Source organism: Pyrus communis, chromosome 10, assembly GCF_041283825.1.
Source record: "Pyrus communis isolate YQ-2024b chromosome 10, ASM4128382v1, whole genome shotgun sequence".
Lineage (NCBI taxonomy): Eukaryota > Viridiplantae > Streptophyta > Magnoliopsida > Rosales > Rosaceae > Pyrus > Pyrus communis.
In genome coordinates this window covers 3,584,016-3,655,210 of record NC_142574.1, presented here as the reverse complement: position 1 = coordinate 3,655,210, position 71,195 = coordinate 3,584,016, and the positions used below count along the sequence as shown (strand labels likewise).

At 36.8% G+C, this 71,195-nt stretch overlaps 6 protein-coding genes, 1 long non-coding RNA gene and 2 pseudogenes across 16 annotated transcripts; 5 read left to right on the top strand and 4 right to left on the bottom strand.

Moving 5' to 3' along the window:
- Positions 1 to 20,584: 20,584 nt before the first annotated feature.
- Positions 20,585 to 27,182, bottom strand: LOC148693390 (uncharacterized). The gene is made up of 2 exons (XR_015952768.1): positions 26,950 to 27,182; positions 20,585 to 21,270 (listed from the first exon to the last, which is right to left on the bottom strand). It is a non-coding gene; the product is annotated as an uncharacterized LOC148693390 (long non-coding RNA).
- A 6,638-nt stretch (positions 27,183 to 33,820) lies between these two features.
- LOC137729884 (uncharacterized) lies at positions 33,821 to 36,697 on the top strand. The gene is made up of 2 exons (XM_068468935.2): positions 33,821 to 33,959; positions 36,178 to 36,697. Exon 2 carries the CDS (start codon positions 36,218 to 36,220, stop codon positions 36,512 to 36,514), a length of 297 nt encoding a protein of 98 aa, XP_068325036.2. The 5' UTR covers positions 33,821 to 33,959; positions 36,178 to 36,217; the 3' UTR covers positions 36,515 to 36,697.
- A 2,486-nt stretch (positions 36,698 to 39,183) lies between these two features.
- LOC137729535 (putative arabinosyltransferase ARAD1) lies at positions 39,184 to 41,716 on the top strand. Its single transcript, XM_068468509.2, has 3 exons — positions 39,184 to 39,936; positions 40,363 to 40,616; positions 41,033 to 41,716. Exons 1-3 carry the CDS (start codon positions 39,279 to 39,281, stop codon positions 41,582 to 41,584), a joined length of 1,464 nt encoding a protein of 487 aa, XP_068324610.1. The 5' UTR covers positions 39,184 to 39,278; the 3' UTR covers positions 41,585 to 41,716.
- On the bottom strand, positions 39,272 to 42,443 carry LOC137727673 (protein DMP2-like). The gene has a single exon (XM_088677665.1). The coding sequence runs from the start codon at positions 42,319 to 42,321 to the stop codon at positions 41,698 to 41,700; it is 624 nt and encodes a 207-aa protein (XP_088533791.1). The 5' UTR covers positions 42,322 to 42,443; the 3' UTR covers positions 39,272 to 41,697.
- A 707-nt stretch (positions 42,444 to 43,150) lies between these two features.
- LOC137729403 (putative 1-phosphatidylinositol-3-phosphate 5-kinase FAB1D) lies at positions 43,151 to 53,190 on the bottom strand. 7 transcript variants are annotated; one of them, XM_068468347.2, is made up of 13 exons: positions 52,923 to 53,190; positions 51,760 to 51,995; positions 51,614 to 51,647; positions 50,812 to 51,522; positions 50,084 to 50,228; positions 49,673 to 50,008; positions 48,258 to 49,097; positions 47,270 to 47,604; positions 46,747 to 46,873; positions 46,444 to 46,599; positions 44,469 to 45,839; positions 44,132 to 44,398; positions 43,151 to 43,874 (listed from the first exon to the last, which is right to left on the bottom strand). In XM_068468347.2, exons 2-13 carry the CDS (start codon positions 51,989 to 51,991, stop codon positions 43,530 to 43,532), a joined length of 4,899 nt encoding a protein of 1,632 aa, XP_068324448.2. In that variant the 5' UTR covers positions 51,992 to 51,995; positions 52,923 to 53,190; the 3' UTR covers positions 43,151 to 43,529. The 7 variants fall into 7 exon arrangements, with proteins under 7 accessions (XP_068324448.2, XP_068324449.2, XP_088533785.1 ...); XM_068468348.2 differs by having other exon boundaries at positions 51,760 to 51,992; positions 52,923 to 53,174; XM_088677659.1 differs by having other exon boundaries at positions 50,084 to 50,243; positions 52,923 to 53,168.
- A 4,747-nt stretch (positions 53,191 to 57,937) lies between these two features.
- LOC148693389 (U2 spliceosomal RNA) lies at positions 57,938 to 58,098 on the top strand (annotated as a pseudogene).
- A 5,045-nt stretch (positions 58,099 to 63,143) lies between these two features.
- On the top strand, positions 63,144 to 64,064 carry LOC137729956 (putative F-box protein At5g55150; annotated as a pseudogene).
- LOC137729957 (putative 1-phosphatidylinositol-3-phosphate 5-kinase FAB1D) lies at positions 64,063 to 67,378 on the bottom strand. Of its 4 annotated transcripts, none has more exons than XM_088677658.1 (5): positions 67,160 to 67,378; positions 66,091 to 66,266; positions 65,948 to 65,981; positions 65,298 to 65,524; positions 64,063 to 64,127 (listed from the first exon to the last, which is right to left on the bottom strand). In XM_088677658.1, the coding sequence occupies exons 2-5, from the start codon at positions 66,263 to 66,265 to the stop codon at positions 64,102 to 64,104; spliced, it is 462 nt and encodes a 153-aa protein (XP_088533784.1). In that variant the 5' UTR covers position 66,266; positions 67,160 to 67,378; the 3' UTR covers positions 64,063 to 64,101. The 4 variants fall into 4 exon arrangements, 3 of the variants coding, with proteins under 3 accessions (XP_088533784.1, XP_088533782.1, XP_088533783.1); XR_015952228.1 differs by lacking the exon at positions 64,063 to 64,127 and adding an exon at positions 64,703 to 64,922 and having other exon boundaries at positions 65,266 to 65,858; XM_088677656.1 differs by lacking the exon at positions 67,160 to 67,378 and having other exon boundaries at positions 66,091 to 66,375.
- Positions 67,379 to 68,682: 1,304 nt separating this feature from the next.
- Positions 68,683 to 69,147, top strand: LOC137727672 (uncharacterized). The gene is made up of 2 exons (XM_088677649.1): positions 68,683 to 68,885; positions 68,970 to 69,147. The coding sequence occupies exons 1-2, from the start codon at positions 68,683 to 68,685 to the stop codon at positions 69,145 to 69,147; spliced, it is 381 nt and encodes a 126-aa protein (XP_088533775.1).
- The last annotated feature ends 2,048 nt before the right edge of the window (positions 69,148 to 71,195 follow it).

The window sequence follows — 71,195 nt, the reverse complement described above, 5'->3', positions numbered from 1 at the left end:
ACATATATCACAAACATCATCAGCACACAAGCCAAATCCTATTTAATAAGCAAAGGTTATAAGTATGTAACATTCACATTTCAATAGAAATCACATTATAAAACCAACTCACATTTTCATACTAGTAAACATGCATAATATTTCTCAACTATGAAATCAACATCGTAAGGTTCTATGCCTATGTTTCGTAACCTTCTTTCTTTATCGTTTAATAACCAACCTAAAGTTAATGGTTTTTCAAAACACTACCTCTTCACTTTTGCCACTACCCCTTTTCGACAAGTATAAGCCGCAATTATATACATATATATAGACTAGGCCTGGCAATTCCTGACACGACCCGATAACCCGACACGACACGACACGAAATTAACAGGTGTTCGGGTCGACACAATAACGAATCGGGTCATTATCGGGTAACCCGATAAGCACCTGTTAAGATAACGGGTTGATTCGGGTATACACGTGGGTAACACAATACACGATAAGCAGAATATTATTTTTATAATTTTATAACCCTAAAAAAAATGTTGTAATAATTATATACATTAATTTAACAATTTTATACCCCTAAAAACTATAATATATATATATATATATATATATATATTAAATTAACTATAAAGTCTATAATAATTATAATAATTATATATACTATAATAATTATACCCCCAAAATATTAACTATCTATAATAATTATATATATATATATTTAATTTTGAATTAAATTTTATAAAAACTATAATAATTATTAATTAATATGCATGATGCATCCATTGATTTGATTCCATTCCATTCCTACCGCCCTTTTTGAAGAAAAATAGAGGGAAAATGAAAATGATAAGAAAAGTTGAAAATGAAACAAAAAAGTGAGAGAATTAGGGAAAGATGTTGGAGGGAAAAGTGAAAATTATAAGAAAAGTTGAAAAGGAAACAAAAAAGAGAGGGAAAAATGAAAATTAATAGAAGTGGTGAGAAATTTTTTTTTTTTTTTTAAGTTATTAACTTTTTATCACACATATGACATATCTCACTATTTTTATAATGATACATGTGATATACTACTCCGTGTACCAGTCAATTATACGTACAAAATAAATAGATTTAAATCTACTTAATAAATATATATATATATATATATATATATATATATATATATATATATATATATATATACACACCATTGGAACTTGATGGGATACGAATTCTTCGAAACTAATTTGAACAATCCCAACAGTCATACTTGTTTGTATATGCTTTGAGATCACATTAGCAAAAAATCGCAAAAAACAAACATTCAGAGATCAAGTAACGTGACAAAACTTTTCGACGCTTATAAACGAAAAATCACGATTTAACGGTTATTTTAACTTCGATTTTGATGATTTTTTATAGCTACACTCATTGACCCTATATGAATACAATGAATGAATTTGATCTTCAATTTAAAATATTTACACAAGTGGATACTACAAAATCTTATGTTATACTTGATGAAAGTATAAATAAACTCTAAGTGTTAGTTAATCTATTGTTTTTCTGGGATACGAATTCTCTTAAACTAATTTCAACGATCCCAATCATCAAACTTGTTTGTATATGCTTTGAGATCACATCAGCAAAAAATCACAAAAAAAAAACATTCAGAGATCCAGTAACGGGACAAACCTTTTCGACGGTTATAAACGAAAAATCACGATCTAACGGTTATTTTAACTCCGATTTTGATGATTTTTTACAGGTACACTCCTTGAGCCTATATGAATACAATGAATAAATTCGATCTTCAATTTAAAATATTTACATAATTATACTTAATGAAAGTATAAATAAACTCTTAAGTGTTAGTCAATCTATCGTTTTGTTGGGATACGAATTCTCCAAAACTAATTTCAACGATCCAAACCGTCAAACTTGTTTGTATATGCTTGGAGATCACATTAACAAAAAATCACAAAAAACAAACATTCAGAGATCAAGTAACGGGACAAAGCTTTTCGACGGTTATAAACAAAAAATTACGATTTAACGGTTATTTTAACTCCGATTTTGATGATTTTTTACAGGTACATTCCTTGACCCTATATGAATACAATGAATGAATTCGATCTTCAATTTAAAATATTTACACAAGCGGATACCACAAAATCTATTGTTCTACTTAATGAAAGTATAAATAAACTCTAAGTGTTAGTCAATCTATTGTTTTGTTAGGATACGAATTCTCCAAAACTAATTTCAACGATCCAAACCGTCAAACTTGTTTGTATATGCTTGGAGATCACATCAGCAAAAAATCACAAAAAACAAACATTTAGAGATCAACTAACGGGACAAAGCTTTTCGACGGTTATAAACAAAAAATCACGATTTAACAGTTATTTTAACTCCGATTTTGATGATTCTTTACAGGTACATTCCTTGACCCTATATGAATACAATGAATGAATTCGATCTTCAATTTAAAATATTTACACAAGTGGATACCACAAAATCTTATGTTATACTTAATGAAAGTATAAATAAACTCTAAGTGTTAGTTAATCTATCGTTTTGATGGGATACGAATTCTCCAAAACTAATTTCAACGATCCAAACCGTCAAACTTGTTTGTATATGCTTGGAGATCACATTAACAAAAAATCCAAAAAACAAACATTCAGAGATCAAGTAACGGGACAAAGCTTTTCGACGGTTATAAACGAAAAATCATGATTTAACGGTTATTTTAACTCCGATTTTGATGATTTTTTACAGGTACACTCCTTGACCCTATATGAATACAATGAATGAATTCGATCTTCAATTTAAAATATTTACACAAGTGGATACCACAAAATCTTATGTTGTACTTAATGAAAATATAAATAAACTCTAAGTGTTAGTCAATCTATCGTTTTGTTGGGATACGAATTCTCCAAAACTAATTTCAACGATCCAAACCGTCAAACTTGTTTGTATATGCTTGGAGATCACATAAAAAAAATCACAAAAAAAAAACATTCAGAGATCAAGTAACGGGACAAAGCTTTTCGACGGTTATAAACGAAAAATCACAATTTAACGGTTATTTTAACTCCAATTTTGATGATTTTTTACAGGTACATTCCTTGACCCTATATGAATACAATGAATGAATTCGATCTTCAATTTAAAATATTTACACAAGTGGATATCACAAAATCTTATGTTATACTTAATAAAAGTATAAATAAACTTTAAGTGTTAGTCAATCTATTGTTTTAATGGAATACGAATTCTCCAAAACTAATTTCAACGATCAAAACCGTCAAACTTGTTTGTATATGCTTGGAGATCACATCAACAAAAAATCACAAAAAACAAACATTTAGAGATCAAGTAACGGGACAAAGCTTTTCGACGGTTATAAACAAAAAATCACAATTTAACAGTTGTTTTAACTCCGATTTTGATGATTCTTTACAGGTACATTCCTTGACCCTATATGAATACAATGAATGAATTCGATCTTCAATTTAAAATATTTACACAAGTGGATACCACAAAATCTTATGTTATACTTAATGAAAGTATAAATAAACTCTAAGTGTTAGTCAATATATCGTTTTGTTGGGATACGAATTCTCCAAAACTAATTTCAACGATCCAAACCGTCAAACTTGTTTGTATATGCTTGGAGATCACATTAACAAAAAATCACAAAAAACAAACATTCAGAGATCAAGTAATGGGACAAAACTTTTCGACGGTTATAAACGAAAAATCACGATCTAACGGTTATTTTAACTCTGATTTTGATGATTTTTTTACAGATACACTCCTTGACCCTATATGAATACAATGAATGAATTCGATCTTCAATTTAAAATATTTATACAAGTAGATACCACAAAATCTTATGTTGTACTTAATGAAAGTATAAATAAACTCTAAGTGTTAGTTAATCTATCGTTTTGTTGGGATACGAATTCTCCAAAACTAATTTCAATGATCCAAACCGTCAAACTTGTTTGTATATGTTTGGAGATCACATTAACAAAAAATCACAAAAAATGAACATTCAAAGATCAAGTAACGGAACAAAGCTTTTCGACGGTTATAAACGAAAAATCACGATTTAACGGTTATTTTAACTCCGATTTTGATGATTTTTTACAGGTACACTCCTTGACCCTATATGAATACAATGAATGAATTCAATTTTGAATTTAAAATATTTACACAAGTGGATACCACAAAATCTTATGTTTTACTTAATGAATGTATAAATAAACTCTAAGTGTTAGTCAATCTATTGTTTTGTTGGGATACGAATTCTCCAAAACTAATTTCAACGATCCAAACCATCTAACTTGTTTGTATATGCTTGGAGATCACATCCACAAAAAACAAACATTCAGAGATCAAGGAATGAAACAAAGCTTTTCGATGGTTATATACGAAAAATCACGATTTAACGGTTATTTTAATATATTTTTATATGGTATAGTATTATTATTTTATTTCTTTTCATAATTATTTTGGTAAACTTCTCATAATTTGAATGATTTTTAATGTTTGGTTTTTCTATACTTAATTTATGCGGAAGAGAGTTCTGACGTGGAAAACCTTACTGAAAACATCTTCAACATAACTCTTCAAGGCAATAGATGAAGCCAAAGTTTCAATACAATTTCATGATGATCGATGTAAATTGAAGATTTTGTAGATAGAGGTGTAAACTTTTGAGAAAGACTTACAATCTTGAAAACAAAAACTCTTTCATTTTGCATATCCTTGCACATTTAATATTTGTAATAGATTAGTAGTGTATGTATTATTTTTTTATTAGGCTCTTATTTTCGAATGTAGATATAGTACTTAAACGACAAATGTTTTAATGTTTTGAAGTAATATTTATGTGGCAATGTGTGATATGTGCAAATTTAAAAAAAATATATATTTTTTTCTTAACGGGTCCTTAACAGGTCGGGTCATTTTACCCAACCCGTTAAGATAACAGGTGTTACACGAAAACGACACGAACACGACATACACGACCCGTTTGCCAGGCCTAATATAGACACACATATATACATATATAAGAGAAGTTTGATCGTTTACCATTGATTTAAATATAAATACTCGTAAACAATCTAAACTCTTAAACCCCAACCAAACACACTGAAATAAGCACAAAATTAACAAGGATGTTATTTCAATTAGAATTCCCTTCTAGGTCTAGATGCTTGGTAACGAAAGAAGCATTTCATAAATCAAATGTTACATATCAGAAAATTCGATTTTTCCCAAATTTCACAAGAATGAAGATCTCAACAAGTAGAGTAAACATTATACCTGCGGCCAAGGCCAATTTGGCCGGAAAACACCCCAAACTGACCACGAACCGCAGGAACCCAAAGATGGGTGCTCTTCAATTCGACTTCCTCGGTATCCCAACGCCCCTACAACCTATTGGGTCTTGATCCTGGGTCCAATGGGAGTTGACTAAGGGTGGTGGTGGGTGGTGAAACTCACCGGAACGGCAGAATCGCCGTCAAAACTCCATGGGTCACCCACATGATTTTTACATGGTTTTGGACCCAAAACCTTTCAATCCTAGGCGAGAAAGGTAGAAGGGAGGTAGTGGAAGAGATTGCAGGTAGTTAATGGTGGTGGTTCAATGGAAAAGATGGCGAAAATCGCCGGAATTTGCTTGGGGTGGGGCGCGGGTGTACGGACGGGAAAAGGAGATCTCTTTCTTCCTTTTTTTTCTTTTCCCCACTTTTTACTCTTAAAATGCCGGTCCCCCCATCCCAAAAAGGGTTTTTGGCCACTTATACTCCTAAGTGGAAATTATAATAATTTCCACAATCTATAGTTTCACAACTTCAAACGTCCGTAACTATACCGTTATAATTCGGACTCGCAAACGGCTTTCGCTTATGCGCTCGTGGCTTCGAGACCTATTCGAAAACATTACTTGTAACCTCGAAAGGTCAACGAGTAAATAATAATTTTTCCAAACTTCACCCTTCATACCTAGTTTGATTGAAATCTAATTTCAAATAAATTAATATAATTTCTCAAAAATAATATAAAATCTCAATAATACAAATACGTAGATTATAACAGTGAAATCCGGGAACGGGATTTCACAGAGATGGTCTCATATTTGTTTTGTTGGCAGATTCTACACTCGGCAACCCAATGCTTTATGTCTTTCTTCGTACCAACCCAGTAGAAACTCTTTTTCAACCTTTGATAGGTTTTAAGCACCCCTTCATGGCCTGCAATAGAAGTGCAATGGTGCTCCTCAAATAACCTATTCCGCCAACTCGAATTCAGAAGGATTACCATCCTGGAATTATACTTTAAAAAACCATTGTCTAGGTGGTATTTGGAAAGAGATTTGTCAATAGCATCTGAAGTTAGGCGTTCCATGACTTCCTTGCTTTTCTGTAATATCCACGGATCCTGCTCCAAATGTCTCCTGAGATCATCTAACCACCCAAAATAGGGATAGGTTATTGTTGTGCATTCTGGTCATTGCATAGTGTCTTCAGGTAAGAGGTTGGAACCGGGAGCTCTAAACAAAGCATCTACAACAGTATTATCTGTCATATGCTTATACTGGATTTCGTAGTCAAATCCCAAGAGCTTGGAGACCCACTTTTGCTGGAAATGAGTGGTTGCTCTTTGGTTGAGGAAGTATTTCAAACTTTGTGATCCGTTTTTATGATAAAATGATGCCCTTGGAGATAATTCTGCCACTTTTGAGTAGCATGGATGATAACTATCGGCTCCCTTTCATATGTAGACAAAGCCTGGTTTCTAGGCCCCAATGCTTTGCTAGTAAAGGCAATTGGCCTTCCTTTTTGTTGGAGGACATCCCTTATTCCTACACCTGAAGCAGCACATTCCAACAAGAAAGGGGTTGAAAAATCAGGTAGTGCAAGCAATTGAGGCGATGTCATAGCTGTTTTAAGCTGCTAGAAGGACAATTTAGCATCTTTTGTCCAATGAAACCCATCCTTCTTGGTCAGCTGATATAAAGGATGGCAAATCTTTCCATAAAATTTTCGGTAATACCCTGTCAAGCCTAAGAAACCCCGGAGTTCCTTAACATTGTTAGGAGATGGCCAATCAATAATGGATTAAATCTTTGCTGGATCTACGGATACCTCTTCACTGGAGACTATATGGCCTAAGTACTCCATTTGGCGTTGACCAAAAGAACATTTTTGCCTCTTAAAAAATAACCGATGTTACTACAAAATCTCCAAAGCTTTGGACAAGTGTAACAGGTGTTCCTCCCATGTTTTACCATATACGAAGATGTCATCGAAGAAGACAAGGATAAACTACCTCAAATGGGGTTTGAATATTGCATTCATAAAACTCTGAAAAGTTATCGGAGCATTGGTTAAGCCGAAAAGCATAACCAAAAACTCATTATGGTCCTTATAGGTTTGGAATGCTGTCTTTTCAATATCTGCAGTGTTCATTCAAATCTGGTGGTACCCCGAGCGCAAATCCAGTTCAAAAAAATATCGGGCACCGTACAACTCATCCAACAATTCATCAATCAGAGGAATACGATATTTGTCCTTGATGGTGATGTTGTTTAGCTCTCTGTAGTCCATACACAACCTCTAAAATCTGTCATTCTTCTTGACTAACAATACCGGAAAAGAAAATGGAATATGGCCATGCCTGATAAAACCACAATCCAAGAATTCTCACAGCTCTTTCTCGATTTCACTTTTTTGTAGGGGCCCATAATGGTAAGGCCTCATGCTAGGAGGTTTTGAACCCGAGATCAAGGGAATTTTGTGGTCATGTTCCCTTGGAAGTGGCAATGTGGTGGGAGTCATGAAGACTTATTCAAAAGTACTCAAAACCCCTTGCAACTCATGCAACTGTTGTGTGCTCAAATCAAAAGTTGCAAGCTTGCTGCCTTCCAAAGAATACAATAGGACTCCCAAAGTAAAGTTGTATAACTCTTTGTCAAGATTGCATAAACTGATGTCATGCAACTGGGAAAAAGGAAATAGGGCTGAAGACTGCGTAAGTTTGAAAGTGGCCAGATCCATCGAGAACTCTATAGTGAGTTTATGAAAATCCCAGAGCACGGAGCTTATTGACGAGAGCCACTGTACTCCTAAGACAACATTGCAACCCCCTAATGGTAAGGCGAACAAATCCGGGGTGTACTTGTACCCACCAATATCCATGTGCACACGTTGACAACACCCTTGACTTGTAACTTTCCCCCCCTCCTCCCCCCCTCTCCCGATCTGTGACAATCACCTCAAATGGTTTTGTGGGTTGAAGCTACCAACCAGATTTTTTCAAGAGCCTATAATCAACAGAATTATGTGTGCAGCTGGAATCCAAAATGATGGTGACCAGCAAGTTGTTAATGATCCCATCAACTTTCATGGTCTTGACAGAGTGGTTAGCTTTGGTACCATAGAAAGCACAAGCACTCAAAGACATGTTGTGCAACTCAGATTTGAGCGATTCCAATTGTTCATCTTCTATGACCAAATCACCACACACATTAAGTAGCAAGACCTATTTATGCAAACACTTATGCCCCTTAACCCATATATCCTCGCAAAACCAACATTTCCCCTTATCTTTCTTCCGTTGTACCTCATCAAGAATGAGTTTTTTTTAGGGCAATGAGGTCGGGGCCAAGCCGTGGGTGGTGGAGGTAAGGCAAGGGTAGTTTTGGCGAGTGGATGAGGTTTAGGAGGATAGTGCTTCAAATCATTGAGTTTAGCATCCAATTGGGTAGCAATGGATATGGCTTCATGAACCGAATTAGGGCGAAGTAACTTCACCTCATAACATAATTCTCGTTTGAGACCCCCTCCCAGAAAATAACTCTTCAACAATATGGGGCCTACATCAAAAGTACGATTGGCAAGGCGACGAAATTCAATAATATAATCTCGGAGAGTACCTGTTTGCCGGAGTTTGAACAATGATTCAGTGCAGTCCTCAAAATTCATAGGGCCAAATTCCTGGCACAATGCAGTGATGAATTCACCCTAAGTTGGAGTGGAATGGATGCAATCTCGCCATCGAAACCATTGCAAGGGCTCATTCTCTAAGTAGAAGGAAGCTATCATGACTTTCTGGTGATCTGAAGTGTGGTAGTAAGCAAAGTACTGCTCAGCCTTATAGATCCAAGCTGAGGGATCGTCGTCGTCGAAAAAACTAGGAAAATCCAGGTGATGCTACCATTGAGAGCGCGAAGTGAAATTACCTCATTCGAAAAAGTCCTGACACTAGAACCGCGGAGTGTCAATATAACAAAAATCGCCATCATCAATCACGATCAAGGGAGGAATCGATGGATCTGGACCCAGATGAAGATGAGCGGCAGAAGACCCAGCATTGCCTTGAGATCCAGGTTCACCATGGAGATGCTCCAAGAAAAGGGTGAACTTCGTCTCCAATAAGGTGAATCTGGCGTCCGAATTAGCTGTGGAAGTCTGGATCTACTGAGGAAAGGATTCCAGATTAGCTTCCACGGCGGCGAGGCCCAATTCCAAGGTAAACATTCAAGAGTTGGTGGTGTGGCAAAGCATACAACAGAGAGACTCAGGATCAAAATGATGATACCAAATGATAAGCACAAACCTCAGGCCCTTCACTCAAGACCTACAAGTAGCCAAGTAATGGAGCAGTGTATGAAAGATGAAGATAGAGAGAGAGCTACAACTGTTTTTTGTATATATTGTTTTAAATAAAATGGCCGTTCTCTTACTAGAGAAATTTTTCATTGTGACCAAAACACTCGGGAGGGTACACCACGTGTTTTTATATAAGTGGTGGAAAATTTATTTTTTAAGTTATTAACTTTTTAACATACATATCTCACTATACAAACACATGGTGTACCATTTTATGTATCGATCACACTGAAAAATTTCTCCTCTTACTAAAGCCACAATTAGCCCTCATATTTTTTTCCTCCTTCACTAGCAGCCAGCTGGCTTTTACACATAAAGCTAATAACTAATTAAAAGCAACTCATACATAATAGAATTACTTAATACCCCTTAATTGTTATCAAGCTAATCACGATCCTATCACTTCCCTCTCGCTCCTCGTCTTCTCTTTCCAACCTTCCAAATTTGTTTCTTCGACCGCTCCGAGTCAGAGCCAGAAGTCCCTTTCATCGTCATCGTCTTCATCGTCCTCCATAGAATATCCTGCTACCTCCACGATTCCAAGCAGTTGCTCATGAACCACAAAGGCCATTTCTGAAGGGAAATCTGAGGCCGTGACGGAGATTTGCCCCGGATGACGATGACCCAATATTAAAAACCCAATTTTTTCCAAAAACTTATCAATCATTTTGGATTTCAAGATTTTCGATTTTGATTAAGGAGAAATTCAACTTTACCTCTCGAAGTCCCGCTGGTTTTTTTGCATTTTCTGGGGTTTCGATTTCATTTCCCTCTGATTCTTAAGGAATGGATTTTCTGGGAATTGAAGCCACAAAAAGAGAGAAGAGATTAGGCAGCCTGGAGTTAACACTTCCTCATTCCATACCCACGGAAGCATGAGGTTCCTCTACGAGGCAAAAGGTGAACACAACCTGGGAGAATGACTTCTGAATTCACAACAATGAATAGAAATATTTTTAAATTAAACTCCGCAATCATCGAATCTGAATCCGAGATCCAACGGAACCAACTAAAGGAAATTGAAATAGTCAAAATGTATAACAGCAGGAGCTCAGCGATCTGTTTGGCGCCTAAGAAAATCCGAAAAAAAAAAAATTGAAAACAGATTCAAGGAAATGAAAAACAGGTAAAGATTCAAATAGAATTGACAGAGATTACAGGGAGAAAGTGAGCGTGGTGTAGAGAGAGGTGGAGGTAAATGAGCGAAGTTTGTGGAATGAAGAACATTTTTGGGATGGCTGGGTTGCTCAGTGCGATGAAGAACATTTTTTCTTTTTTAATTAATTTTTTTTTTCAAAATAACTAATTAAAATACTTTTTTAATTAATTTTAATTGTTAAATAAAAAATTCTTAATTTATTATTAATTAATTAACTTTTCATTCTAGTTAGCAAAGGAGTGGGCCCTCCTCCTGCCAAGTCATCATTTAACAACCAAATTGACAGAAAATTTAACGGATGTCTGATATTGCAACGAATTCATAAGTTAAGGTTTGACATTGCAATGTTTAAAATATGAGATATGAGATTGTGGTTCAACCTAAAATTGAGGTAATTTTGTGTTATTTACCCTCAAATTTTAGACGGAATTTAACGACAATGACTAATAGCACACATTTTGTTAAATTTAGGAACTTTAATAACATATTTTAGTTCATGGCCCAAATCTAAACTTAGGTGTAAGTTCAAGTACCAATGCTAAATTTTACTCTTTAAAAATTGGAGACATGCTTGGTATTTGTTATTTTAAATAAGAAGTTACTACTTAACCTGATTATAATCAAGGGTTGTTTATCATAAAAGGGATAAAAGAGGTGACCTTCAAATATTAATTTTCTTGTTAGTACACTTGATGGTGGTTACAAAGTTGGTTTAGCCACAGACAAAATGTATACCAGTTTCATGTGAAATGGCAGAGAAGATCACACATACATATAGCAATTACAAAATTCAAATATCTTTCACTTGTTTCACGTGAACATACATAGAAGGCAGCGGTAGTTACATAAAGTAAAATCTAACCAAACCATAGAAGGCAGCAGTAGTTACATAAAGTAAAATCTAACCGAAACAATTTACGACACATTAAATTTCATGTCCGCTCAAGCACTCACGTGATGTTGGTAATAAAGTTGGGTTAGCCACAAACAAAATATTCATCAACTTCACGTGAAATGATTGAGGGTGTCTCACATGCATATAACAGTTACAAAATTCAAAGAGAACCATTGTTGGCATTCTAAAAATATATTTGTGTACTTGTTATAGGATTATTTTTCTTTCTAAATATAGAAAGTGTGACATCCCGTCCCGGGATTATTAAAACACACGTGTGAAATTACCTTATTGCCCCTAGTTCGTTTTTGTCACGTTGTGGGTTGTTTTGTGTGGTGTGGCATGTCTTGGACCACACACACACACAGTCACTCTCCTTTTCCCTCTGTCTCTCCCGTGTCTCTCTCTCTTTCTCTTCTCTTCCACCATTAACGTACGGACACACACCAAGAACCCTCAAACCTTAGCAGATCGAGGGAACCAACTACACCATTGAACTCGTGAGGTCGAGGCGAGCACAGCCATACCATTTTCAGGTGAGAAATCCTTGGTTTTCACGTCGATTCAACAATGGCCGATTTGAGTACTATTCCTGCAAAGTTTATACATTGAATTTTTGGGATTTCTGAGCTCGTAGGTGTCTTAGTGAGGTCCTAAGGAGCGTCGGAGTAGCTCGTTTGATGAAATTGGACGTCGGGAAGGCCTGGTTCGAAGTTGGCCGAGTTTTGAGTCTTGAGACAGGTATGATCGCGTGGTTTTTATCTTTTAAAAGTTGTGTAACGTGATTCTACTAGTCTAGGGCTTTCTTTTGGTACAAGAATCATAGAAAATGGTTGAAAAACGAAGGAGAATAGTGAATTTGAAGTTTTCCCAGTTTTCTGGCGACCGGAGTCCGGAGAAGAAACAGGAATATTTCGTTAAGTTTAACGGAATATTCCGGAATTTTGACGGAATATTCCTGACGGCGTCAACTGACGCCGTCAGTGTGCATGGCACGTGGCCGCGCGTGGGGGCGCGTAGGTCCGTGCCTATTTCGGCGCGTGGGGGCACGTGAGGGGTCCAAAAAATTATTTTAAAAATATGGTTGTGATCCTGAGGTTGTGTAGAGCACGTTGGTATATTCATTTGTCGATTTTGAGCAATGTATGAGAAGTTATTACGAGAAGTTGGTTATGTGCTTTAAAGTTAACGTTTTTATAGTTATTTCGCATTTAGGTGACACGTACCCCGAGGACGAGCGTGCACACGCGAGGCAGGGGGGCTACGACCCTTCCACATACTAGTGAGTGGGCTTTTGTTTTCCGTATATACCTATATACAATTATATTCCCAGAAATTGATTTAAGAAGGGTTAATTATGTTATGCCATGCACCATTTATTTTCGTTTATGCATAATCACATGCATTAGTAGTGGCATACGTATACATATGCATATTGGGTGCTGTGGACGCACAGGTAAGTGCCAGGTAAGCGTTATTCACGTTTATGTTTCAGTAGTGGTTTGAGATAGTTAGAGAGCTCATAACCTGCACCCCCAGTGTTAGTGTTCCCGCCCGTGGCCAGGACACAATCCTTCACGTGTTGTTCACCTCCCGCACCTTATACTCACCTTGGATTCAAGGTAGGTGCACAGGCCTGTCGTACAGACCACTTTAGGTGGTTCCGACTTGTAGGTGACCCGCGGTTCTTCGCCCAGTCTTCACGTGATCGTAGCACTTATTAACACCCAGGCCTGTCGTACAAACCACTTTAGGTGGTTCCGACTCGTGGGCAGGTTTAGATATTGAGTTTGAGATTTGAGCTCTATATGCAGCCGTACAGGTCACGTTAGGTGACTCCGGCTGCCAGATGTTATGCTATTGATATGATTCATACCTAAGCACATACATTTCATTACGAGGCTTTGACATGGCATATTATTTGAGCATGATTGATATACCCTTGAGCATGATTGACATATCTATACATACGTATATATGTTTATTTCTGGGAAGTATACAGGTTTTACGGCGAGGGGTTAGAATGTATTTTGCTAAATGGTTTTCAAAGAGTTTTGTTTTTGCCCACTCACGCTTTTGTTTTGCGCCCCTCCAGGTTCTAGTTGCTTAGCCGTTGCGGTGGTTTCCCCAGAAGGATTTCCGGCGTTTCTGACAGACACTCACCATTGTATGGTCGCCTTCGGGCGTACTACTGTTATCGTTTTCGTTTGGGCTGCTATAGACCTGCTCTGAAATTGTATCTCACTTACTAGCACTTGTTTTAGTACTTTGTATGCTAGTTTTTTTTTAATTATTCATACTTTTATTATTATTACTTTATTAGTTTCCGCACGTGCACATGGCTACGTCACCTTCGTATGACGGCCAGCACGCTCCGATCTCGGTCGGGGTGTTTCAGAAAGTTTGATGTGCACGTTTAATATTTTTTTTAAGGTCGTCGAAAATGTAGGGTGGCCGACATCCAGTCCGCATGGCAGAGGGACGATAATCCTTAGCCACTCACAATCTAATCAAATTTTCTTCATTTTTCAAGGAAACAAATTTACATATTCAATGATAAATTACCAATAATTTTCACTGTTCAAAATATAGTGATCTTTTCAGTTACATACTAATTCTAGATAATATCTTTGTAGCCTTGCATTAATAATTAATAACTATGCTAAACTTTGGATGTCGTGCAAGGCCAACCAACGACAAAGGCTCGCTGTAACTCAAAACCAAGAAGTTACAAGGAGACCAGAAGTCTGCTTGATGTGCTTTTTGGTACCTATACTAAGCCGTAGTTTATGTATATGTCCAAATACATAAGCTTTGACATTACCTTAAAGTCCATCCAAACATCCACAGTTAAATCAGAGAGGACTATATATAAGATAATATACAAAATAACCCATAAAATGAGAGCTAATTACTCAAATTAAAGTGTTTACATATTCGTTAACTTTATGTTAACATTCCAAGGCGACAGAGCCACTACCACTAACCTAATCGGAAAAAGAGCAGACCATGATGTGCCGCAAGGGCTTCGCCACTTCATTTCCATCGGCAAGCTTGAAAAATTCAGCCAGAGAATGTAAAAGGTCGTGGCAAACACACAAAATGGCCATCTCGGGCATACAAAATTCCTTCAATCTATCTCCCGCCTGCTCTGAAGGGCATACATGTTTTGATGTCCTTATGAGAAGGCAGTGTCTCAACATTTCATGATACTGCATAGAATTTACACAAGTCAAAATCTTTGAAGTAAGTTAAATATCGTCTAATCAGAAGACCGATATTCTATGGGAACAAATTAGCACGAATCCGGAATGACGGTGGAAGATCACTTTAAAAGATTATTTACGTCTAATGGCAATCGGGACTAGGGGGATATCCTTAGTTTCCTGGACTCGGTGGTAACGATTGAAATGAACGAGACGTTATGTAGTCCTATTTCTGATGAGGAGATAAAAGATGCAGTGTTCAACATGGGAGGATTTAAGGCGCCTGGACCTGATGATTTCCAAGGTTTGTTCTTCCAATCCTGTTGGGACATTATTGTGCTAAGGTCAATGGCATTGTTGCCGATTGTCTAGGGGGTGATGGATGTCCCTCTATTATCAACTCCACCAATATTGCTTTGATTCCTAAGGTCCTCATCCTAGAGGGGGTCAATCAATTCAGGCCAATAAGTCTGTAATTATTCTTATAAAATTCTGTCTAAGATTTTGGCGAATCATTTGAAACCAATGTTGGATAAAATAATTTCGCCAAATCAAAATGTGTTCATACAAGGCCGACAAATACAAGATAATATCATCTTGGCCCATGAAATTTTTCATTTCCTTAAGTTAAGGAAAACGAAGACCAAGTTTGAAATGGGGATCAAACTTGATATGAACAAGGCTTATGATCGGGTTGAATGGGACTTCCTGGAGGCAGTTATGGTGCATCTCGGTTTCCAGTGAAGGTGGATTGATATGGCTATGCGGTGCGTAAAAATTGTGGAGTTTTCTATTCTAATCAATGGGAGGCCGGGGAGAGCCTTTAAACCAATAAGGGGTCTTCGTCAGGGGGATCCCATATCCCCCTACTTGTTTCTCATTATCAGTGAGGTTTTTTCCTTGGTAATCAGTAGGGCGGTGCAGCAAGGATATTTGGAAGGCATCAAGATATCTGTTTCCAGACCAGTGCTATCACATTTATTGTTTATGGATGATACTCTAATATTTCTTTTGGCTACCAAGCAGAATTGCAGGAATTTATCTTCCCTTCTTCATGTGTATTGTATAGCTTCCGGGCAGCATATGAGCCTTTAGAAATCAGTGGTTTATTTTGGGGTTAATACCCCGGCTCAACTGGCTTCGGAGCTTTGTAACATCTTAGAAATGTCAAAGGTGGATGACCCAGGAAAGTATTTGGGTTTACCAACAATTTGGGGGAGATTGAAGCGGGAGACCTTACAGCTTATCAAGGATCGGATATTGGCAAAGATTGCAGGTTGGAAGTGGCAGTTTCTTTATCAAGTGAGGAAGGAAGTTCTCATTAAAGCGGTGGTCTAGGCTATTCCTATGTACCCAATGTGCGTCTTCTTACTGTCGGTGAGCTTGTGCAACGAAATTGATGTAGCAGTGGCGAGGTTTTGATGGGCGGGGGCAAACAAAGATCGTGGGATACATTGGGTAAATTGGAATGACTTAGGTCGGACAAAAAAGAAGGGTGGTATGGGTTTCCGTAATCTTAATGATTTTAATATTGCCCTATTAGTGAAGCAATGCTGGCGTTTGATACATGATCCTGACTCCCTGTGGGCTCGTGTATTGAAAGAGCAATACTTCCCAAATGTTTCTTTCCTAGAGGCTAAGAAGGGCGGAAGGGCCTGTTGGGCATGGGCGAGCCTGTTAGAGGGGAAAGATCTCATTCTAAAGGGTGCTAGATGGCAGATTATGGGAGGGTAGAAAGTTCTGTTTTAGGAAGACAATTAGGTCCCGGGCATCTCAGGGGGGCACCCCACCCCTCTTAGTTACTCGGGTATCAATAGGGAGAGCAAGGTTACGGAGTTCATAGATCCAGTCTCGAGGAAATGGAAATTTGACCTTCTTTCCAACCTTATCTCAGAGAATGAGCATGGTGTCATCTCTTAAATTTATGTGGGGCCGCTTATGAGACCAGATAAACTTGTATGGCCGTTTAAACGAAATGGCTCTTTTTCAGTTAAGTCAGGATATTAGACGTGTCACAATCGTCACCCCACTATGAGTCGTGATCGGCCCTTCCTTTTCCCGAAGTGTTGATCCTCGGGTTTGGACCTGGATTTGGAGTTGTAAAGCCCTCCCTAAAGATGAGAAATTTTCTTTAAAGGGCTCTCTGGGACGCTTACGCCACTAAATTCAATCTTTTTCAATGTAGGTGTCTCGTATCCCCCCTCTGCCTCATCTGTGTTGAAAGTGAGGAGACCAGTGAGCATATTCTCCTTTTATGCTCATGGGCTTCCAAGGTGTGGAATGGGGGTCTTTTGTGTATTCAAATTAATCGAAGTTCAATCACTACTTTAATGGATTGGTTGTGTTTGGTTGTCAATCAAAATCTAGGTTGTAAGGATGACCTCGATCGAACTATGGTGTACTTGGTTTTTTTGTGTTGGTTTATCTGGAGGGCCCGTTGTGATGCCGTTTTCAACGGAGTTAATCCATTTCCCTTCAGAACTATTCGGGCTATCACCACTACCTTGGATTCTTTTAAGTTGGCCTCATCTCATTTGCGTATGTCTCCTGTTATCCGAAGCAGTCTTTCTTGAGGTATGCATCGCCTCAATCTGTGGTCTACTCCCCCAGTTAATTGGGTTACGGTTAATGTTGATGCTTATTAGAAGAGAGACTCTCACTAAGGTCATATCAGGATTGTGGTTAGAGATTGTTTCTTGAGTTACACGGCGGTGAGAAGTGTCTGGGTGCATGTGTCTTCAATTGTGATGGCAGAAGCTTTAGCTGCTCTGGAATGATGCTTATTGGCAAAAAGTTTACAAGTGCAAGAGGTGGTAATTGAGTCAGATGCACAAGTTATTATGCGGTCCCTCAATTCTCCTTCTCTGAGTTATGATTGGGACCTACTCCCAATTCTTAGTTGTGTTTTGGGGGTTAGGAGGAGTTTTCAATCATGCTCCTGGTTGTAGACTCCACAATCAGCAAATATGGCAATGAATTTTGTCGCAAGGTATATTTCTCTAGACATGTACGACTTCGGCTAGGTTGTAAGACCACCATCTTCGTTAGTGGGCATTTTGAACAAAGACATTCTTCCATGTCCTCCTTTGTAAGGGTGGGGTGTTCTTTGCACTGATAGGTAGGACGACGTTGGTGCCTGGAGTGGTGGCGTCTATTGGTGTCCTAATTATCCTTGCCTCTGTATATCTAATCTTGCGAGGATGCTCTCTGCTTGTTATTTGGCCTTGTGCCTTTCTGTTTTCTATGAAGTAATCCTTTAACAAAAAAAAAAAAAAAAGGATGAATTGGAATAGAATTTGAGATAGATGAGGAAGAGATTGAATTTTGAAAACAACATATTCAATCAATAAGATGTTAAGAGAAATTAATCATTTACAAATTTAATAAAAATTGAAAAGAAAAATAAAATAAGAAACTGACTAGTAATGAACATATATATATATACCTTCTTCCTTTTACGTCCTCTCCTCCGCCCTTATTCTCCCATGCCACTCATTTCTAAAGTAATAACAACTTCCATCTAGTTTTTTCAAGTCTCATTCTCAATTGCACTTTTCACTTCCCACTCTCTTCTTTTCCCCTTCCTTCTCCCTCTAAAATATAAAAACCCACTCTCAGCTTCTAAGTTGGTAACCATGATAAAATGAAAAACCTAATTGTGAAGAATATATATACATGCCACTCTATGTATTCATAATGATAGCTGGGAGGTACTTAGATGAGGTTGGACGATGAAGCCTATGCTAGGTGTTCACTTGTTTCACGTGAACATACAAAGAAGATGGTCGGTGATTACATAAAAGTAAAAGCTAATCAAAACAATGTATGCCCACGTATTAATTACCTTGTCAGTTCACGTGATGGTGGTTATAAAATTGGTTTAGCCATAGACAAAACGTTCACCAGTTTCACGTGAAATGGCAGAGAATAGTAGTTACGAAAATCAAATATCTTTCACTTGTTTGACGTGAACATATAGAGAAGGCAAACAATAGTTATGTAAAGTAAAATATAACTAAAACAATTTACGACACACATTAAATTTCATGTCCACTTAAAGGGAAGGTCATGTGGTCGACGTGACCACTTTTAACGGTAGAATGGATGAAAAATATACGGATGGACCAAATTGATTTGTTTCACTCAATCTCATGTGACCACTTTTAACACTAAAATAGACGAAAAATAGACGAATGGACCAAATTAATTTGTGTCAACCAATTTTTAGGACGAGATTGATTGATTTTTAACTTCAACACCAAAATGAAGAGTTAACACTTTTAACGCTAAAATGGATGAAAAGTAGACGGATGAAACAAATTGATTTGTGTTCGTCCTAAAAATGACAAGACCTACGTGGTGCACATGTCAAGCAACTACTAAGGTAACTACGTCCTTCTTGTTAATGCCCAACTCACAAGCGAGCTCAGTTTGGCAAGTAGAATAGATGTGGCAGTGGTGGTATGGTATGTGCTATTGACTTTTGCACTTGGCGACTATGAAGTTCAGACAAGGTTGCTATATTCACTGTGAAATTCAGGATCTTCTGCATCAGGTTTAGCAACTTCAGCTATATTCATGAGAATATAAGTGCACTAATTGGATATTAGGTTGTACGAGAAAAGATACTCAAAAAAGATGAGTGCCTTCATGGTGAACATGGTTTGGGCATTTAAGTGCCAAACTATGAAGTGCACATGGGAGTAACCGATCATGAACACCTCACTTCGCTGGAGAGCTAATGAATTGACCTCTTAGACAAAAGAATAGAAAACCCTTTGCCGACAGAGACTTAGATAGAGAACCAACCAACTAGAAGCAGTGTTATTAATCTAAACTGAAGATGCTCCTAAATCGCTGATTCTAGAGCTTCAGTGTGGTTAATCCAAATTTTTGTGCTTAAAACTGTTGAGCAATTTTGGAAGTTAGCAATATAATTTAACATGGGAGTGCTCTTAACTAAAATTTGGGTGCTGATAATTCACCCTCTGTTTAACTACAGACAAATAATTTACTGGTTTCATGTGAACATTTAGAAAGCATGCATGAAATTACAGAGTCGTTACAATAATATTTATAAAAATCAAAAGCTCATTGAAACAACTTATGATACATGTATTATTTGTTATGTTATTTTCGTGACGGATTATTTCAAATATATATATATATTTAAATAACGAATACATAGACGTATTTAATGAAAACAAAGTTATGCGATAAAACCAATAAAGAGATAAGAGTTAAAATATAAACTTAGGTTGAAAATTCAAAGTACCAATTCTATATTTTTGTATTTAAAAATTGAAGACATGCATGGTATTTGTTATTTTAAATAGGAAGTTACTATTTAACCTGGTTTTATCAAAGGTTGTCTATTGTAAAAAGGGATAAAAGAGGTCAAATTCAATATTAATTTTCTTGTCAGTTCATGTTATGCCCTGATTTAGCCACAAACAAAACATTCACTAATTTCATGTGAAATGGCAGAAAAGAACACACATATATAGCAGTTACGAAATTCAAATATCTTTGACTTGTTTCATGTGAACATACAAAGAAGATGGTTACATAAAGTAAAATATAACTGAAACAATTTACGACACATGTACTAAATTTCATGTCCGCTCAAGCGCTCACGTGATGTTGGTAATAATTTAGGGAACAAATTGTTCTTCATTTTTTCAGGGAACAAATATTACACACTCTATGACATAGTTGCAATAATTTTATAGTGATCTTTACAATTACATAATAATCTTAGATTATATCTTTGTAGTCTTACATTAATAATTAATCTCTATGCTAAATCTCGGTGTAGTTCAAGGCTAACCAGTGACAAAGGCTCGATATAGAGCAAAACCAACTAGTCTGCTTAGTGTGCTTTATGGTACCTATACTAACCGACGGTTTATGTATATGTCCAAATACATAAGCTTTGACATCACCTTAAAGCCATCCAAACATCCGGAATTAATTGGAGAGAACTACATAAGATAATATACAAAATAACCATAAAATGAGAGCTAATTTCTCAAATTAGGGTGTTTACAAATTAGTTAACTGTATGTTAACATTCCAAGGCGAAAGAGCCAATGCCATTGACCTAATTGGAAGAAGAGCAGACAATTATATGCTGCAAGGGATTCGCCACTTTGTTTCCACCGGCATGCTTGAAAAAATCCAGCCGGGGAGTGTAAAAGGCCATGGCAAACGCACAGAATGTTTACCTGGTCATCTCTGGTTTAAAGAATCCCTTCAATCTATATCCTGCCTGCTCCGAAGGAAAGACATGTTTTGATGATCTTATATGAGAAGGCAGTGTCTCAACATTTCCTACTCCTGCAAAGAATTTACACAAGTCAAAATCTTTGAAGAAAGTTAAATATTGTCAAAGCAAGTTAAATACGTTTATTGAATTTTCTGATTTGAATTGTAATGTATTTCATATCTTAGAAAGCCTTATGGGAAGGCATATTTATACACAATACAAAGAAAGCTTCGGATGCAAAAGCACACATGCAGCAACCTCCCTGCTGTCCATGAGTCAGCAATCACATGCACAACCTTGTTGTCTTGCTGTCTTTCCTTTCCAGATTCAGCAATAACATGCACCCATGCTTGCCATGCTGTCTGTAACAGCACACATGCTTGCCGTGCTGTCTGTAACAGCACACATGCTTCTTCCCTTTCCAGATTCAGCAATAACATGCACCCATGCTTGCCATGCTGTCTGTAACAGCACACATGCTTGCCGTGCTGTCTGTAACAGCACACATGCTTCTTTCCTTTCCAGATTCAGTAATAACATGCACCCCTTTCCAGATTCAGCAATAACATGCACCCATGCTTGCCATGCTGTCTGTAACAGCACACATGCTTGCCGTGCTGTCTTTAACAGCACACATGCTTCTTCCCTTTCCAGATTCAGCAATAACATGCACCCATGCTTGCCATGCTGTCTGTAACAGCACACATGCTTGTCGTGCTATCTGTAACAGCACACATGCTTCTTCCAATACTCCCCCTCAAGCTGGATCCAGTAGGTTGATGGATCCAAGCTTGGAGAGGAGTCTTTGAAACTGATGAGAAGCCAGAGGTTTGGTGAATATATCAGCCAGCTGATCGAAGCTTTTTACATAATGTGTCTGAATCACCTGCGACTGTACTTGTTCACGGACATAGTGACAGTCGACTTCAATATGCTTCGTCCTCTCGTGAAAGACGGGGTTTGATGCTATGTGCATGGCAGCCTAGTTGTCACAAAATAAGGTCATTGGTTGAGCTGTGAACACACCTAAGTCACATAAAAGTCCTTTTAGCCATATCAGCTCACACGCGGTTGAGGCCATTGCACGATATTCAGCTTCAGAACTTGATCTAGCGATGACAGTTTGTTTCTTGCTCTTCCACGTGACCAGGTTTCCACCAACAAAGGTACAATAACCAGTGGTGGACTTGCGATCGATTGCGTTTCCTGCCCAATCAACATCACAGTACCCCATGATTTGAGTGTTGTCATTCTTTGCCATGAGGATGCCACGACCAACAGACCCTTTTAAGTAACGTAAGATTCTTTTGACAAGGTTTAGATGCTCGATGGTGGGAGAGTGCATGAACTGACTGGCAATACTTACTGAATGTGAGATGTCTGGTCTGGTGATCGTTAGGTAGATCAGCTTGCCGACAAGCCTCTGATATAAGCTGATATCCGAGAGTGGCGTGCCTCCCAAGTCAAGCTTGAGCTTGCTATCAAGAGGGGTAAGTGCAGGCTTGGCATCACTCATATTGGCATCTTTAAGTAGGTCCATGACGTACTTTCGTTGATTAAGAAATAGTCCCTTGTAAGAAGATGCCATTTCGATTCCAAGAAAATACTTCAACACCCCAAGATCTTTAACCGCAAATTGTTGTTGAAGTGACTGTTTAAGTGTGGTGATTTCAGCAGCATTATCACCTGTAATTATTAAGTCATCCACATATATCAACACAACTAATTTGCTTGCAGCTCTTGTGCGAACAAATAATGATGAATCTGCATTACTCCTTTTGAAACCAATGCTATGAAGAACGGTACTTAGTTTTGCATACCAAGCACGTGGTGATTGCTTCAGTCCATAAATTGACTTATGTAACTTACACACCAAATTAGGCTCTTGGCTTTGAGGGTGTCCTGGTGGCAATCTCATATAGACTTCTTCTTCAAGATCACCATGTAGAAAGGCGTTCTTCACGTCCATTTGATACATAGACCAACCTTTATTGACGGCAACAAACAATAGAACCCTTACTGAGTTCATTTTTGCAACAGGAGCAAATGTTTCCTTGTAATCGACCTCAAATGTTTGAGTGAATCCTCGAGCCACCAGCCTGGCTTTATGCCTCTCAATCGAACCATCAGAATTAAACTTGATCTTATAGATCCACTTACAGCCCACTGTCTTTTTTCCTTGTGAAAGTTTGGTGATGCTCCAGGTTTTGTGTTGGTCTAGTGTTTTGAGTTCATCTCTCATTGCTTCTTTCCACACAACTTGATTATTAGCCTCATAAAAGTTTTGAGGCTCACTGTGACTTGAAATGTTGTTAAGAAAGGCAGCATGAGATGGAGTTACCTTTTGATACGACACGCAATTTGAAATTGGATGCCTCGATTTATATGTGACAAAATCTTGAAACCTTGTGGGAGGTTGTCTATCACGCCGAGGATTGCGTCGAGGTACTAGGAGGTTTGTCTCATCCTCGTTCAAATTGTCATCCACACTTTGAGGATTTTCTATGTTGCCGTTGTCATCATCATGCACCGAGTCATCATCATGCACAAAATTATCAGGATGAGTACCTTCATTATTGACTTCAATGGGAGGTGTGGAAGTACAGATTCTTGGTAGAGGAATTAGGTCTAAGATGCACTCCCCCTGACTTATGGCTTCATGTGATTTGCTGAAAAAAGGGTTAGCTTCATGGAATCGTACATCTTTAGATACAATTATTTTTCTTAGTTGAGGATCATAGCACTTATATCCTTTTTGTGTTGATGAATAACCAAGAAAAATACATTTGAGAGCTCTAGGGTCCAACTTATCTCGATGGTGTGACTGTATATGAACAAAACAGACAGAGCCAAAGACTCTAAGATGTGAAAGGTCGATTTTTCTTCCTTTCATGACTTCAAGTGGAGATTTAAACCCCAAGACTCGGCTAGGAAGTCTATTGATGATGTACACAGCCGCCATGACTCCTTGTGACCAAAATCTCTTTGGTACGTTCATTTGTAACATTAATGCTCTCGTTTTTTCCAGAATGTCACGATTTTTCCTTTCAGCTACACCATTTTGTTGAGGTGTGCCGACACAACTTGTTTGATGCATGATACCATGCTTGCTCAAATATAATGACATGATATGGGACATATATTCGGTGCCATTGTCAGATCTTAAGGTTTGAATTTGAGAGGAAAAATGGTTCTTAACAAGATTGTGAAAATCCTTAAAAACTTCAATCACTTCACTCTTAGACTTTAAAAGGTACAACCATGTGGCTCTAGAGAAATCATCGACAAAAGTTACAAAATACTTATAACCATCAAAAGATTCAAACGTTGGTCCCCATACATCTGAGTGAACTAGTTCGAAAACTTTACTAGTCCTAGATAAGGATGAGGTAAAAGACAATCTGGTGGCTTTAGACAAATGACATGTTTCACACGAAATTAAATCATTCCCTAAGTTTGGAAACAAGGAAGACAAAACAGGTTGGGAAGGATAAGCTAAACGTTGATGCCACAATTGACTATCTTGGGATGGACTAGACTTGGCTTGAAATCCTCTGGGACTGTTTTTTGATATGTAATAGAGGCCATCTAGGTAAAACCCTTCACCAATCGTCTTCTTGGTGAGGCAATCCTGAAAAATGACATTGTGAGGAGAGAAAATGGCCAAACAATTTAAGGTATTGGTGATTTTTCCCACAAATAGAAGTTGAAATGGAAAAGAAGGAACAAATAAGGCTACTGACTCAATTTTGTCCGATATTAAGTTGATATTTCCCTTCCCTAAAACCTTAGAACTCTTACCATTGGCAGTTGAGAGTTGAGACTTGAGACGGTTTTGAAAATTTTTCAAACTTGTGAAACTTAGAAACATGGTTGGTCATATGATCTGTGGCACCCGAATCAACAATCCACAAATCATGCATCATATTTACATTAAGAGCAGTTTTAAAAGCAGTCATGATACCTTGCATGTCATCTTGGGCCATGTGTTGTGTTTCTGTTAGAAATCCAGCAAACTTGCCTAGCAAAGCTGTTGAATTTCCATCTTCAAAGCCGACCGTTTGGTCACTCTTAATCCTTTCTTTCTTGCTTTGAAGATACACTGCAAACTCATTTATGAGTGCAGCTGGATTTGCAGTGAAGCTCTTAAGTGCATCAGACCTATGAGAGGTTGAGGTAGTTGCATTGTTGGCTCTATGTGGTGCACGGTTCAGTCTTTGTGAGCCCTTGTTATCCTTCATGAACTCTGGCTTTAATTCTGGATGTAAAATCCAGCATGTCTCCTTAACGTGACCAGTATAGTTGTAGTGTTGGCACTTTAAGTGTGGATTCTTCACTTTGTATTTTCTTTCGTTGGGTAGATAAGCCCTTGCTTCAGTTACACTGGTCTTTGTGCCAGTGTTCATGACTTTCCTTCGTACTTCTTCACGTTGGATTGTTGCACATACGCTGGTGAAGGAAGGTAGTTCGGGGTTCATGAGTATGTGGCTTCGTAGGTCTTCGTATCCTGAATCGAGACTTGACAAGAGTTGGAATATCTTGTCTTCTTCTGCCCTTTTCAGTAGTAAAGACGCCTCAGTTGTGTGAGGCCGATACATTTCCAACTCATTCCACATGCTCTTCATGCTGCCTAAAAGTTGAACAAAGGGCTTTCCTTCTTGTTGTACGTTGGAAATGTTCTTCTTCAATTGAAACACACGTGCAGCATTGTTCTAGCTGCCATACATCTCCTTGACTGTCTCCCATAGTTTGAATGATGATTCAGAATAACTGAATATTTCAGCTAGTTTACGTTCCATGGAATTTAGGAGCCATGACATAACTAGCTGATCCTTGCAAAGCCAGATTTCATAAGTTGGTGAAGAAACATCAGGAACTTCAATGCTTCCATTTATGAACCCTAGTTTGGACCTTCCACCTAGGGCAAGACTCACTGCTCTCGACCAAGGTAAGTAATTAAACTCATTTAACAAGACCGAGCTTAATCTTTGATTTGGATTGACATCCACCTCAGACACGGTTGAGGGGGAAGGTATCTGGGAATTTTCATCTCCAAACGAATAAGAATTCTCTTCCGTCATGTCGGAGATGGAATACGATCAGCTGGAAGAAATGCAGAATCAGGTTATTTTTCCTGCTCTGATACCATATTGAATTTTCTTATTTGAATTGTAATGTATTTCATATCTTAGAAAGCCTTATGGGAAGGCATATTTATACACAATACAAAGAAAGCTTCGGATGCAAAAGCACACATGCAGCAACCTCCCTGCTGTCCATGAGTCAGCAATCACATGCACAACCTTGCTGTCTTGCTGTCTTTCCTTTTCAGATTCAGCAATAACATGCACCCATGCTTGCCATGCTGTCTGTAACAGCACACATGCTTGCCGTGCTGTCTGTAACAGCACACATGCTTCTTCCCTTTCCAGATTCAGCAATAACATGCACCCATGCTTGCCATGCTGTCTGTAACAGCACACATGCTTGCCGTGCTGTCTGTAACAGCACACATGCTTCTTCCAATAACGTTATACTAATCTTCTTCTACAACAAGCGTTTGAAACATCCTAACGGGTCAAAATAACCAAAAGACCGATATTTGATGGACAAAGGATGAGTTGAAAAAGAATTTGAGACAGAACAACAGATTCAATCAATAAGATGTCAAAAGAAATTAGTCATTTGACAAATTTAATAAAAATTGAAATGAAAATTAATCAAGCAACTAACAAGTAATGAATATATACCTTCTTCCTTTTACATCCTCTCTTCGGTCCATTTTCTCCCATGCCACTCATTTCTATAGTAAAGTAATAACAAGTTCCATCTAGTTTTTTCAAGTCCCTCTCAATCTCAATAGTACTATTCACTTCCCACTTTCTTCTCCTCACCTTCTTCCTCCCTCTAAACTATAAAAACCCACTCTCAGCTTGTAAGTTGGTAACCATGATCGAATGAGAAAACTAATTGTGAAGAATATATCTATCACTCTATGTATTCATAAAGAAAGGTGGGAGGTACTTATAGAAAGTTGGACGATAAAACCTATGTTGGGTGTTCACTTGTTTCACGTGAACATACAAGGAAGGCGGTCGGTGGTTACACAAAAGTAAAAGCTAATCAAAACACTGTATGTCCACGTATTAATTACCTTGTCAGTTCACGTGATGGTGGTTATAAAGTTGGTTTAGCCACAAACAAAACATTCGCCAGTTTCACATGAAATGGCAGAGAATATCACACATATATATCAACTACAAAATTCCAATATCTTTCACTTGTTTCACGTGAACATACAGAGAAGGTAGACGATTATTGCATAAAGTAAAATATAACTGAAACAATTTACGACATACATATTAAATTTCATGTCCGCTAAAGCACCCAAGTGATGTTGGTAATAAAGTTGGGTTAGCCACAGACAAAATGTTCATCAACTTCGCGTGAAATGACTGATGATGTCTCACATGCACATAACCGTTACAAAATTCAAAGAGAACTATTATTGACACTCTAAAAATTCTAATTGTGCAATCGTTATAAAAGTAATTTTATTTCTAATTTCAAAAAGTTTAATGTGCACAATTAGTATATTTTTCTAAAAGTCGCTGAACATGTAGGTGAATGGCTAACAGCTGGTCCCTCGGGGCAGAGGGACAATAACTTGGGTTTCAAGCTCAGTCTTTCAATTTATCAACTGTTGGTTATTAATGGTCCAGATCAAACTCTCCTTTTTTGGCAATCTTTTGAATTTGATCTAATTGATCAAATATTTTTTTTTTTTTCAAATCCAACTATAAGTCACGGCTCAAATTTAAATCCAAAAACAGTCAAAATAATAAAATAAATTATGTTTTATATTTCCTAAGTTAATATACATTGTTAAAATATTTAGTCCATTGCCACTTACAATCTGGTCGATTGTTCCTCATTTTTTAGGGAACAAATATTACATACTAAATGACATAATACCAATAATTTTCACTGTGTTTAGAATATAGTGATCTTTACAACTACATAATAATTCAAGATAATATCTTTGTAGTCTTACATTAATAATTAATAACTATGCTAAATGTCGGATATAGCGCAAGGCCAACCAGCTACAAAGGCTCGATGTAGAGCAAACAAACAAATTATAAGGAGACCAGAAGTCTGCTTGATGTGCTTTATGGTACCTATACTAAACAATAGTTTGTCTATATGTCCAAATACATAAGCTTTGACATCACCTTAAAGCCATCCAAACATCCACAGTTAAATTGGAGAGGACTATATATAAGATAATATACAAAATAACCCATAAAATTAGAGCTAATTGCTCAAATTAGGGTGTTTACATATTAGTTAACTATATGTTAACATTCCAAGGTGACGGAGCCAACGCCATTGACCTAATCAGAAGAAAAGCAGACAATTATGTGCTGCAAGGGATTTGCCACTTCGTTTCCACCGGCTTGCTCGAAAAATCCAACCGGAGAGTGTAAAAGGCCATGGCAAACACATAGAATGTTTACCTTGCCATCTCTGACATAAAGAATCCCTTCAATCTATATCTTGCCTGCTCCGAAGGGAGGAAATGTTTTGATGTCCTTACATGAGAAGGCAGTGTCTCAACAGTTTCTTCTCCTGCAAAGAATTTTCCAAGTCAAAATCTTTGAAGAAAGTTAAATATTGTGAAAACAAGTTTAATACTTTATACTAATCTTCTTCTACAATGAGCATTCAAAACATGCTAAAGTGTCAAAATAACCAGAAAACCGATATTCTGTGAACAAATGATGAGTTGAAAAATAATTTTGAGACAGACGAGGAAGAGATTGAATTTTGAAAACAACACATTCAATCAATAAGATGTTAAGAGAAATTAATCATTTGACAAATTAAATAAAAATTGAAAAGAAAAATAAATTAAGCAACTAACAAGTAACGAATAGACACACACACACACACACACACATACCTTCTTCCATTTACGCCCTCTCCTCGGTCCATTTTCTCCCATGCCACTCATTTCTATAGTAAAGCAATAATAAGCTCCATTTAGTTTTTTCAAGTCTCTCTCAATCTCAATTGCAGTATTCACTTCCCACTCTCTTCTTTTCCCCTTCTTCCTCCCTCTAAAATATAAAAATCCACTCTCAGCTTCTAAGTTAGTAACCATGACCAAATGAAAAAACTAATTGTGAAGAATTTATCTATCACTTTATGTATTCATAAAGAAAGTTGGGAGGTACTTATAGAAAGTTGGACGATGAAACCTATGATGGGTGTTAACTTGTTTCACGTGAATATACAAAGAAGGCAGGAGGTGGTTACATAAAACTAAAAGCTAATCGACACAATGTGTGACGATGTATTAATTAGCTTGTCAGTTCATGTGATAAGATCATCTAGCTAGAAAAAAAAAATTCTTTATATTTTTAAGGGTTTTGTTTTATCAAAATGATCCCCGAAATTGGTACAACTCCTCATTTGCATCCTTGAAGTTAAAAATCAATCAATCTTATCCCTGAAATTGGTTGCCGCAAATCAATTTGAATCTTCAATGTAATTTCCATCCATTTTAATGTTAAAAGTGGTCACATAGGCCCACATGAACACTTTTACGTGACCACTTTTTGAGATATAAAACGTCAAAACACACCACCCAGCTTATCATTTGACCACTCTATTATTTTGTCATTCACCCTAACCTTTTTTTTGTTGAAATTTGACACTCCACCTCTACTTAGGAAAAATCCAACTCTCTCAGTTGCACCAATCTCTCTTTATCCTTTACCAACTAGTTGAGTGATGTTGGAAATCCATCTATCTCAGTTGCACCAATCTCTCTTTCATTATCCCACATTAGTCATTCCCAAAAGGTTTCCTCACTTTATAAGGCTTTGTCCCTTATAGAAAGCGATTTGAGTGACAGGCCTTGGAGAATAAAATTAGGCTCACCCTTGGGGTTGGGCTTTGAGGTGTAGTAATTAATATATAATTAATTATCAAAAGATGGGGCTCGGGCTCCAATAATTAGATTAATTAATTATTTTTAATTAATTTCAAATTTAATTTTTTATTTTTTTTTTACCAACAGACTTCATCTGAAAAGATAAGTCTGAAGTGTGGTGAAAGAACGCAGAAAACAAACACCCCTCTGAGAAAATATCTCCCAACAGATGCATCCCTTCCTCATACCTGTTGCAAACGAGCATAATCATATTATATATACATTCATCTGCATGGCATTTAGAACTTAGAAAATATCAAATTCTTCTTCTACATTCCTAAACCTTCTTACTGAAAGAACCATAGGAAATTCGCCAGAAGTTGATTTTTCCTATGTTAGAATTCTAACTTGATCGTTGAATCCTAGGGAAGCAGACGTCGGTAGAACTACAAGCACTGAGTAGGGAAGAAATTTCTGTTTCAAGTACATTGCGGTACACAATCCTCTATCTTCAAGTTGTCTATTTTTATATTTTTGTTTTGTTCATACTCTATTTTTTTTTATTCACATTTATTATTTATTAGCATATATAATTTTATCACAGATTGTTAACATATATCCAACAAGTGGAAACAAATTATTTTGAGGGTCACTATAAATACAAACCCACAACGATTTAGCCATACTACCTAGACGAATTGAAGGGAAAAAAGAGAAATTTGAGGTTTGAAAAAAGCATACAATTTGGAAATCATGAGGGTGACATTTGGAGGTAAAATCAGCGTAAAGTTAAGATGAGGAGAAGCACAATTAAGGAGGTCATGGTTGTATAGGCGAAGCTCCTTACACCCATCTTTTTCTCTTCAACTTCAATTCCCATTGATTTGGTGTAGAATGTCTTGATTTAGTGCATGATCAAGAAAGGTAAAGGCAAAAAACTAAAAACTACAAGTCCAAAGTAAGCTATCTCTCGCTCCGTGAGTTTCAAAACCCATATCCAGAAGAAACCCAACCCCAATTTCAAAGTTTCAACCGTTGCCCCTTGCTCTTGCTCGGGGTGGGCGGTAGCCCACTACTCCTTCCTTTTTCCCTCCTCATTTCCTCTCATCTCCTCTTCTTTGCCCTATCCCTCTTTTCCTCGATTCTCATCTCCTTTACCCATTCCCCCTCCCTGCATCCCACCTCATTTTCCTTCCTTTTTTCTAGTTTTCTCCTTCGTTTTTATTATCGGTTCTCCCCTTAGTTTTATGTTAGTTTTCTTTGAACTGAGTTTCAACTCTCCCCTGAGCTTGTCTCATATTTGGACTTTGTGCCCCTTATCCAGTCTTTTTCGCCTACTTTTACTGCTTTCTGTCTTTTAATTTTTCTTCCTCCCTCATCCTTTTATGTTTGGATCAGCAGACTCCAAACAAAAATTGGATACTAGATCCACTTCCCTCATGTACTTATCTCCCCTAACCAGCATGCTGAATCCCCATTGAGGCCAAGAGTTCTATGTCCTCTGCCACAGTAAGGGTATTTTACATACCTCTTTAGTCTCACTCTCTACCCATAAGATACTTTATTTGTATATATTTGCAAGGGTTCATGAAGGGGACTTGGATTTGGTTTCTACCTTCTCAATTCGGAATTTGGCTTCCTCTAAGGATGTGACAATAGCAACAATCTGGTTTATGCTACTTAAGATTATGGTTTTTTGTTGTTTGTTTTTGCAGCCTTCGAGCCTAAACTTATGTGGGCCTCCCGTTGTATCTTGGGTTGCAGCTCTCATTTTTCTTAGGCCTTTTACTTTATCGGTTGTTGTTTACCAGGCTTTTTTTAGGCCTTGTACTAGTTTTTAATGTAATGGAAGTTTCCTTGCTTGGCCAAAAAAGAAAAAACGAGAGATTGTCAAAGGTGGGGCCGGCTAACGATGACTGGGTTAGGCAAGGTAAAGATTTATTTCGTTGGCTTTTTTTCTTTCTTTTTTCCTTTTTTACTTTTGCCCTTAAAAAGTGATTATGTGGCCGACGTGACCACTTGTAATGCTAAAATGGACGAAGACGGATGGACCAAATTGATTTGTATCAACCAACTTCCAGGATGAGATTGATTGATTTTTAACTTCAGGACCAACATGAGGAGTTACACTTTTAACGATAAAATAGATGGAAAATAGATGGATGAAACAAATTGATGTGTGTTAGTCCTAAAAATTTCAAGACCTACATGGTGCGCACGCCCAACAACTACATCTTTCTTGTTAACATGGGCATGCCAACTCGCGATTGAGCTCTGTTGGGTGAGTCAAATAGATGTGGTGGTGGTGGTGATGGTGTCAAATGCACTGCTAACTTCTGCACTCGAGCGACTATGGCCGAGGTAGGAACACCTCTCGACCTAGGGTTCTAGAACGTGAAGACAAGGTCGCTTAATTTATTGCGAAGTTCAGGATCTTCTAAACTAGGTTCGGCAACTTCAACTGTATTCGTGAGAATATAAATGCACTGAATCAATGTCAGGTTGTACGAGCAAATATACTCAAAGAGATGAATGTCTTTATGATGAACGTGGTTTAGGCATTTGTGTGCTGAACTATAAAGTGCACTTGTGAGTAATCGATCATAGAACACATCACTTAGTTAGGTAGCCAATGAAGTGACCTCTTTATATGAAAGAATTGAAAACCCTTTGCTAGGCGAGAATTGGATGGATAACCTACCAACCAAAAGTAGTGTTGTTAATCCAAAATAAAGATGTTGCTGGTTGTCAATGGAGTGCTATTTATTCAAACTAAAGATGTGTTGACAAGGGGGTTAGGATAATTAGTATTTTTCTCAGGGTATTGAGAAGGGTTTCACTTAGAGTGTGTTTTTCCGCTTTCATCATTTTGAGTTGTTTGTTGAGTTGAAGAGATTATCTACGTTGCAAAACCTCATATTTATAGAGGTGAATTTCATGATGGCCAAGTCTACCGAGTTACAAAATTCTAATAAAATTCCAATTCCTCAACATATTCTCTAAATATACTTGGAATTAATCTTAGTAAAAACTATATCACCACCAAGTCTCATTGTCTTCGACTAGGACTCTGAAACTAGATTGATTATGCGAATGATTCAACCTTTATTTGAAAATCAAATTGATCCTTAGTATTTCGCTTATCTAACAACCTAGAGGATATGGGTTGAACGAGTGCAAAAGCAAGTGGAAATTCGATTTGCATGTCTACAACAGGTCCAAACAAGTTAAGTAAACCAATTTCCAGGATAAGACTGATTGATTTTTAATTTCATGATCAAAATGAGAAGTTATGCTAATTTTAAAAAACATTAATCATAAAACCCAAATCAAATGGGATATATTGGGTATATGTACATACCCTAGCTAGTCTCGTTTATAGTATTCAAAGTTTTTTTTTTTCTTTTTATTTTTGAACAAACAATATTATTTACAAAGGGAATGGGGAAAATGAGTTAAGCCTTACACTAGGCTAGCACTGTGGTTTAATTTTTTTTTTTATAATAATCGAACTTAAAACCTCTCACTTATAAATAAAAACTAAGTGACAGTTGTACATAATTCACTACAAGCCCAACTGTCTTGGAGATATTTGGGGTGGGACAATGACACCACTAGGCTGACCATCCCCAAAGAAGTCACGAAATTTCCCAGAATTGTAGAATGTTATGATCCTCTATCTTCCCTTTACCAATTACCGCGCATAAATACAACATAGTCTCCACTCTCACACGATCTGTCTCACTCTCTCGCAGAAAGAATCAACGCCACCAGCCACCACTGCCCTTAGCATTGCACATCAAACTCAGAACACAGAAGGTATGTATGTCTCTCAGATCTCAGATCCTGTCTTTTACTTCAATTTATGTTTTTTATTAGATCTTGCAGAATCGTTTTTTCTTATTTGCATGTGTTGATATTTTTCTGTATTGGTTGTGTAATTTCGTTTTTGGTTTACTGTGTTCTGGGTGTTTATCAATTGAATTGCTCTAACTCCCTACTTTCTTAGAATCCATTTTGTTCAATTGCCTGTGGTGGGTTTCTTTGGTTGTTCTTTGAAGGGTTTTTTTCCCAACAAGATCTGGGGGTAACAAATTTTTTGGTGCCAGGAGGATTGTGGGGTTGGGTTCAAATGCAGTGTTTAATTTGGAGCTGTTTTTCATTTTTCATTTTCTTCATTTGATTAGAATCCTATCTGCATTCAATTTTCGAGTGTAGGAAGTAGAAGTCTAATGTACTTAGTATTCAGAAGGTGTCTTACTGTGCCTGTAGAATCGGCTATTTGAGGTTAGAAGCTATCCGAAGGCGTAAGGGTATAAGTGAATGAAGCCTTCTTTCAAGGTGAGAAACCTTTGTAATGTTTTAGGTGTACAAATTTCGTAATGGATTAAAAAATGAATAGAAGAATTTGACTATATAATTATTTGGTGGGAGTTAGACATCCTTAGAGCTATACAAAAATCTCAAACTAGTTATGAATACGCGTTAAGAAATATTGGACATAAATTGAAACACTACAACACAACAACAACAACCAAGCCTTATCCCACTAAGTGGGGTTGGCTGTATGAATCCTAGAACGCCATTGTGCTGTATTTTGCGCCAAGGAGGGGGATGAAACACTAGAACACAACCAGCATAAATAATGGCTATGAATTCTAGTGCTCCATTCCATCATATCCTTACTCATAATTTTGTGAGAGTCGCATTATCATATCTTTCTTAATTACTTTTAACCATATTATTTTGATTTTCCTCTTTCCCTGGCACCAAACTATTGGTTAAGTCACTTTGATGCATCTATTGGGGCACTTATTGATCTTTGTTAAGCATGTCAAAACCACCGTGATAAGTTCTCTCTCATTTTATGTTCAATTGGTGCTATTTTAATTTTTTTTCTGTATGATCATTCAAATTGTTTCCCTGTCTCCAGACACATCCATTTGAAGATCCTACTTCTGGCAGTGTCACATTTCGTTTCAGGGTATTGATATCGGCCCTCCAAAGATCACTCAAACACAAAACACACCCTATTTACTACACCCCAGACCAAAAAGGAATATATGGATCATCATATATCAGTTTCCTTAAGAATACCTTATGACTAGAAGTTTCTATCATCTCAAGCTCATGGCAATCATAGGCGATACCAACCTTGTGTCATCCTGCATCTTAATCTCACAGTTGTCTGATACTATTAATCGAGTTCCTTCATGTGACATTTAAAATTTTCACCTACGAATGCGCGTGTTTGGAACTTGACCAGGTTATTTTCAAAATCCAAGTGTTTGGGTGTATTTTTTGTTTACTTCCAAGTTTCCAACCTTTTAAGCAAAGGTGATAACCTCTTGCTCAGCAGTTAGCATTGCTACAAACGTTGAGTTCAATACCTTGTCCCTTTGTGTGGCTTACCTCAAACATCGTTGTATCAAAAAGCACTACTACCAATGATAAGAACTGGTTATGTACTCCATTTAATAATAATATTCCAAGTCCTTGATTAACCCTTAGCTGAGGTCTGACAACATTATGGATTATTTATTTTTAGTTACCGACTGATCATACAAATGTACTTGACCAAACCTTCAGAGAAACAGTTCTTAATTTTGTCATGAGTGCTCACACACATAAAGAAGAAGCATTGTGCTGAATCAGTGCTCAGTTTTTCACACTCTGTTCTACATTGCTTATTCGGTACTTTGTGGTTGTGTTTTCTTATCATAATTATTACAACATGAGAACAATACTCACTCTTCAAAAGTCGAGAATACCGCTTTGATCTCTTATACAACATTGGCATAATGTGCAGTCCCCAGTTTCTTTTGCTTCGATTACCTGGTCTGTTGCATTACTTGGATACAGAATTTACTTGTTCTCAATGACTACTAAAAGTCTTATAATTGAAAAAACAATTTCCACCTTTCCGTTCTTCGTTTTTGCTTCCATCTATATTCTTCTCTTTAAGTGGTGTGCCATTCATTAATCTATCATCTAGAATATGATAACTTTATAGTTCTATCTTTGATGTAAATTGCAGATTTTAACTCTGCAGTCGGTGTCAGCTTGCAAGTCCAAGTATGAGCTTGGCATGCCTTGTGTGCAGCGCAGAAAGTCCATCACACTCGTTTAGGAGTTGCTGTGTATCAAGCACAGAAAACGATGGAAGATGTTCTGCTATTGCCAACTGCTTAACACGGAGGCCATCTCTTCCGCTGCCAACACATTCCAACATTGCATCATCCAAAGTAACCCCGCAACCAACTCTTTCAAATGGTGGTTCCATACCAGGTACCCCAAGGCTAGTGCGAAGCCGGGCTGTGAGAAGGGATATCGTGAGAGACTGGAACTTTGACGAGGCTGTGATGGGGCGTTAGAATTTTTCAGTTTGACTGGAGAGTAGAAGGCTCTTACCATGGTATAGTTGTGGGAGCCAATAATGCAGTCTATTTTTGTTAGTTATGGCTACATTGAACTCACTTTTCCCCCTGGGAGAGTTTGTGCATTTGTAACCATCCCAGAAAATCATTGCGTTTGTTTATAATTTGACCCTTTTCGTAGTCCTTTTGCAGTTCAGTCGTATTGAAAACCATTTAATTATGAAACCATTATCAAACATACTAACAAATGATGTGTTTTCGACTTCCAAAAGAAACCTGGAAGAATGCAAGTACCAACAGTTCGGACATGCTGCTGGTCTCAAAAACTAAGATCCACAGGTTAAAATGTGTCTGGATTATCTGATACTCCGCAGCACTATAGATCTTTTGCCTTTTATCAAGGATGAATTCCTCGTTATACGGAAGAATCCTTCCCATTCCACACTATGAAAACATGTCTCAAGAGGTTTTGGGGAAAAGGAGTGATGATGAAGGGCAATGGGAGAGAACGAAAACAAAATATTGAAAGTGAAAGCAACTGAAAATCAGGGGTGGGCAAACAGGTTTTTAAACCTGTGGATTCGGACCGTAGTATTCAGCTCGATGTAAAACCATTTGGTTCTTACTTTTAATTTTTAAAAGGTCCAAGTGGGATCCGGCTTGTGTAAAAATGAGTACAAACCGAGTTCATATTTTTTATGTGTGGGTAACCTGATCTAAACTGTTAAGGATTGTCTTTAACACTTATCAGTTTCTTTGTGGTCCACATGAAGCGCATGATCCATGATTTTATGTCCCTCTAACCCTGAAAATAAGTAAAACAACAATCGTGAAAGAACCACATAGAGATTGTTTAATATTATTGTTTTGTTATGTGACACAAAATTGGAAAATGATCCGTTTGACCTATAGAAATCGGACCGTATCAAACGGATCCAAATGAGCTAATTCCTCTAATAAATACATAAGCTCGATTATATTAAAAAAAGATCGAATCAAGATCCATAAAAATTTAGACCCAGCTCAGCACGCACCCACCTCTAAAATCGTTCGTTTTTATCATTTCGTTGTGCATTTCTTCTACAACATTCCTCTCCTTCTGTTTCCCTCTCTAAAAATTTAAAACCACAAATTACAAACAAAATTGTTATCAAACAGGTCTTAAACTACGTGATACACGCACGTGCCCGGACAGTAGTGCATTCCAACGGCGGCAGTGTTTATAGTCCAACAGCTAATTTCATAAGGAAGCTTCGGAGGAGCAGGATAATATTGATATAATAGTCCTTCCTCGGTTCCTCCAGATCATGCAAATTATGGGCTGTATTTGTATGGGGCTGTGCCTCCAAGGACATGCCCAATAACGCGCTTATACGGTTATACCTATTATTCACCGAATTTTAGAAAAATAATACAAGATATAAGATAAAAAAACGCTACTTTTATTATGTATTTATATTATTATTTGTATCATTTTTCTAATAAAAATGAAACTCATATGTGTTAGTGGGTTATATCTCAACGAAAGAGATGATAAATATGTAATAAGTGTAGTATTATCATATAAAATTGTTCGTAGCAACATTATAAAAAAACACATCCAGTTTCAATCGTATTTGCTTAAAAGTAAAAAGTGTTTGTTATTTTCCACCCACATATTCTATTTCCTCAAACCATTATATGTTTAAATCATTCTCATATTTATTTAAAATGTGGGTAAAGAAATAAAGTAAATGAGTGATAATAGTATAATTCAAGGTAATTATAAGAATACAAGCTAGTACTCGTGTCATATCTATTGTTATTTATCTTTATTTGTAACGAGAGGTTTGATATTTGACTCATATGGATAATAAAGACATATTATACTTTTATTAAGTTTGATATCTAATTAGTGACTGATTCATTATGCAGTATAGCTCAATCATCTCCCATCTTCTAGTAAAATATTATATTGTTGAATAAATAATAAATAAATAAAAAGTAACTAAGAGAGTGGATTACACCTAGTAATCATCCTAAAAGTAATAGTATTTTAAAGTGAATTTAATTGATTGATCATACCTAGACATCTAAGTACGGGTTTGGTTTTCATCGATTTCTCCTAACCTTAATAACTAGAGTACTGATATTCATATCATGTTTTTGTACCATATTGTCATACCATTTTATGTGGTATTTGATGTGAACAACCACGTCATTTGAATTAATCAGATTTTTAAATTTAGTTCATTATTTAATAAACTAATAATTAAGAAAAACTAATTAATTAAATCATGATTGTGGTATCCGAGAAGTCTTTCTCCTTTCTTTCCTTGAGTTTTGTAAATTTTTCAAATGATATGGTTATCCATAACAGATGTCACCTAAGATGGTATAGAAATGTGGTATAAAAATATGCTTAGCATTACTCTAATAACTAACTAATTAACCCACTAACTGTATCGCTCTATTAAAAAAATTGATTGTCTTTTGAGTTAAGTTTGTTTGAGAGTCACTAACACTACTAAGAAAATTAATTCTAGATTCGATTATTGACGTTGATGATCAACCAATAATGACCAAGATTAAATTATTGACGTTTGAAAGTGGGCTGCGCGAAACCATCAGCTAGCCCCACTTCAAATAAAAGATTAAATTACCAATACCAATTGTACCGTTTGGGGGGGGGTGGGTTTGTTTGGGTTGGGTTTGTCTGGGGGTTCCGGGTCTCCCATATACAATTGCAATTGCAGTGCGACCGAGAAGGAAAGCAAGAGGCATGGCAGTGAAGAGCACCCCCACAACGACAGCTTCTTCATCCGTATGCTCTGTTCCCACTCTCTTCTTCGCATTCACTCTCCTCTGCGCTCTCTCTCTTTCTCTCTTCTTCCTCTCCAATCCTTCACCTTCTTCCTCTCCTCCTCCTTCTTGCTCTTCTTTCATTTCCCAGAACGCGCCTTTCTCTCCCCAAAATTCCCTCAAAGTCTACGTAGCAGACCTCCCCAGATCCCTCAACTATGGCCTCCTCGAAAAATACTGGGCCTCCGGGCCCGATTCCCGCCTCCACACCGACGTTGACCACCAAATCCCAGACACCCATTTGCCCAAAAACCTTGAATTTCCACCCTATCCCGAGAATCCATTGATCAAACAGTACAGCGCCGAGTACTGGATTTTGGGGGACCTGATGACCCCTCAGGAGCACAGAACTGGGTCATTTGCCAGCCGGGTTTTCGATGCCGCCGAAGCCGACGTTGTTTTCGTGCCCTTTTTCGCGACCTTGAGCGCCGAATTGCAGCTGGCTACGGCTAGAGGGGTGTTTAGGAAGAAGGCTGGGAATGAGGACTATGAGAGGCAGAGGCAAGTGGTGGACTTTGTGAAGAACACTGAGGCTTGGAAAAGGTCAGGTGGAAGAGACCATGTGTTTGTGCTTACTGGTATGTTAGTTTTTTAATTAAATTTTTTGTTGGGATTTAATTGCGGTGTTAAGTTCGATTTGTGCTAATGGGAATCAAGTAATTTCTGGGATTGTTCACTGGATTTGACGATTAGGTGTTGGTTTTGATGTGATTCTGTGATTATTTATGTGGGTCTGTAGATTTAAATGTGTTCTAGTATTTTCAATGAATCTGTCTGCATTCTCCATTTGATCCTTGGAATTTGGAAAGTTTGGTCCTTTTATTAAGCCATTGTGATTTTCGAAGAGGTTTTCTTATTTTCTTGGATACCATTTGATCAGTTGGAGGTAACTCGGAGCACCGGTAAAATGTTAGAGAGCAATGTAAATGTAGTATATGCTGTAGCAGCTTTTGATTTAGCTCTGGGTTTGTAGGTTGTGTTAAAACTTGAAGCATTTTTGGCAGACCCGGTGGCAATGTGGCACGTTCGTGCAGAGATAGCCCCGGCGGTTCTTCTCGTTGTAGATTTTGGAGGGTGGTACAGACTTGAATCCAAGTCATTAAATGGCAACTCATCAGATGTGATTCAGCACACACAAGTGTCACTACTCAAAGATGTCATTGTGCCCTACACCCATCTACTTCCTCGATTGCAACTGATAGAAAACAAGAAGCGTCCTACTCTACTTTATTTCAAGGGAGCTAAACATAGGCACCGGGTCAGTATGCAAGATTTGAATCTTTACTTCTCCTGTTGTATCTGACACATGATGTGATTTTCAGTGCCTTTCTGTTTTGACTGCTTGTAACTCATCACTTTGTAGATTGCACTTTCTTCTCCAATTTCATCGTTGAACTGACAGTGTTTAAACTGCATTTAGTCTTAAAGTAGTTTGTTTATATAGTTATTTGGCAAACTCTTGAAGTTCCACCTGACACACTCTTTATATGTCCTAATGCGTCGTGTACATCTCGTGTCATTAATCGCAGGGGTTGTCGTAAAGTTTAACAATCATTATAAATGCTTTATATGATATAGGATACTATGTTTGTGACCTAATCTAGGATGGTATAAAGCTAACTTGTCTATGTTGTGTAATTATGTTTGTAACATAACTGGGTTCTCTGATAACAGGGGGGCTTAGTTCGAGAAAAATTGTGGGACTTGGTGGTTAACGAGCCAGATGTTATCATGGAAGAAGGCTTCCCTAACGCCACTGGGAGGGAGCAGTCTATAAAAGGGATGAGAACTTCAGAGTTTTGCTTGCACCCAGCTGGGGACACTCCCACTTCATGTCGGCTGTTTGATGCGATTCAAAGTCTTTGTATACCCGTTATTGTCAGCGACAACATAGAACTTCCTTTCGAAGGGATGGTAGATTATTCAGAGTTTTCAGTTTTCGTGGCAGTTGATGATGCATTGAAACCGAACTGGCTTTTGAGCCATCTTAGGACCTTTAGTAGAGAGCAGAGGGATAGATTTCGTCGGAAAATGGCTCAGTTTCAGCCCATGTTTGAGTATGACAATGGTCATCCTGGTGGCATCGGGCCAATTCCTCCCGACGGTGCAGTGAACCACGTGTGGAAGAAGATACATCAAAAGTTGCCAATGATTAAGGAATCAATCGTTCGTGAAAGGAGAAAACCACCCGGCGTTTCAGTTCCACGCCGTTGCCACTGTACTTAACTTTTACAGCCTTATACGTAAATGTATCTCTTGTTGTGCAATAGCTTTTGTCACAACTTTTTCTTTTCATTCTTTGTGAAAACCGTAAATTGGTTACAAATTTATAAAGTTTATCAACATCTAGAGTAAAAAGCCTCTCTCTGCAGCAAGAAAGGATACCCAATTCCCCTTCTCTTAGAAGGAAACAACACAAACAAAACACTAACTACGAACCCTACCACAAGAGGAAGAATGTTGGTCACCCTCCGAGGCATCGCCGGATAATAACAACCCACAACATCATAATGCGAAGCTGCAAACGCTAGGAACGCGACTACTGAAAGCGAGGCATGGAAGAGATCCGCCCATCTCAACCTATAATCGGAGGGCACGTGTGGCTTTTTCCGGCTGCCTTTGAAAGTCTGTATCCCCTGAAATGTGGCCACTCCATAGTATAACCTGCCAGTCACTGTTTTGAAGCTATCGGTGAGTGTAAAGAAGATGCATGATGCTGCTGAAAGAGCGATAAAGAGACCCGTCAGCCAGCGGTTGAGAGGGGTGCATACGCCGTCGTTGGTGAAGAGAGGAGTGAAAATGGTGAAGGAAAGAACGGGGGCCGTGGGCAGGAGAACGTTGAGACGTGCAGTGCCACTTAGTATTGCGTTCATAGCAGACATGAAATTGGATTCGTTATTTGGGTCGTCATCGTGTTCTTCAGTGCTTTCAATGAGGTATTGGTTGATGGGGTAGTTCTCCATCGTTTCTCAAGGAGGCAATTTAGATGGAAAGGAGTTTATAAACAACTGCCCTGCAGAAAGGGAGGATTCTTTGCTCAAGTGAGGGGGACAAGCAATTCTATGTTAAGTATTGAATTTCTTGTTGGGAGGTTTTCTTCGTTGATGACAGGTCCGTTGCTTCTTTAAAAAGCACTTATGCTCGGAAGCACTTCCAATAAAAGAGCTTTTATTTGGAGTACATCGAAATTTTTAAGAAAAATTCAAGTGCTTTGCTTTATTAAGGAAACACACAACAGATGCTTCTTCCACAAAACACTTCAATTGCCTTTTTCAACTCATAAGCACTTTTAAAGTTTTATGCCAAACATTACCATAACCACTTTGGGTGATATGAAAGTGCTTTTAATTATTTTAAAAGCACGTCGAAAAAAGCCAGGCAATTACAATAGCGGAAAACGCTTTTGGTTACTATGTTGGAAAAAGTTGACACTGTTTATGGGTTGTAAAAGCACTTTCAAATTTTTATTTTCTTAAACAAGCACCTCCATGCACTTCCAATTGCTTTTTCAAAAAGCACTTGAATTCTTGTCAATAAATAAAAAATTGGCTTGCCTCTCATCAAAAGCGATTCCAGCAAAAATTCTTGGGATGTTCGTAGACTGAGTAGATTAGTGAGTCCACAAATAAGCCATCAACTCCCTATGTAAAGACCAAAACAAACCCACATACAATCCTACTTCACAGACCAAATGCAGAATTTTGACCAAATGAGCTTCAAGCAGAACCGAAGAAAAACCGATAGCAAAAGAACACGCAAAAACAAAAACAAAACTTGAGCCAGAGCAACAAATTGTATAAGATTTTTCACTAGCTTGTATTTTGTGCACTTCCGACACTGAATCGATGAGTAACATTTACAGATGTACCAGAAACAATGTCATCAACAACAATAATGGCTACGACGTTTCACTGATTCCAAATTAATCACGGCTTTTCCACCACAGTAACTCTATACTTCCTTAATAGGCTTTACAAAAAAAATTATACTTCTTTCTAGCTGCACATCGTGACCAATAGGTCCGAAACTATCCCCAGAAATTTGCTAAAAATCGCACAATAACAGGGCAGAACTGAACGAACTATTTACAGTACTTAAAGCTGTCAAAGGGAGCAGCATTGATATCCGTAGATGGAAAAGGAAAAATGATGATACCGGATAAAAAGAAGGCTTAGGCTGAAGAACTGTTGAACCCGCCTTTCACTTGGGATTTTGAATGAGAAGAATCATCATTTCCAACATCACATTGGTGACAGGGGTCAGAGGATTCTGGTGAGCACCAATCATCAGGGACGCTCAAGAAATGCTTAGACATGAACCTTCTGAATCTCCTCTTGTACTCTATTGGCGAGATGACAGTCGGCAAGACATTTTTCGGCACAAGTGAAGACTTCACCCATGTCTCTAGTTGCTTGTCCCATGTATACTGCCTAAGATAATCAATAATGCCACATACAAGCTCCTGACGTTCAGTATCTACTCCCACAAGCAATGAATAATCCATAACATTGATTGACTGAAAATTTAAGAACAAAACCATATCAGTTTATAGATAGTTTGCGGAGTTTGTAATAGAATTAGAATATAATTCCAACCAATGGACAATAAACCAGGTGGAAGACAATTGACAATATAGAATTAAAAAGAAATTATCATAGAACGGCAGATACCCCTTCTAGATAGCGTAGGACCATTAATATCCTCTGCCGTCATTAAAGGAATTTCAGAAGATCCGGAACTACAAACAAATGGAGGGAAATATGTACAACTCACATTGAGGAAAGTTGTGTCATTCCACACAGCCCGCTGCAATATACGCTTTGCTTTGTTACTAACATACAATGGAGATGACTTCATGTCATTGACAAAGTTCTGATCCAAAAGGACATCTCCCAAACCACCACTAGCAGAATTGAATCGAGCATGTAGAGCACCTTTAAGATCATACTGGCGAGTGATGTTCCGACCAAAGGTAAGATTCTCCATGACCATCAGATCATGCCTCATTTCTTTCCCACTTTTTGTCTGTCTCACAATCACCTACAAGGAAAAAATTTAGTACAGAGAAAGAAACAACCCACCGATGGAAAAAAAATCAAATGCTACAAACCTGATAAATCCCAAGAACTTTTGCAAGGCATGTTTGATTCCCATTGTCAAATGAAAGCTTTACGTGCTTGAAATACTCGTTGGAAAACTTCATAAACGACTCAAATTCTGTCTTCTTGATTTCTTTAATAATTAACCTGTCATCAAGTGTTTTGGCAAAAAAGGATTTGCTCTTCCCACCTTTAGCATCCCAGTTTCTGCAACGGCTAAGGGAAGCAATGTAATCAACTTCAGATTGGCAGCATCGATTGCGGAGATCACGAAATTGATTGGCATATGGACATATCACAGTATATTTATCCTTGCCAAATGATTTTGAAACTCCTAGAGGGACTACTGGGTTAACAGTTCCAGGCGGAACCAGAGAATCCAACAAATTCAACCCATCAAAACTGGAGAAGCGTGACTCATCTGAAAAAATGCTTGCCATATTATGGACAGAATCTAAATGTAACGAACCATTTGAAGACCAATGCAGGGAAGTATTAGTGGGAAGTCGAGTCAGACTCTGCAAATTCTCAAATGTTCTCACAGCAACTCCACTCTCTCCCTTGCTATCGTCAGCATGAACCTCTGTTTGTAAAGGTAGATCTTTCAATAAAGCTAGTGCACAAGCAATCATACTAGACAGTTCTCCTTCATAGTCTGACACAACATGTTTATCAGTTCCAAGAGGAATGTGCAGCATTTGCCCTTCTTCCATGATTAGCTGATACGCTGTGGGTAAGTTCTCTGCAGTATAGCTACTAATTGATTCAAACTTCTGAAAGAACACTCTGTGTAGATCTCTCATGCCAACTTGACGAATTTCGGAGAATGGTGCCCAAAACCAGTCATGTGAACCTTCCAAGTTGAATGACAGTGAACGGTGATAAGTGCCTTTCATTGATAGATCTGAATCGGCAAGAGCACCATCCACATTTTCTGCTAGCTGATCAGTCTCACAATGATAGCTGGAGCCATTCCTCAAATTGGACCCCTCCCTGGCCAACCGTTTTGGGCTTGAACCATCCACATTCGGTGTTTTGAAACCCTCAGCCGAATCAGACACATTAACTGGATCAGCTCCATTAGATTCTTGAACAGGACCTTCAACTGGAATGTCTTTTATTGGAGATCCATCAGCTTCTGCAGCTGTATCCAATTTGACTTCTAAACTGGTACCAATACCTGAATCAACTTTTTCTGGCTCTGCCTTCACAGATTCTCTAGAATGGATCATCGTAGGATCTGGTGACAGTAATGACTGCATGCGCCGTTCCCAAATACATGCTTCAAGGAGCAGTTCCCAAAGTACTCTGTTCAAGCTAAGTAGTTTGTAGGCAACCTGGTCCGAGTTCTCCGTCCTGGTAACAGCATTCTTGAGCACTACCTGTTTTTGTAATAAGGATTAGGTGAGAAGGATAAAAGCAAATTTGCTACAAATGAATTTCCTACAGAGAACAAACAAATCCATGACTGTAAAGTGAAAAGTAAAAAGGACATGGAAAGAAAAAATAGAAGTCTAGGAGAAGAATGCCAAGCTAGACAAATAGAAGCATTTGGAAAGTAAGTTCATGAACTAAATACTTCTAGGCAGACTAAGCTCCCATCCTTCATACCAGCATTCTTATATGTTTAAAAAGAAAATCTTAGAAGTTCAGTTCAAAACAGATAACAAAATGAATTCACTGCATCTGAAAAGTAAAAAAATATTTGGAAAGGAAAACAAATCTATACAAGAATCTCAAACTACAAAAAACTGAGAAGATTTGTCCAAACACAATCAAATTAGGCAATTATCATGGAAATACTATAGAACACTCGAACAATACAACCTTTTTCACAGATCACAATAGCCATTACAGAAGTATGGGCAGCATCAGCAACAAATTCTAACAAACGCATTCACATTCAAACAAAGACTACCAAGCAATCCTTTCTGCAATACATGCCACAAAATTTACAAGACAAAAATATGTATGGAGAAAGTTGACCTCTAACTCAGATTTTTCTTGCTTTAGCATCTCTTCAATGTCAGAGAATTCTTTAAATGAGCCTTGAAGTTTCAAAGCCAACCCATCAAATTGAGATCTCATCTTTTCTAAAGAGTTGGCAACCTCTGTGAACAAGTAAATCAATTTCATGTACACCTGGATTGAAACAAAAAGGTCACATCCAGTGCAACGAAATAGGAAAAGGGTAGGTAAGAGAAGGCTAATGTTTCTGCCATAGGCAAATGTCATATTAATGAATCATCAGAAATCGAAGAAGCAAGCAAAATAAGAAAAGAAATATACGTTCTGAGTTTCTTTCACAAGCCAGTCTTGTCTAATTGAACTGCTGAATGGAAGCTTCAGAGGAGGCACAGAAACAGTATAAGTCGTAACAGGGGAATACTTGAACAAGGCAACCATAGGGCCTAATCTGCAGATCGTCCAAAATGACAATAAGGACAAACAAAATAAGTGCACAGTTGCTGCTTGCAGACTCAATATAAAAGCAGATACACCAAAATATACTAATAGATCCAATCCAAAATAATGTATAATTTTTTCCCACTATTTTTATTCTAAAATTTAAAATAACCATAAAAACAGAATATCGCACAGCATCAAAATGCTTTTGAACCTAGGGAATGTCTTCACATGCCCCAGATAAGTGCCAAATCCCACCTCCCATAATGCATAATCCTAAGTAGATTTCCCCACGTATTTGAATGGAAATCCTTTCATAAACTAGAAGGTTTGAAATTGCACTTTAAGTAAGTAAACCCTGATATAAGCTGAAAGTACCACTAGATGAGAGGGAACAGATTTATACCCAAAGAAGTAGAGAAAGTCCTCCTGCAAAGAATGGCCGCAGCTAGAAAATAAATTAGACAAAGATGGGTTCGAGAAATTGAGCTCCAGGAAATTTCCAAATGATAGACCACGTGCAGAAGTGGAAATCAATACTCTTTTTGAGCACTTTGAGATTCCATTCCTAGATTTACATTTACCACATCGACTCCACATCCAAAGTTTCCCTTCTGCTCCACCAGGCAAATGCACTTCTCCAGGGAGCCGTTTAACTCGAATAGTAAGCTGCTTGTTACGATGTGCATAATAGTAGAAGTGAGCTTCTGGAAGTCCACCACATGATGTGCACTGGCTTTGCTGCAGGATATGAGTTTCATCAGTTCCATCTTCAAAAAACTCATTGTTTTTAAGTTTGAAAAAAATCAAATCCTTAAATTTAAAGAAACTGAAAGTCAGTACTTCAATGACCGAACATTAGGTACAGTATTTAATAAAACTCAAAGTAGCAACCTTCAGCAGAATAACACTGAAACATTCCAGAAAATATATATACATAATGGGTTAGGATCCGAAGACACCTTTTTGAACCACGTTTTGCTGGGCCCACTCTGTAATGTATTTCAACGATCCAACCGTTATCTTTTATGTGTTACCTCAAAGATCACGACTACTCAAAATCATCCAAATCCAAAACCATATGATCATTGGATTAAATTTAGTGTTTCTCTGTAGAACTGTATTCGTCCATTGTCTTCACCACAAATGAATGTCTTAATGGTTTTGGATTTGTCTAAATTTTTGCAAGGATGAACTATGAATCATGAATTGAAATATAGACGGTTTGGATCCTTGAAAAAAGTTACGGAATGGGAGCCACAAAAACGTGTGTCAAAATGTGTGTCCCCAGATCCTAACACATGCATAATGACAGTATTGGACTTAACCATTTACAATATAGTATGCAACAAGTAAATGACAATAAAATGCCTCAAGTTAGAGATATGTGCAACCTGATTGAGTAAATTATCTTGAAGAAACTTTCCAATGGGAACATCGAAATTCTTGTAGAACATGATATGAGAAAAACGGCTCTGCTCACAAACAGTGCCTCTTAATGCATTCTGGCTAGACATCAAAACCAAAATACTCTGAGAATCCAACACAGCACTGATTTGGTTCTTACTTTTCATTTGATCTTCACTATTTCCATGATCTTCTTTCACCTCAAGAGAAGCTTCTGTGCATGTAAATGAAGTCTGATTTTTCCCATTAAGTAATCTCTCTTCATCAACACTACCTTTATCTTCAACATCACAATGCTCTGTTTCCTCAGGAGTTGTACAAACAGAAACAGATCTTGTGATTGGGTCATTCAGTTCTCTTCCACTGAATCCAAAGTATGAAGAAAGAGACTGATAAGAAGAAGATGCTAGGGGAAAATTCTCCCCTATAACTTTCCTTAAAGATGCTGAAATGGACGACAAGCCAGAAAGTACAGCAGGATTGTATGGTTCATCAAATGTGGAACGGCCTTCGACTTCCAAGGTAGAACTGTGGGAACATCCTTCATGAAATCCATTGGAAATGGGAATATCAACTGTATCAGACCCAGTTTCAGCACTAGTCTCTGTATTCTGACGGACACATGAGTTAATTGATCCTAAATTAAGGGTTTTTTTATCAGTGGACAAATCCGTTGCTACGTCAGCAAATGGAAGTGTAGAGAACATTGCTCTCTGGTCAACAAGGAAAGCAGTCTCGAGCATTAAATGATACGCCAGAATAACTGCACACTGCACAACACACTTGACCTTCTTCAATTCATCACTCCGTGCTCCTTTCAGCAAAATCTGTAGGGTCAATTCAAGCACAGTTATTCATACAAGATGCTAAGCAGCCTACAAAAGTTTTCATTCTCTTATCGAATTTGACAAAATACTTATCATATGATTGCTTGTGTCAGATCAAAAAAGAATGTTCAAGAAGTCCAATGAAAAAAGAGTGGTCTGAACTAGGCAGTTCAGATTTAAAGTTATGACTCAATAAAAATGATGGCGAAAGAAGGCATATTGACTGAATAAAAAAAGTAATAGGGCTCTGAAAATTGTAGATTAAGGGAAGGCATATTGACTGTGAGTAAATGTTTTCTGGTAATACAGCAGCTCCTTTGAGCAGTAGTTCTCTGTATGGCACTATTTTAAGAAGTGTGAAAAAATAAGATGCAATTATTTAAGTTAAGCTGAAGCTATTTGAACGTAAATGTTACAGAAAGACCAATGCAACATGTAAGTATCAATATATTATACGAAAAATTCATAATCAAAAGGACTCTGGAGAGTCATTAAGGTATTTAGCACTGGAATATGTGTGTATTTGTATAGATCATGCAGATATCAGAGTAAGATGGGGTGGATTATTGACTAACCGTACAGCCCAGGCGTGTAGGACAGCCCTCAATAAACATTAATGTTTTACTTGGGACCTTTCCTCCACCTCCAGCATGCTCCTCTATAAACTTTTCAATGTGAAAAGAGTCGCACTGTTTTAGATTTTTGCTCGTCATTGTATCTGATGACAAAATTGGTGACCCTGTACAACGAGCAACTCTCTCTAGGCGATGGAGCTTCATGTCAAAGATCAGTGTAATTCCATTCCCAAGAATAGCCTCTTGAATATCACGAGAAACAGTTTTTTCCACTAAAACCACATTTGGATGGCACAATTCTAACATTTCGATGACAAACTTCAGATAATCTCTTTCCTGTTAGCAATAAAATATGAGAACACGTATTTGTTTACTTCCCTGAAATAATGACTGATATTATTATCCTATTACCTGTTCCATTGAATCGAAGGATGACAATCCACTTGAAGACTGACCAAGTACTCCCTTGATTAGCAACAACCTTGGATTCTTGTACTTGGTCGACATATGCTTGTGTGCAGCATGCTTTTTGAAGACCAAACCTTTTACTAGTTGACTGCAATGGCATACACTGATTCAGGTTTTCATCTATCAGATGACAAAAGTATTCTCAAAATATGCTAACTAGAATTACCAGTAAAGTAATTATTACACTGTTGAATTGCATCTCACAAGTCTTAAAAACTGATATAATGAAACAAAAGAAATTTTGGGTGGTGTTTCTAAGCAGCCAACCAGGCAAGCATTCCCTTTCCCTTATTAAAAAATGCATCTAGTGAGTTAGAAGACAAAAATTTAAATATCTTTTTCGGGAAATCTGTAATGGAAAGGAGGAAGAAGCTGATATGTTTTTTTTGTATTGAAGGAGAAATAAGTTTCTTTTGAAACATTATAAGTTGTTGATGAAATCGAAATAGCTGACTCTTCAGCCTCACATAACTTTGAGAAAAGAAAGAAGAAGCCCAGGTTGCAATTCGAAAATTTTGCAAAAGCAATTTTCTAAAGAAACAAATCCGAAACATGCAGCCATGATTCTTTCAATCAATAAAAAGATAAATACCTGAACTTAATAAAAGATGAAGATAATTAACAAACTAAAACTAAAACGTAAAAGAAAACCAGTTGTTTATTACTGTCACCTTTGGGTGCGAACACCAGTTGCAATGCATTTTACTTTCACGTAGCCATCTGGATCCATTGCTTTACCAACAACAGCATCAGGTTTCAAAAATGAAGCAGCTTCCCATGACAAAGAAGCAATAATGTCCACCCAACTTTCACCACCCTCCCCCAAAGATGCAACACCCACAGATTTAAGTAGCTGACTGATCAAGGCTTTAAACTTTCCATTAATCACTGCTTCCATTGCTCTTTGTTTTTCCTCTTTAAACGTATAACTTCCACTTCCTTCATCTCCAGAATGACTCAAAGAACTCGATGTACCCCATTTCATGCCATCACCACATTCCTCATCATCATCATCATCATTGAAAGCAACACTATCCTCCATGTCATCCTCCGGATCATCAGGTTCAGGGGGTTCCCATATCTCAGCATTTGTATCATCTTCTAAAGAATTTGACTTCTCAGCTCCATCACTATGTGAACTAGTGCTTGCATTGACATTAGCTTTTGCTTCATGGTCATCACTTGTCTGTATAATCTCAACATCTCTTACTGTATACACATCACTGCCACAACTACTTTCGCTCAGGTTGTTTTCCATCTGTTTTTCTGATCTATCAAATCCATTTACTGGATGTTCAAAACTTGAGTTTTGTAACCTCCCATTAGACCGACAAAAGAGATCCTCTTGAGAACTGCCTGTCGTGTTTTCCTCTTGAATACCCCTAAAATAAATTAAAGTAGTATATTGGTCATGCAAAGTACTTAGGAAAGATTACTGTAACCGGAAACAAATTTTAAAAGGAGGGTACATACTTATAGCATGAGCTCACATCAACAGAAAACTCACCTAATAGAACAGAAGTTAAAAGAAATTATCAAACACACCATCATAGGCTAAACTTTTGTATTTTAAGAAGGCCAAAATGTATCATATAAAAGAAACAAAATTGGACACTTACTGCAGTTAGAGACACAACTGTCACTGCTTGACAAGGAAGTTGCTGGACTGATCATTGGCATTGTATATAAAACCGTATTACCCTGCTTGATAGATTCTCGCTCCTGTTTCTCTGCACAAAATTTGCAATACTTACTGGGGCCTCCTTTAGCTAATGGAAATAATTTCGAATTCTCCTGTTTTTTCTTCTTTTCCGTGGACTGTGTCAATTCTGCACCACAGTAGTGACACATACTGCTGCACACCCAATTTCAAAGGAAAACCCAAAACAGACCGGTAATTAGTCACCTATTTGGTTCAAACAAAGGAAAAAATTCAACAATAGTACAAGGAAAAACCGGATAAACAGTTACCAATCGTATCTTCGCTTGTTGAAAATCTACGTTTAACAGTCTATACACTTTGAAGATTGACCATTAAAAAATTAAGAAACCGGGATTCCTTTATGGTTATCTAATATTTCTAAACACGAATTCTAGTTACGGGGATCAACACGAATCAATCCATAATCAGATCATACTACAACAAAACAACGTGAAGCACATACATACTTCACCCAGTCAAAAAAAAAAAAAAAAAAAAAGGAGAAGAAGGTTGAAGAACGAGTGCAAATGACATGAAAGTCCATGGTTTACTGTACAATGTCAAATAGCAAGCTAACCAATTCAATTGAAATTTGGTCACCAAATAACCACATGGTACCAAAAAAAATTGAATATTCAAACGGAAAACGCACAAATCTTCCTAAACATTTACACCTTAAACCGAAAAATCGGATTTTTTCTGTAAAAAAACTCAAATAAAAGATCCAAAGTGAAGAAAAATACCCAATTCTTGAACGAATACCAGCTTTACCAAGAGATCAGAATATCAACAAATAATATGAAAACTGATTCAAAAATCGATATGCAAATTCAGAGAAAAACCCAACAAAGAATTTGAGGTGAAGAAAGTGATCCACCAAATAAAATCATCAATCAAAATCTCAAGTTTCGAAAATTAAAATCATGAAGAAATTCGACAACTGGACCAAGATTACAATTTACACAAACAAACTAAAGAAATAACTTAATATTAAAAAAAAAACCTACCATTTTCAGCACTCAAAGAATTAAACAAGAAAAAGAAAAGAAAAGAAAAAAGAAGAAGAAATTGATTACTTACTGTTAAAGAAATCCGCAGGAACAAAGATGGATGTCTGGTGCGACCTCCATATGATCCCAGAGTATAAAACTATTTGGCGTGTACTTGAAAAGCAGAGATCGAAAGTTTATGGAGAAAGCAAGGAATATTAGAAGGGAGTGAAGAAGTTGTTGCTGTTGTTGGTGAGAGTCCACAGAGAGAGTCTATCAGACGCGGAGCAGAGCAGAGAGACAAGAGGCGTAAGATTTGGAGAGGGAAAAAGGGGGCATTGTCAAGGAATGAATTAATTGGATAAATAAAAGAAAAGGAAGGAATTGAATTGAATTGAATTTTCCTTACAACGAAGCTATTTCCACAAGTGGGGTCCATGCAACACTGCCTTACTAGCTGTAAAAATATTGAGTTCAAATATTCTATCGGCTCGTTAGGATTTATCTACTTGATTGAGACGAATTTTTTTTATTTAATTTCTTTTTAGTTTTTAATTTGTTTTAGTTGAGGAGATCAGTTTAAGAGTTAACATTGTTAAACGGGTTTAATGTATCAATAAATGAGATAGATCATAGAGGATTTTTGGTGCAAAAGTTTGTTCTAAAAAAATATAATGGGATGCTAGCAACCTTCTCACTTGAATTTTCAAATTTTATCTTCTCGACTCTCTTTACCATTTGGCATTGTTGCTTCATTATCGGAACTTAAAAATTGTTTAACCATTCGATTAACGTTGACAAAATTTTAGTATTTAAGTGAAAAATATGGTTCGTCGATTTATTGTATACTTGGCAAATGACAAAATGATTTTGGACTTAGCTTTTTTTTCTTTTTTTTTTTTGAGATGATTTTGAAATAGTGATCTAAATAATAGACCGTTCATATTATCATTTCACATTGCAAGAAGAGAAGGAATGTCAAAAAAATAGAACGAGAAGGTCCAAACAAGAAGGTTGTTAGCATTCCCAAAAATATTATTTCTTTCTTTTTTTCAAGTTTTATTACAAAGAATACTCCATACCTTTACCTAGTATGTATTTCTTATTATTAGAAGAAAACAATAAACTTAAATTGCAGTTACAGTGCAATGATATTTCTCGCTACTTGTAAGTAAACTTTTTTAAATTTGAATTTCGTAGATTATGTGTTCAGTACCATGTTATTATGGAGTGATTTAGCTCAAATTTTAATGTAAAAATAATATTGATGTATTTAAAAATAAATTACCCTTAAGTTTTGCATTCATATCCCAAATAGTTATAAATTAAAGGTCTTGGTTTGACTTTTATAGATAGTAAGTTTTATTTTATTACAAATGATAATCTACATTAACTCGTTTACTAATTTGTAATTAAGATGGGAGGAATTGAATTGATAAAAAGTTGGAATGTAAATGAGTCAGAATTTGATTCATATTGATGTTGTTTATTAAAACCTTCTGCAATTAGAAAGGAATTGGTACATAGCTAAAAAGCCATGACCACCGATCTGTTAATGCGATGTGTTACATTATCCCAAATCAAAAGGATTGAAGTGGAATTATACAATGCTGTATTTTGACTAATGGCAACAAACCCTTAGGCCCTTCTTGTTATAAACTATTTACTAGTTCACTTGAATCGAAATAAAAATTAACATGCTTACTAAAATGTCCTTATTTGCAATAAATTATTATATATACTAATTTTTTTGGTAAAATTTTATAGAATAAAAGTTAAATACCTAATTTCACCAAATATTAAATACACTAAAAAAAAAATTTAAATTTATTTATATTAATGTTATTATTATTGTTGAATTTCGTATTAAATTGCGTAGCGGTTGGTGGTGTTGGGTTAATGTGAAGGACAATCTTAGAATCTTAGAAATAAGTGAGGGTCTAATGGGGATGAAAAATCCATTTCGAATTCCCCCTACAACCTAGAATTCAAATACCAGCTAAATGGTATTTTGGTTAAGCCACACAATGTAACAACCACTTTATGCTTAGCTGCTAGACATGCACTTTTATTTGGATTAAGTTGGTACCCGTTCTAATTAATTAGCCTCTAAACTACTTTTATGCTATTTGTCCATAAAAATTATAAAAAAAAATATCTCCTTAAACATAAAATTATGGAGGATGAAATAGTCCTGAAAAGAAAAAAGCAAACCTTAGCCTCTAAGGGGGGATCCCACTCTCCACCTTTAAACTTCTTTCTTTTTGTTTCTTTTGAATTAGGACCAAAAGCATTTTTGTTCATAAACAAATCTTCTACCAGTTTTATTTGGGATTGCTTTTAAGTGTTTTTGTTAAAAGAGTTTTTATAATTAAAGCGTCGAAATAAGAACTTGACAAGTACTTGTTGGAAAATCATCTGACAAGTGTCTATCAAAAGAGATTTTATGTGAGAATTACTTCTAAATCTTTTTACCAAACATGTAAACCGGTTGAAACATTGTTGAAAATTCAAGTTCTTCGGGAAAAAGCACTTTTAGCCCTTCCATCGGCAATCCTTATTCCTTTGTGGTGACTTGATCTAAACTATGATAAAGATTTCAGTAGTCCATCACATTTTGTCGACAAATTGAATCCAATTCTTCTCTCAAAAGTCGGAACATGGTTGTTGAATGATTCTGTTGCCATCTACTCATGTGTTTTTCGTCATCATTGTCAAATAAGGATCCTTATTCCTTATTATGTGATCCTTCTACCCTCTTATGTGTAGTTCGATCAATGCATGTTTTCTTCATATCACCCCTTGTTCCAACATTGGTTTATTTGTAATTAGACACTGCGAGCTTGATCATGATTTAGGAATGTTTATTGTTTTAGGGTTTTGGTTGTTTTGGTATTAGGGTTTTGTTGTATTTTTTACAATTTTGAAATAATGGTGGCAACTCTTTGTATTTTCTCTTTACAATTTAAAAAGGGGATCTGCAGGTAGCTAAGTCACGACATTCCACCCTTTTAAAGGGTCAGAAAGATATTTCAACCTTCTCCTGAACATCATCGTGTGATTCATTAGCATCATGAATTGAACCTAAAACGAGCCGTATAGAATATGGGCCTAGAATTCGCCTCATCACTGGGCCACCCTGTGGTGGCTGCCAACTCTTTGTGTTTTGATGACATTACTTTTTTTCCTTTGGGCAATTAGCAGGAATAATTAATTTTTGACATTTGTTGCAAAAATGATTGGTGTTTATTCTGTATTATCGTTGTGTGGCTAATATGTCATTGTTGCGTAATCAATATGTGATCAATGAACTGTATTTTAAAAGAGTAATAAATTGAGGTGATATGCATTTATTGGAAGAATTAATTAAAATTGATTACAACTGAATAATTATCATTAATACCGTAAGAATAATACAATAAATTTTGCTAACATCACGTCAATACGAAAATTTTGCCTATGTTAATTACATAGAATAATTGTTGCGTGTAGCTACATATACAAGAAAGAAATTTTATCTCGTCACCCTATCTCCATAAAGGTCCGTTTGGTTCACAAAATGAGTTCTTTTCATATGAAATTCACCTGCTTATTCAATTGAAAACATGTTTTACAATTGTTTTGAGCGCAAGAAATTTTATTAAAAACAAATATATTAAACGTGTCTCTTAAAACAACTCAAAAGATTGCACATATGAAAAGAATGTCACGACACCTCAAATATACAGTAGGGTTCTTCAATCATGGAGATCCTTAGTTCTAAACCTTAAAAGAACTATAAGAGAGGTTGCACGAGGGAAAGATCACACCTATCTCTAATGATTTGCATTCAATGACAAAGAAGCCCTAAGATGAGTCCCCTCCAACAAATTAACATCGAGTTTTAACTTGCTGAGCTCATAAATCACAACACCACCATCTCAGATCTAAACAACAATCGCCACAAATATTTCGAATTGAACAAACTTATCACATAACTAAATACGATGGCCACAAAACTAAACATCTCTATAGTGGTAATCTATATATGAATAACCTCTTTTTAATCATAAAACATTTTGGTCCCAACTTGGGCCAATGATATATAGGAATATGCTTCACATTGTAATAAGTTATAATTTGTTCTAAGTCTCGTCTTAAGAAACTTACCTCCTTATGGTAATAATTGTCAATAATTCCAAAAGTATGTAATGTCACTAATAAAAATGTAAGATGAAATAAAATATTTATCTAAAGTTGTCTAGACAGTGAATTATTCTTTAAAGTTGATTCCATGTATTTGAGGTTGCAATTACGTAATAACTCATCAATATAGACACCTTGTTGAAGTCAAAATGTTTCTAGCTTGTCAAGAATATTTACAAACTCTTGGCATGAAACTTTTGACGTTAAAGAGAGCGCTACATGTAGCTATTAGAGACTAGGCTCTCTTTCCTTCCAGTGTTGATATTTTGAAAATTAACATGCTCCATTATTTGTAACCATACAAGTTTCATTAAGGAACAAAAATATTTTTAGCTACACCCTTGTTAAATAATAACATCCTTATAGTAATAAAGTAATTTAGCCTCAACATTACGACTATATAGAGGTTTTTTGTACTAGAAATGATACCTCATCACCTTTGTCCAGTAAGGGCATATATGTTTGCAAATGCTGAGAAATGGTAATTACGAGTGGACTGATCATTTTGAAGTTATCATTAAAAGATCAACGGTGTAAAAACTCACTGAGATCAGAAATCATTTAACCGATTAAGTTAATAACTAGGAGCAAACCTAGATAAGTAGTCAACATCGTATTAAATTACTAACCAGTTAGTGCTTGAGCGATCATACGTGTGTGGGTGTGTGTGTGTATATATATATATATAATTATAATTCTTGCTTTTCAAAAAATGAGACTATGATTGCCATTTAGAAAATCATGTGCACTCCTCCTTGTATAATATATGAGTGGATGATGACTCTTTTGCAATACCAACACTTACAGCTCCCCTTTGAAGATACATAAATAGTTGCTATAGGCATCCAAAAACTACACACTACTCCTTGTCAAATTATAATAATTGGGCTTCCATTGCCATTTCAAATAATCCACCCTGCACTAATTTTTATTGAGAAAATGAAAGAGGAGAAGAGTGGGTCAATGGTACACACGATATCAAGTTAATTTTTTTAGGGTGAGGGCTTATTACAATAGCTTGCTATTGGGGCCTCAGGTGTCGTTCAAGCATTGCACTACTGCTCGGGCCTGGCACAACCCACAAAAAAGAGCAAGTGGCCATCCAACACAGTGGTAGAGATGAGTGTTGCCCTTGCACCATAGTGTGGGTTCGAACTCTGTCGGCTCTCTAATCTAACAAATCTATCATTTGACCAAAAAAAAAAAAAAGAGAAGAGAAGAGTGCACAATGGCTTTTTAAGAGTGCTAATAATGATTTCCTATATATTTACGTATCATATTGTGTCGTGAGTTGCGAAAAAAAATTCATTGTGATGGGACACACGGATGGTATACCACATGTTTTTATGTAAGTGGTAGGAAATTTTATTTTTTAAGTTATTAACTTTTTAACACACAAATCCCACCATTTACATAGTAACACGTGGTGTACCATCTCGTGTGCCAATCACACTGAAAAATCTCTCGTGAGTTGCTACCACGTCATTAGTTAACAAATGATTCAATGTATAAAGTAACGAATGCATGAAATTGGTAGAAAAATCAATGTTTTGGTATGGAAGTAAGACAAAAAAAGCTTTGGGTATAAAAGATGGAAAATTGGGAATTTTTAAGGTAGAAAAATGGGGATTTCCTTTTATTTTAGGTCACTGAAATTTTTTTAACATTAAAATTGATTCAATTAGATTCGCGTGGTTCAAATTGAAACGTTAAATTTTCTTAGAATTTTTAGCACACATAGTTAATTTCAGCAATATATGATATAATTTACGTACACCCAAATTTTCTTGGGGTGAAATTAAATTCGATTTTCTGTCTATTAACATATGATATGTACCAAGGAATTGTAATAAGATTCTTATTGCTCCATTGATTTATTATGTTCTGACTTCTGAGAATACCTCGTAGTGTGATTTAATGACCAATTGAGCACAGCATCAGTGGATTTTTATATTAAAATAGAAAATTGGAGGGTCAAAAATTCTGAACATTGGAGTGAGAAAGGCGGATTCAGCAGTGTTAAAAGCGTGAAGCGTGTAAAAAAAATTTCTGCTTATTTATTGAGGTATTTTGTCGAAATTTTGGTGGATTTGTTGTCAATCAAACTATGTTGCATATATGTTAACAAATAACAACATATGTTGAAGGAATCTGATAAGTGAATAGAGAATTGAGATATGTCTAGTATGAATTACATTAAACATTTAGTAGGTACAAAAGAAATCCGTACTAAACATTTGGAGGATCCTCGAACGACCTTCACATGTATATTTTTCGGACTTCAGGTGGTCCTAAGACTACATTGGTCCCTACTCCTATCTGTCTCTGCCTAAGGAGACTCTCTCAAAAGTAGAACTCTCATGAACTCTCAGATATCTCATATTTTTTACACAATATTAACGTTAAACTATAGAATGATATAGAAACCACAAAGAATCTTAATTTAAAAACCGCCTTAGCATTTCTCTTGTTGCGTACTAGGGCGAAAAACCAAAAGTTGACTATTGGTAGACAACGGCTGGAATGCTTTGTGACGTTGCCGAATGCCATCCAGCCGTAAAGAGTCTAAAGACGGCTTTTTTATATACATTTGTTGTTTTTATTTGACAAATAAACAAGTGCTTGCTATATTCTTGGAGGACCTTCTTTTGTTGTTGGTGACGTTAAATGATTGGCAAGGACAGACGGCTGTCGTGGTAGTTGGCCACGTGGTGGTAGTAGAGAGGGTGTTTAATGTCATTTTCTATGCTGCAATGCAATTACCAAACTATCCATTGCCGTGACAAATGGGAAGTGAAACTTTTATACGTGGCATGTTGGTGACAAGAATTCTCTTGGTTGAATCTTGCAAATTTTGAAATGTGGCGACAAGGTCTGTAAATCAATTATCGGCCCTTCATTCTCACTTCTTTAATAACAAATAATTGGTCTTTCATCTAATTTTCTTTTAGAGAAAGCTATGAAAATGACGGGTGAAGTTTAAACTTCGCTTCATATTTGAGAAATTCTTAAATTTAAGCTAAAATCGATAAGTTTCGTAGATATTTCTAACTCGTCGGTAAAATATCTAAGAAATTATCATATTTCTTTAAAATTAATGTTTGACAATCTCTAAAATTTCATTTTAAATTTTCTTCATTTTTATCAAAAACAACTAATATCATTATCGATATTCGATATATCCTTAATATTTTTATAAATTTAAATATGAATATTTTCAACGACACCGGATTTTAAACACCTCATAATATTGACTTTATGCATTAAAATGTAAATTATATAGGAAATTATTTTTCAAACGGTAAATTAATTTATTACTAATTTATGCGAACAAACACATTAACTTCAGCAGCTAGAATATTGAAAAAGTCATTAGTCCAAAACCATGTTATTGGGAAACACCTTGTTCTTTGGAAAACGTATTTAGCCACATCAGGGGCTGCTTGGTTCCACTTTCGTGGCGAAAACTTAAACACCATGAACCTCAAGTGGAAAGCTAGCACATGTATGTTGTGAATAATTTCTTTACTAACATCCCTGCAGGGGGCGAGTTTGAAGTCGGAACACAATGGGTTGAAAAGAAACCATATATTCATTGGAACAATTCACTACTTACAAATCTCAAAGAGTTTTATGAGAACACGAAAAAGTTCAAGGATGATACGGTATATAATCATTACATTATTATAACTTAATGTTGGTGATCTAACCGGTCCAATTTTCATAAAATTAGTTATTTAGAATGTTTGAAAAAATTGCTACCAACTTAAAATTACTTTGAAAAATTGAGTAGTTATTTGTACTTGACTCTATATATTTTTTACCAAACATTAAAGTAGTCAAAATTCTGGATGAAAAGTCAGTCAAATAATATTTTGAGTTGAGTTATATATGCAAATTAACTACCTTGTCCCTCAAATTGGGTTAATTTAATTTCCAACTTGCAATTCATTTAAGAGGATCGTCCACTCTTTTGATTTTAGACTCTTCAACCAACCAATATACATACATACATACATACATACACATGTACATATATACATATATATATATATATATATATATATATATTGCAAGTTGTAGAGGTATTGCTCTGGTGAGAAAACTGGTACAAACCAAAAGCTTTTGAAGGGCCCATTCTTTGCTCGTTGGACGAGTCCAAGACCTACTTTATTGAAGGGAATTCATTGGATGTGAAATGCTAAGAAGACTTTTTAAAGTTAGACTTTTTTTGGATTGTTTATCACCTTATATTTTTTTAACATAATGTTTTACAATAGTTGGAGAGTCTCGTAGAGAAATGCTAAGAAGACTTTTTGAAGGTACACAGAGAGTGTCACTTGTAAAAGAGTCTGTAATCATTTCTCTTGTTAGTAATAGTTGGAAATGGTCAAAATATTAAACTTTGAACTTTCAGTTGTGCTTTTCCCTTAGGAATTGGGAGTCTTCTGTTTTGCAGGCAGAGGCTACAACTTTAAGAATGGCCCTCCAATTTGGCAGTTCCAGCACTATCATAAAATTGCTGTTCAGGGCGATTCGAAGATTTTGATGGAAGCAATTAAGAAAGGTATTCAAGGTCCTTGGGAAAATTTTAGGGTAAATTGTTATTTGACTTCTTGAATTATTACTCAAGTTGAAATTAACCCCTTAAACTATTTTTTTTGGTAAATTAACCTCATGAACTATTTGAAATCAGCCAATTGATCTCTTGTCGAGAGATTCCATCAACTATTTCGTCAAATTCAAAGGAAAATTAGCCTTTCCTTCATCAATTCTTACTTGTCAACTATAACCATCAATAAACCTATGACATTTGAAAATAAAATAACGTGTGATGACAATGTGAGATGGTCCGTTATATAAACGTTTGTGTTTTATTTTATTTTTATGTTTTCTCATTATGTTATATGTTTTTGAATTATTCTGTGTTCATGTGTCAAAATTTATTGGTGGTTATAGCTGACAAGTAACAATTGATGATGAAATGATTAATTTGTCCTTGAATTTGACGGAATTGATTCCACAATCTAACGGCAAGGGATTAATTGCCTGATTTTAAATAGTTGAGGAGGTTAATTTATCAAAAAAAAAAAAAAAAAGTTTAGAAGGTCAATTTCAACTAGGGCAATAGTTCATGAGGTCAAACCGTAATTTACCTCAAATTTTATGGAAAGGACATTTGGCACCTAATGCATCAATTTCCTAATTATACGATAAAGTCTTATAATTCGAGCGGCTAACATGGCAGTAGATAGGTTCGATACGTTAGGATTCAACTATAATTAATCTTGAATCTGGTTTAGTAATTTAATAGTTCATAGGTTAGACTTTGACAAGTTTGTTAATAGGATCAACAAAGAATCCTCGCTCGTTGTAATGTTGTTTTACTTGACTTTTTTATTCTTATTTATTTCAAATTGGAGAGATAGAAATCAACGATGTTTATGCATTCTGATGCGAGTTTGATCTCTAAAACGATCTCCTCTCGTAACAACTAACAATTTAACCTACTAACACTATCATTTGTCAAAACATAAAATTACTATTTCAACCTGATTATTTAAATGTTGTAAGCAAGAGTAAAAAAGTAAAAATCGGAACAGAAAACATCGGCGGCGGACATGGCACTGGCAGAGCATACGGAGGATGTTAGGATTGTGATTATCTTAATCACAATTAAGCGAACATTGAGCATCTTAATTAATTAGTGATTTGTTTTGATTAGTTACTAGTTGCAGTGTATCATCGGCAAGATACCACTGCTCCATTACGGCGTTGCAGAAACTCGAAACTTGCTGCTCAAAGCCCTTGGATTTCATGGAGGTAAAAGCCCTGGACCTGCTATGGGGAGTGAGGGCATTGAGTTCTTGCTTTTCTTTGTATGTGCACATTTTTCCTACTGATTTCTTGCTTGCTAGCTTAATTTTAATAATTGATTAATTAAATACATATCATTTATCTCCTTGTTGCTCTGGGATGCTGATTTACCTTGTTGCTGTGGGATTCCTTGTCCTCTAAGGTAACGGAAAGGGAAGGTCCAAAACGAAGAAGGATTTGGTTTCCATTGGTTATTTAAGGGATTTGGTTTCGTCGTCGTTTCTTGTCCGGATTGTTTGAGTCTAACACGATGCCCTGTCCTAGGATCACGCCTGTCAGCTTCAGCACTACTGGATGGGCAAGCCTTCCTGCACTCATCTTTCTCATTCTCGACAGGTTGCCGGAACCAATAGAACATGTTCGTTTCGCTGCCGTTTGCAGGGAGTGGCGCTCTCTTTCCAAACTGTGTAATCTTGCAACAAACCGGTGGCGTCAGTTACTTCCCATGCTCTTGATCCCCGACGAGAATCGCCCACAAGCTGACCAAAGACTCGTGTACAGCGTTTCTGAAGGACGAATCTACAACCATGCTCAGTTACAAGTGCCCTTTAGGATGAGGGCTTGCAGCTCTAGCCATGGGTGGCTGGCCACGGTAGAGCGCATAGACGAAGGTCTCGTCATAGCACTCAGGAACCCTTTCAGACAAGCATCGCCAGTTATTCGTCTGCCTCCCATAGATGTCTTCATCCCCAAATGCGTAGCAAGCTACCATGAGCATTTTGTCCGTAAGGTTATCTTGTCAGGTGATCCCTCTCTGAATCCGGACAACTATGTCATTGTAGCAATTTACGCTTCGAATTCCAGGTTGGCTGTCTTCAAGGCAGGCCAGAAGTCTTGGCATTTAATTGTAAGGTCCTTTGAAACTGCTGATGTTATATTTTATAGAGGCCAAGTCTACGCAGCTAGTATGCGGGGAAGCGTTAGCTCACTGGATATTGATAACCCTGGTGCATAGCCGCCACAACTCAAGCTACTCTCTCCTACAGAACCATTTGAAAGATATAGCGGCAATAAATATCTTGTGGAATCAGCTAAGGGCGACCTATTTCACATCCTAAGATATTGTTGGATGAGGGAAGTTGCGCCTGACAGGTATTTCAGGTTTCGGACTAAGAGATTTCTGGTCTACAAGTGGGTTTTCAACGATGAAGAGGATGGATTTCTGGTCTAAAACTGCACACTGCACTACAGACTTGATCTTCAATGCATCACTCTGTGCTGCTTTCAGCAAAAACTGTAGTGCTAATTCGAGCACAGCTAAGTAAACTACAAAAGTTTTCATTTATTAAAGCATTGATGAAATACTTATCATACAGTCTCTAGTATCAGATAAAAAAGGCAAGCTCAAGAAGTCCAACGAAAAAAAGACTTGTCTTTGAACATAGGCAGTATGAATTCAAAATTTTGACTCAATAAAAAATGGTTGCAAAAAAAACCACCATAATAAAATAAGTAACAGGAGGCCTACTAACGCTGCAGTTAGAAGATGCGATCACGGGACAGAGGTTCAGGGCCGAAGGGGTAGAGGAAGACCTAGGAAGACTTTGGAAGAGACTCTAAGAAAAGACTTAGAGTACTTGGATCTAACGGAAGACGTGACACAGAACCGAGAGCAATGGCGTTCTAGGATTTATATAGCCAACCCCACTTAGTGGGAAAAGGCTTTGTTGTTGTTGTTGTTTAATAAAATAAGTAATAGGCCTCTGAAAAATTGTAGATTAAAGAAGGCACCTTGACATGAGATGAGAACAGTAGGTCTGCATATGTTACTCCTATTAGCAGAAAGTGCATGAAAAAAATAACAAACGCTTATTGAAGTTAAGCTTAAGCTATTTGAACGTAAATATTACAGAAAAAAATATGCAACATGAAAGAATCAGTACATTATCCTAAAAATTCATATCCAAAAGGAATCTAGATTGTCATTAAGTATTCAGTGCTGTCAAGTGAATTTAAACAAGAAAGGCTCTGCCCATCTTGTCAATTGGGAATGTGTGTGTGCATGTGTATAGATTATGCAGATATAAGACTAAGGGCTGGTTTGGTATTGCTGTGCTTTGAAAAAAAACTGCTTCTGCTGTGCTGTGAGAATAAGCAGCTGTGAAATAAAGCAGCAGAGTGTTTGGTAAACTTTTTTGTAAAAGTGCTTTTGAAAAAAAAAAAAACAGTATTAGAGTGTTTGGTAAACTTTTATGTAAAACAGATGTGAAAAAAAGCCGGTTTTTCAAAGCTAGGTTTTGCAGCTTCTTGTTTTTGGCTTTTTTTCATCCAAAACTGTGAAAAAAAGCTGAAGCTGAGTGTTTACCAAACACAAAAACAGCTCCCAGCTTTTTTTGATAGCAGCTTTTTTCAGAATCACCTCAGTACCAAACCAGGTCTAAGAGGGAGTGGGGAGGTGATTTACCAACCGTACAGCCCAGGCGTGTACAAGAGTCCTCAATAAACATTAATGTTTTACTCAGCTCCTTTCCTCCACCTCCAGCATGCCCCTCAATAAAATATTCAATGTGAAAAGAGTCGCACTGTTTCAGGTTTTTGCTCATCATTGTATCTGGTGACAAAATTGGAGATCCAGTATAACGAGCAACTCTCTCTAGGCGATGACGCTTCATGTCAAAGACAATGTCATTCCTTTGGCAAAAATAGACTCTTGAATATCAGGAGAAACAATTTTTCCCACAAAAACCACATTTGGATGGCACGAATCTAACATTTCAATGACAAACTTCAGATAATATAATACCCAGCATTTGTATCATCTTCTAAATAATTTGAATCTTCATTTTCGTTACTATCTTTTGCTTCATGATCATCATTTGTCTGTATAATCTCAACATCCCTTACTGTATACATATTATCAAGACCATTTACTGGATGCTCAAAGCTTGAATTCTGTAGTCTGCCATTAGATTGATTGCTGACATCCATTTTAGAACTGCATATTGTGTTTTCTTCTTGATTAACCCTACATTAAAGTGAAATGGCGGTCGTGCAAAGTTCTAAAGAAAGATTATAGTAACCAGAAACAAATTACAATACGAGGAGGGTACATACCTATCACATGAGCTCACATCCACAGAAAACTCACCTAAAAGATCAGAAGTTAAACGAAATTATCAAACACATCAGCATAGACTAAAATCTGTTGTTTCAAGAAAGGCCAAAATGTATGACTAAAAAGCAAGATGGACACTTACTGCAGCTAGAGACAGAAGTGTCACTGCCTGACAAGGAAGTTGTTGGAGTGATCATTTGCACTGTATACAAAATCACCTTACCCTGCTTAAAAAATTCTCGCTCCTGTTTCTCCTCACAAACTTTGCAGGTCTTTTCCTTGGATTGTGTCAATTCCGCACCACAGTAGTGACACATACTGCACACCCGATTCCAAAAGAAAACCCAAAACAAACTTGCAACTTAGTAACCTATTTGGTTCAAACAAAATTAAGAGGGGGATAAGAAAAGGAAACAAAAAACAAACATTTAATCAACAGTACAAGGAAAAACAGGAAAACCAGTCACCAACCATTATCTTTGCTCGTTGAACATCTATTCTCAGGCATGGTTCCTACTACCTCAACCAGCATAACAGCCTAAACCCTTTGAAGATTGAACATCTAAAAATTAAAGAAAGCGGGATTCCTTTATGGTTATCGGATATATATATTTTTTTTAACGAAAACTAGTTACAGTGATCATCAACTGATAATTACCTTCCTTAAAAATTCGAATTTCGGGTCTATACAGTTCCATTAAAAATTAGATCGTATGACAACAAAACAAGGTGGAGGGCATACATACATACATAAACTTTTCCACAGAGAACAAAAACGAGAGGAATGCTAAAGAACTAGTCCAAATAATATGAAATTCCTTGGTTCGTAAAATGTCAAATTTAAAATTTGGTCATCAAACAAATGGTACCAAAAAACCCACAAATCTTCCTAACAAGAAAATGATGATCTTATTTTTACCCTGAACCAAAACAAAAAATGGGATGTTTTTATTTCTTTTTTTTCCTGCAAGATTTAATAAAATCCCAAGTTTCCAATATAAAATCGTGAAGATATTTGACAATTTGACAAAGATTACACATAGGAAACAAAGAAACAAAATTATTATACATTACAATAAATAGATAAAACTTACCAATTTCAGCACTTGAAGAAAGACGGAGAAGTATTATACAAGAAACAATAATTTTAATGGACTTGTTCAAAAAAAAAAAAAAAAACAAAAAACAATTTTAATGGAAGAATTGATTACTTGAGATGGGTGGCTGTCTGCAACCTCCAAATGGGGAAAATAAAGAACTTGAGAAGCGAGTGAAGAAGTTGTCGTTGCTGGTGAGAGTCCGCAGGCGCAGAGACAAGAGGCGGAAGATTTGGCGAGAAAAAATGGAGACAGTCGAAGAACGAATTGAAGCAGAAAGAAAATATGAACGAAGCAATTTAATTTTAAATTTTACTTCAAAACTACAAAGCTGATTAAATTCCTACAAGTGGGCTGCTACTTACAATGGTAGACATTTTTATTTTTATTTTTATTTTATTTGTTTTTAGTTTTGGTCAAAACTGTAGCGTTACAAGGGAAAGGATACTCGATACTTGAGTTGGATGCTTTATTTTGTTGGATTTGTTTGGGCCTAAAATTTTGGATTTGTCGGGAAGAGGGAGAATTTTGTTGAAAATGCTGGTGGGTAGTGAATGTTCACAGTACTTTGGCAAAAGTTTTCAATGCCAATGCAAAGTGAAATTGAATTTGTAAATGCATGGAGGTTGTATTGTCAAAGGAAGTGTTGTAAACTTCAATGTGCAGTTAATGCATCAGTTTGGAGTTGCTTTATAAATAGAGCACTCCGTATGCTTTCAAGAGATAGAAAAATATAAAAGAAGAGAATGAGAGAAAAGATCAATAACATCATCTATTCTTCCGTCTTTTATTTGTTATCCTCTTGTGCTATAGTTTCAGTGTGACATTTTACACCTACTTTACTCCATTCACTAAAATGTTATCTCTCTAACTTTAACCTATTTATAACACGTTATCAGCACGACTCTCTAAATATAATTATTCTCTCATTTCTCTTCGCCGAACAAAAGAAAGAAAAAATGTTTCCCCTAAGATTTTTACTATTCATCTTCTTCCTCAGCCTCAATTGTGCGGTATACCCTTGCGACGAACTGTTTGCTCCATGCCTGCTCTTAGTTCTCAACCTAACGGTTACATAAATTTTTGATTTCTTGTTTGGTTTGGACATTGATTACTAATCCAGTGTTTATTTATGTTAATTTTACTGCAATCCAAGATGGTGCGGTACAATCGCCCATCTTGAACTGCAAATTTATTCTTATTGCGATCCAAGATGGTGCGGTATCATCGCCTATCTTAGACTGCAGATCTAATTTTACTGCCAATTTTAGGTGGAGCGGTATAATCGCCTATCCTACCTTGCATATTTAAATTTACCTGCTGTTTACCTTCATTGCAATTTTAGGTGGTACGGTATAATCGCCCACACTGCTCTGCGTATTTAAAATTTCCTGCCACTTGAGTGGTGCGGAATATTCGCCCATTCTATGTTACATTATTTCAATGAGAATGGTGCCGTACAATCGCCCTCTTTATTTACCCTGAAAATCTCAAGCCAAAAGTTTCGAGTGCTTATCATTTTGGCCTAAAGATCAAAATGAAAAATTTGTAAGAATCAGAAGTTCTAACATCATATTCCTCTAGGAATACATATTATTGCAAGTTCTTACACATCTTATTTTCTTTCAGAAAAGAAAATGGCGAACTTGGCGAAGCTTGAATTTGCTGCCCTGGATATTACCGGGAAGAATTACTTTACCTGGGTACTGGATACCAAGATCCATATGGAAGCAGAGAATCTTGGAGATACCATTAGGGAAGAGAGCAGCTCATCATCTCAAGATCGGACGAAGGCCATGATTTTCATTCGCCGCTATCTTGATGAGGCGCTAAAGAGCGAGTACTTAACGGTTGAAGATCCGTTAGCTCTTTGGAATGCCTTGAGAAATAGATACAATCACCAGACAATGGTGATTCTTCCAAGGGCTCGCTATGAGTGGACTCATCTGAGGATCCAAGACTTCAAGTCAATGACAGAGTACAATTCTGCGTTGTTCAGAATTACCTCTCAAATGAAGCTCTGTGGGGATATTATTACTGAGGAACATATGCTGGGAAAGACTCTCAGCACATTTCATGCCTCTAACATGCTCCTGCAGTAGCAGTATAGAGCACGAGGCTACACTAAATACAACCAGCTGATATCTGTGCTCTTAGTAGCTGAATAGAACAATGAGCTCCTGATGAAAAACCATCATTCTCAACCTATTGGATCTGCACCATTCCCAGAAGTGAATGCTGATTCCCTCGAAGTGAACGCCACATCCTCTGGTGGTGATAATCATAAACGAGGATGTGACCACAAGCAAGGTGGGTGGAACAGGAAAGGCAAGAACCATGGAGTTCAGTTTCACAACCAGGTTCCGAGGCATAATTCAGGCCCGAGCTTCAAAAATGTGAATCGCCACAAAGGCAAAGCTCATATGAACAATGCTCCTAGGAACTCTAAAGGTGCCTACCATAGGTGTGGTGACAATGGGCATTGGGCGCGTACTTGTCGTACCCCAAAACATCTGGTGAATCTGTATCAAACCTCCCTCAAGGAGAAGGGTGTCGAGATCAATTTTCTCGACCAGGCTAGACCAATGGATATACCTGATCCAATGTTTGACTTATCAGGGCAGTTGTACACAACTCACCTAGATGTTCCAGATTTTATTGTGGAAAGGGGAAATGAAGTATACAGGTCCGACTAAATCGTTTATATTTGATGTACTTTTATTATGCTGAAAACTAGCATTTCAATTCAATAAAAGTGGCATTTCCTGTTATAAATTGTTTGTTAACTGTGATTCCATTTACTCAGAGAGCATGGATAAAAATTATGGTCATTCTCAGAACATGAGAAATGGCGGAAATATTTGTTTTGCAGACAGCGTAACCACACATACAATACTTTGTGATCGAAAGTATTTCTCAAGCTTAATACTTACAAGAATAGGGGTAACAACAATATCAGAACCTTCAGACATAATTGAAGGCTCAGGGAAAGCCCAGATTATGTTACCAAATGGAACAATATTATCCATACAGAATGCATTTTATGCTACTTGATCTACTCGAAATTTGTTGAGTTTAAAAAACATACGCTTAAATGGATACCACATTGAAACGAAAAGTGCATAAAATGTGGAGTATATATGCATTACCTCCAATGATACCCAGAAGTGTACATTGGAGAAGTTGCATGGTTTGTCGAGTGGATTGTATTATACGTACATAAGGATAATTAAATCACGTACTGTCATGAACCAGAAGTTTATTGATTCAAAAGTTTACATGTTTTGGCATGACCATTTGGGTCATCCAGGATCTACCATGATGTGTAGGATCATTACCAACTCTAATGGACATCCATTAGTGAGCAAACACATTGCTATCTCAAATGATAACCTTTGGCATGACCATTTGGGTCATCCAGGATCTACCATGATGCGTAGGATCATTACCAACTCTAATGGACATCCATTATGGTTTTGGTTGATGCATCTACCCGATAGTCATATTTTTGTCTTTTGTCTACTCGGAATGTAGCCTTTGTGAGACTTCTTGCTCAAATAATTAAGTTACTAGCACAGTTCCCAGATTATCCCATTAAGTCAATCCGACTTGATAACGCTGGTAAATTTACGTCTTAAACCTTTGATGATTATTGCATGGCATTGGGCATTCATGTTGAACACCTTGTTCCTCATGTCCATACTCAAAATGGTTTAGCAGAAGTATTGATCAAGCAGTTTCAGTTAATAGCTCGTACTCTGCTTATGAAAACCAAATTGCCAGTCTCTGCGTGGGGACATGCCATCTTACATATTGTATCATTGGTTCGATTGAGATCTATAGCCAACCATCAATACTCATATGTACAACTCGTGTTTGGACATCAGCCAAAAATTTCACATTTATGAGTTTTTGGTTGTGCTGTTTATGTGCCTATTGCACCGCCGCAACGCACTAAAATGGGACCTCAGCGTAGACTGGGAATTTACGTGGGTTTTGATTCACCATCTATCATTAGATATTTGGAACCCTTGACAGGTGATATGTTTACAGCTCGTTTTGCTGATTGTCACTTTGATGAGACAGTCTTCCCGTCATTAGAGGGAGAAAAAACTGTTCCAAAAGAACGGAAAGAGTTGACATGGGTTGT

Excerpts from the sequence above, each read along its gene's own strand:
- LOC137727672 (XM_088677649.1), top strand. The coding sequence starts at position 68,683 with ATGGCGAACTTGGCGAAGCTTGAATTTGCTGCCCTGGATATTACCGGG. Across the intron at positions 68,886-68,969 it reads GATGAGGCGCTAAAGAGCGA|GGCTCGCTATGAGTGGACTC; the intron begins GTACTTAACGGT and ends GATTCTTCCAAG.
- LOC137727673 (XM_088677665.1), bottom strand. The coding sequence starts at position 42,321 with ATGGAGAACTACCCCATCAACCAATACCTCATTGAAAGCACTGAAGAA.
- LOC137729535 (XM_068468509.2), top strand. The coding sequence starts at position 39,279 with ATGGCAGTGAAGAGCACCCCCACAACGACAGCTTCTTCATCCGTATGC. Across the intron at positions 39,937-40,362 it reads CCATGTGTTTGTGCTTACTG|ACCCGGTGGCAATGTGGCAC; the intron begins GTATGTTAGTTT and ends CATTTTTGGCAG. Across the intron at positions 40,617-41,032 it reads GAGCTAAACATAGGCACCGG|GGGGGCTTAGTTCGAGAAAA; the intron begins GTCAGTATGCAA and ends CTCTGATAACAG.
- LOC137729884 (XM_068468935.2), top strand. The coding sequence starts at position 36,218 with ATGAGCTTGGCATGCCTTGTGTGCAGCGCAGAAAGTCCATCACACTCG.
- LOC137729957 (XM_088677658.1), bottom strand. The coding sequence starts at position 66,265 with ATGTGTCACTACTGTGGTGCGGAATTGACACAATCCAAGGAAAAGACC. Across the intron at positions 65,982-66,090 it reads CACTTCTGTCTCTAGCTGCA|GTGAGTTTTCTGTGGATGTG; the intron begins GTAAGTGTCCAT and ends CTGATCTTTTAG. Across the intron at positions 65,525-65,947 it reads GATGTGAGCTCATGTGATAG|GAATGACATTGTCTTTGACA; the intron begins GTATGTACCCTC and ends TTTTTGCCAAAG.
- LOC137729403 (XM_088677659.1), bottom strand. The coding sequence starts at position 51,991 with ATGTGTCACTACTGTGGTGCAGAATTGACACAGTCCACGGAAAAGAAG. Across the intron at positions 51,523-51,613 it reads GATGTGAGCTCATGCTATAA|GGGTATTCAAGAGGAAAACA; the intron begins GTATGTACCCTC and ends AATTTATTTTAG. Across the intron at positions 44,399-44,468 it reads AAGTTCTTGGGATTTATCAG|GTGATTGTGAGACAGACAAA; the intron begins GTTTGTAGCATT and ends TTTTCCTTGTAG.